The sequence below is a fragment of the Clytia hemisphaerica genome, unplaced genomic scaffold (genome assembly GCF_902728285.1).
Source record: "Clytia hemisphaerica strain Z4C2 unplaced genomic scaffold, Clytia hemisphaerica genome assembly, whole genome shotgun sequence".
In the NCBI taxonomy this organism is placed as follows: domain Eukaryota; kingdom Metazoa; phylum Cnidaria; class Hydrozoa; order Leptothecata; family Clytiidae; genus Clytia; species Clytia hemisphaerica.
The window spans coordinates 801,577-870,243 of NW_027103551.1; the positions used below are offsets into that span (position 1 = coordinate 801,577).

Below are 68,667 nucleotides of genomic sequence, written 5' to 3' on the forward strand. Positions count from 1 at the left end.
CCAGAAACACAGCCATGCACCATTGGTTGACCGTTTCATTATTTTACCCTGCCGGTCCTTTTTACACCGGTCCCAATTCAATTTTTTCCTATTTTTAGCCCGACCCTATTTCAATTCCAATCCCTTGCGCCGGCCCTTATTACGCCAGCGACAAAAAAACAACGCCATAATAAGGGCCGTCGTAAAAAGGGGCTGATATCTGTCCTCCAAGGGAACGAAGAGGTTCAACTTAACGAACGAGTCGCGTTATGAATATCTATTTACATGCGTTTTTGTGGTTGAGTGAGAAATCCAAATGTGCTAGCAAATTAAATAAAGCTAAACTAAGTAAAATGTCAAAAATGGAATTTAAAAAAACCTTCTGTTCAAAAATAGTCAAAAAGATCAAAAATTATGTTCAATAAGAATTCTATGTAAAAAGTAATGAATACATGGGTTTTGGGACTGCAATTTTCAAATCTCGTAGTGAGGGAAAGTAAGCAAGCTAAGGAAATGCGGCCAAATATTCCCTTAGGAAAATTTAAACCCGGGGGGGGGGGGGTTCTTGGTCCTGAGTTTGGGAAAGAGTAACCATATGTATATTTCCCCGACAACGTTCTTTCCCGGTAAGGATCATATTAAAAAAAAATATCAAATCTCTAGAAAATTCAGTTTCACACTCTTTTTGTTGCTTTTAAACATCTTTGGCCAGTTTGAAAATACAAAACTTTCCCGACATCTTCACAAGGAGAATTCCGAATTCGAATTAAAACTCTCTCTCATAAATGATTTACTCCCCAGATATTCTCGCGAAGAAATTTTTCAATCGAGTCATAAGCATTTTATCCCGCCATCGACAATCCAGCAGAGAGGATTTCACATCATAATCGGCTCCATAAACACTTTCATGATTGGCTAAAACGTTCCCAATTTCAAACACATGTTTTACAGTAAAACCAATGACGGAAAATTCTCTCTCACTAGTTTTGTTTAAACAACTGGACACACTTTCTATCCAACTTATAAACCTACCAGCCTCTGCACCAAAAGCAACAAGATAGAAATTGACCAATCAGATTTGTCATAATCCGAACCAAACTCGAACCCAACTCTCTTGTTAGGTTAGGCGGACTGATAGATGTAATTCACGCATGATATTAATTTGCCATCCATCCAAATGTAATACCGTAAGAAAGGCCAGCGGTAACATCGAACCTTTACTTGAACAGAATGCTCAGAACAAACTTCTACTGAAAAGAACAGTCGATATTCTCTTAGAATTTTGCTCTTCACTTTTCCCAACAACAGACTTCAAGAATGCCACATTTCTTGGAGCTTCCATCAATTTTACCAAAAGTTTTATTTTTTCATATATTTACTACTGGTAAGGAAATTCGCCTCCTGACGAATAGGATTGTGGGTAATTTGGATTCATTCGATTTCCAGATTGCTGTTGCATTTGTGGATTCCCGCCCATATCATTTCCTCCCGCCCCTGATTGTGCGAAAAGCCGTTGATCATTGTAATTGTTCATGTAGCCACGTGCTGCCATATCGGGCGGGGCGTTTGAAATAAGATCTCGAGAGTTTTGCATACTGTTTGGCTGTAAAAGATCACGTGAGTTCTGTTGGGCGTTCGAAATAAGGTCCCGTGAATTTCTTGGCGGTACACTTGATTGATACATTCCTTGTAAAGGATCGACGGGCGTATTTGATTCACCACCCATCTGTTGGGTGTTCATGTTGGGCGGGTAGTTATATCTGGATTGCTGTTGCATAGCAGTGTTCCAGTCCGACGAAGAGGAGTATGAATTTGGGGCAGGTGGCTCCTCGTGTTGATGTTTACGTGCCATATTCGCCAAAACGTCGCTGGCTGAAAATACAAGCATATTAAGATTTATAACTTGTTTATTTTTCATTGCTTGATGCATCCTTCTTTCTTAAGATGGTAACTTCCTAGCCATCTAAAAGAAGGGATACAAAAGGGAGAGTGAATGTGGGAAGAGGGAATATCTTTTCATGAATCTTGTTTTTTTTGGTCAGGAATGTTTACTTCTCTGTATGCATCCCTCTTGTTTTAAGTTAAAGCAATCACGGTTATCATCCTGATTACCCATGATCCTTTGAACCGTGAAAAGGCCTACATAATACGCCTGGAAATCTTATTGAAGTCCATCTAAAATTTCATGGATGTACGTACCTTCACTCTGTTGGTACATATCTTGCATATATTGGTCATTGCCGTTGTTCGATGAAACGCCACTGTTATTTGCATATTTACCCAGGTTGCTTTGGGGCGAGGTTGATGTTACTGAAGATCCTACAAGAAACAAAGCAATTGATACTTTTTATTATACTTTGGCATTCTCAACATGTATAAAGTATAAACACTGAAAGACAACACACGAGGTTGACAGTGGTAGTTCCCTGCCGTAAAAACGCTTACCGCTCCCATTGGTTTATCCTTGGAAGAAGCACAACATCAACTAACAACATCGACAAACAACAACTTATACAATAAGCAACTAGATTTTTAAGAAATATACATAAATAGCACCATATACATAGAAGACGGCCTCAGATCCTTTTCATCGTCCAATATATAAACACTAGAAAGAGCTTCTCTATCTTTTCCAAGCCACATCAGTTGAAAAATAACAATCTACCATTATTAAAAAACAGTAATCCACAGTAGACCAGCAACTTGGTCATTCAAAACAAACAACAATCATGCCAATCAGTCAGGGATATGTTCAAATTAGCTGATAGTCGGTTGTTTAGCCGGATAAGTTATATAGGCAATATTGCATAAGTTAATTAGCCGAAAAACAAGTAAATCGTTTATTTTTGTCGAAATATCAACAGCCGCGTCAGTATGGTGGTCTTGATAAAACGAATTACCGGCACCGAACTGTTGTCCTCTTTTAAAGATGGAACATTGTTTTGCTTCAGAAAGGGACGAAGACACTACATCTGTAATTCTTAGGGAGGTTTGGCATCAAATGTCTGAAATAATGCTATTCTTATTCTCATAGACGCCGTACTGTACTGTATATATTATAATAAAAAGTCGATAATCAATAAATCCTGCAAATTCTACCGTACAGCAAGAAAACAGTGAGTGTTTCGATGGAGACCACACGGTTTTATGATAAGAACATTTTGTCTAAGATAAGAATACGAAGCTCAATTTTGAACAAAAACTAAGAATAGATTAAGAACAGTTCTAGTCTTAGTTTTTAGACACGCCCAAGAAAATTCTTACATCAGAAAGAACAAGCAACATGCTGAATGGACCTACCTAGTGATTAACATCAGATGAAAATAAGAAAAAAGTGACAATAATTGTACAAAAATTCAGAATGGAAAAATAAAGCTTGTGTGTTGAATAATGTAAAATGGTAAAAAGGAATTTCCCCAAATACGAAAATCACTTAAACCATTCAGCCCCAAAAAACCTTTTAAGCTCTTTTTGGCCCAAATTTGCCCAAAAAAATTTTCCTTAAAAATCTGGCTCCGTCACATTTTGGGCATTGCCATTTTGCATCATTGTGCAAAAAATCAGAAAAGAATTATGAGTCAACATCGAGAAAAGCTATATTTTCTTATTTGGTTAAAGGGAATTTCCCCAAAATACGAAAATCCGTCTTTTAAGGCGAATAAGAATTTTCCAGGAAAAACCACTTCAGCCATTCTTTAGAGAATTTTGCCCTCCATCTTTGTAGAAAAAATCAGAAAAAAGTAATGACAGGATTTTACACAAAGTCCAAAAAACCCTATTTTTAGGCAGTTTTTGGCCCAAATTTGCCCAAATATATATTTTTTCGAAAATCGGGCTCCGTCACATTTTAGACATTGCCATTTTGCATCATTGTGCAAGAAATCAGAAAAAAATAACGAGTCAACTTTGAGAAAAGCTATATTTTCTTATTTGGTTAAAGGGAATTTCCCCAAAATACGAAAATCCGTCTTTTAAGGCGAATAAGAATTTTCCAGGAAAAACCACTTCAGCCATTCTTTAGAGAATCTTGCCCTCCATCTTTGCACAAAAGATCAGAAAAAAGTAATGACAGGATTTTGCACAAAGTGCAAAAAACCCTATTTTTAGGTAGTTTTTGGCCCAAATTTGCCCAAATAAATTTTTTCTCGAAAATCGGGCTCCGTCACGTTCTGGGCATTGCCATTTTGCATCATTGTGCAAAAAATCAGAAAAAACTAATGAGCCAATCCTGAGAAAAGCTGGTAACAGACGGACGGACGAACGGACGAACGGACGAACGAACGGACATGGGTTAATTTATAGAACCTCCACCGGGGTACCCGGAGGTAGGTCCAAAAATAATGCATATAGGAACGTTGTTAAGAACACTTAAGTCTGAAAATTTCAAAAATAAGAACAGCTGAGTCTCAACTAAAATTTACTGGTCGTTATAAAAAAATCTTAAAATTGCAATCGAGAGGATGAAAGCGAGCTTACCTGCTTGTAGCTGCTGTTGTGACCGAATGGTGGATGAAGTGCTCGCTTTACGCTTGTTTATGTTTCGTGAGGGTGGTGTCGTTGATTCTGTTCCTAATTGTGACTAAAAACGTAAAAGGTAGTTTGCAATAGATTGGAGTCGTTTATAATATGTCTAAGATAATTAGATATCATATCGCACTGGATAGACATGATAATGTTTATCTGATATTCCGATGGCGGTTTGGCTGCCGCCAAGGTTAAAGCTCTAAAAGAGCCGTTCAATTTCATAACCTTCTAATGGTTCAACTACCCTGGTGCATAAGCCTGAAAATAATTCTGCTGGATCCGCTATCCCCGAAACCCTCGGAGCTTTAGCGTGTTGGAAGAAAATTTCTACATCGAGCGCCAGATAATGATTATGTCTCCTAAGACTTGCTTATGTACTTAGAAACTTTTAAGAGCTTTGGGTACTCATCTAAGTACGTCGCAAATATCGAACAAATAGAAGATTTATCTCTTGCTTCGCTAATTGCCTAGGAGAGGTAATGTCCCTTACCTTAATTCAAATAGCCAAATAAGAAAAATCGTATTCAAAACGAACCGGTTACCTCTAGTATGGAAACACCTTGTTGTGATTTACCAGTATCATTCGGTTGTACTCGATATGGGTACGCATACATGCCAGGCTTCTCTTGAATAATAGAAGTGACGTCTAGCTCTCCAGACGCTCCGCTTGTGTTCGCATTATTGGAAGTGTTATTGAAATTCAAGCCTGATCCACCATCAATGCTGTCCATGCCGCTTGACGAGACGTTGTATTGCGATTCCGTTTTACTTCTATAGAATGGAAATGAAAGCGTTGTTGTTGATGAAATATTAATTTTGACAAGGAGGATTAGACCAATCTATCTTTTATCTATATAGAGGCTGGAAGAATATTTCCGGGGAGTAATCCGAGAAGAATTTTGCCAGGGGTAATCTAAGAAGAATTTCCAGTCATTTTTCCAGGGGCTTAAAATTTATTCTGAAAACTCTAAGGGATATAAAGACTGGTTTTAGTCCGTCCACCCTCAATTTCAGATGTGAAGAGAAGAATTTTGAATGCTTTCTCTTTTGCAAATTTTGCCATTTTCCACACATTTTCAAGAATTTCTTTGGCTTGAAAAGGTTCATCCACCCACTGTATGGATATGTTATGGAGATCATGATATCCTCACATTGATCAGTATCACTATAATCATCAGACCTTATTGGTAGAAAATTTGTTGATAAAAGTGACAAAAAAAAAGCTTGGTGACAGAATTCATTTCCGAAGAAATTTTTCAACCGATGGTTAACAATAGTCTGTACAGGGTGTCCCTAATTAAACTATCGAGTCGAAACACAACTATGAGTAGAAAGTTTTATGTGCGTGTTCACAAAATTGTATTTTAAGCTCCCCCTCTTTTTTCTTTGTCATTATGATTAATTTATACGTTGTAACTACCTTTTGTAATAAGCCTGTGTGATGGAGAACGTTCTTATATTTTAGCGATAACACACACAAACTTTTCTACTCAATCGCATGTTCAAACTCGATACTTTAATTAGGGACACCCTGTATAAAAAACCTCGGTCTGGAAGTCTTTTGTTTCTTTCCATTGTTTCTTACTTGAACTTGCGTTGAGAAATTAATTTGTTTTGCTCACTTTTTGATCATGTGATTTTAATCTTAAACCAATCCCAAGAGGAATATTTGGTTAACGTGATCAAAAACTGAGCAAATCGCTTTTCATCTTTTTATGATAACAAAGGAAAAAGCTAACAAAAAGTTAAAACAATAAGCTTCCAGACCAGTGTTTTTTTATAAGGACTATGATTAAGGTCTTTCTGAATAGATAATTCTAGAACTTACTTAATGAGATTATTGGTACAAACAATATATTCAGCTTCATCGGTGTAGGGATTTTGAAAACTGTAACAACTTGATCTCATTGCCACCAGTTCACCATTCATATGTTTGAAGTGATATCGGATGGAAAGTGGTTGGCCTTTCAATTTCAAGACTAAAGAAAAAGTTGACAGTATTGAATCAGGAACAAAAAAGCCATGTGTTTGAAATTTTATCGGATGGTAAGTGGTTGACCCTTCAACTTCAAGACTAAAGAAAAAGTTGACAGTATTGAATCAGGAACAAAAAAAGCCATGTGTTTGAAATTTTATCGGATGGTAAGTGGTTGACCCTTCAACTTCAAGACTAAAGAAAAAGTTGACAGTATTGAATCGTAACCAAAAAGGCTGGATAGTACCCATATTCATGTGGTTGAAATTATATCGAATCGACAGTAGTTTACCTTTTAATCTTTGATATTAAAGAGAAATCTAGAAACCTATTTCAGTTCGCATCAGGTGTATGATGCCTAGAAAGTATTTTGGATGCAGATAAGTGCACTTAGGGTTCCTATTAGTTGCAAATCTGAATTGTGATTCAACAAAGTATCATACTGGTACAGCGATATATCAGTCAAGATTAGAGATAATCTCAATTCTTGACTGATAGGGTCCCTATTATATAATTTGCTGAGGCAGATATTTGCATGATCGGAAGAACTCTAAACACTTTTTACAAAAGTTAATTTTATCGGCCAACACAAATTCTTTAATAAATTAAAGAAAAATGGCTGGCAAATTTGCAATGTGCAAATAGCACTTTGGGCATTACCTTGTTCGAAACTTTCTTTCATATGATCGACATCATTTTCACTGTAAAATTCATAACAAAGCTTCCCAAGCAAATCGATTGGTCGATAACCGAGGATTTCGGTAACCCTGAAAAACAAAATTAAGTCTTCAATGACGTCCATATAACGTTATTGTTGTGTACCGAGTGGATACTAAGAATTTATACATTTTAAAGATTTATGCTGGGGAAGAACTTAGGAAGAACTAAGATTCACTCGCACTTTAAACAATACAGGTTTTTTCTTTTACAAAATATTAGCAAGCTAGCGGCAAAGTCAGGGAGGAAAAATCTTGAATTTAAAATCTAAAGATCAGGAGAAGTGAAAATGCAACTCTTTTTCTATTATCTTTCGCCTTTATCTGATAGTCCGATGGCGATTGGCGGCCGCCCAAGCGAAAACTATAGAGGAGCGGGCCAATATATCAATAGGAGCAGATTGATAGACGCATTTTGATGTGCCAACAACAGTTTTTAAACGTGGTTAGGCCAAATTCCGTAATCCAATTCTTCTAGATGTTAAAATTTGCCCGATTTTCAGGCAAAGTGTGTCGCAGTTAATTTCCAGATCTAGTACCAGATAACATTTACCTTTGATCTACAAAACTGAAGCGTCCGTCGAGCGTTTGACGAGTAATAAACTCTGTAGCAGGTGCAGATTCGATCAGATCTTTACTAGTCGGCATGCTAGTCGGCTGAAGACGACCGATAGCCACCAGACAGAGCTCTCCTCCTCCGAGATCACCTTTATCAGATTGTATTTGCTGCATCATCTCGTCCTCTGTGTCGTGCAGTTGGTTCGCATCCTGGATAGACACAAAACATAGATTGAGGTTTTTTCATCCTCAATTTTGATGTTATCAAAATAACCGGATAAAGCAGTATCAAGAGTATAATCGAAAGCTGTTTTTATCAGCACTTACGCAGAAATTCATATAGATTTCAAAACAGCAATAAAAAAGCTCTTAGTTGCTCTTCTCTTAGTTGGCAGCCTATGTGTTAAGAGTGTTATGATGATTAGTAGAAAATTGTAAGTCTCTGGCAAACAATAATGGTGAAACTTTTTGGAGGAAGGACCAAGGTATGTAACTGAAGTGGCACGTTTGTGATTTCACTGTGGTGGGTTTGAGGGGGGAGGTTACGACGGAGCGTCTTCATTTTCTTATAAGGGGTATGGCTAAAAGAAACACTCTCCTTCATAAGATCTGAGCCCCCCCCCTACCCTTCGTATAGGCAACAGTTTCAAAAATTAAGTTCCTTCTTCTTTCTCTTAATTACAAAATGTTAGCAACATAAAATCAGGCTAGAAAAAATCTTGAATTGAAAATCTAAAGATAGAAGTGATATGAAACTCCATTATCCATATTATCTACTAGAAATTGTCCCTTTCCAATCAAATAGTTTCAAGAAAGAAGCTTCCTCTTCATCCTCCATTATTTTGGCCTAAAAATCCTTGAGGGCATAAGAAAAAAATGAGACATACCCGTATATAGCCAGTGCAATGAACGACAGAATAAGCTTCATCTTTATACGATATGCGTTTTTCTTTACATCGATTCTTGATTTCCATTAAATGGGCGTCAACATCTTCGCAATCCCCTTCGTAGTTTCCACACTTCATTCGAACGATGAAATTCCTTCGGGAGCCATTCGCAAGAGAGTTTGCTATGTGACAGAAAAGAGAGAAACATATTTTTTGTACGAGACACTTTTCCTTTGAAATTCCTTCGAGTAAGATTCGAGCCAGAGTGGTACAGCTATTTTTTTTCCGTCAGCGGACGCAGACCAGAATTAACGCCCGAAGGCCTGATTTAACGGCCGAAGACCTGATTTAACGACCGAAGACCTGAATTAACGGCGGAAAATCTGAATTAACAGACGAAAACCTAAGTCAACGGTCGAAGACCTGAATTAACAGTCGAAGAACTAAGTCAACGGTCGAAGACCTGAATCAACGGTCGAAGACTTGATTTAGCAAGTCACTGGCCGAATACCAATTTGCAAGGAGAAAAATATCATTTTTAGAAACTAAGATAAAAAAAAGTTTTCCTCAAAATATATCAAGTTTTGTTCGGAAGAGGGTTTTGGAAAATTTCACCTTGAGATTTCTTCTCGACACATCATTACGCTAATATTCTTATCAGTAGTATATAGGTTTTCGACCGCAGTCGGTTCTGCTCTCGATAGCTGTCTACCCGAAGGAAAGGATTGCCACTCTTTATCCCTGGATTGCTCAACTTAACCTTGATCCCTCTTTTAATTACTCAGCATTAAGCAGAGAGGCAGCATAAATACCATTTTGGGAATCTTTGGTACGATCCGGCTAGGGATTGAACCCACAACCTTGCGCACCATAGCCGGATGCTCTACCACTGTACGACCGTAGTACAGTGGTAGAGCATCCGGCTACGGTTCGCAAGGTTGTGGGTTCAACCCCCAGCCGGGTCATACCAAAGATTTCCAAAATGGTACTTGATGCCTCTCTGCTTGATGCTCAGCAACTAAGAGAAGGATCAAGGGTAAGTGGAGAAATCCAGGGAGAAAGAGTGGCGCCCTCCCCTACCTTCGGGTAGATAGCTATCGAAAGAGGAGCCTTCGGGTCGCCTCCGACTGCGGTCGCAGACTTACTTACTACCACTGTACTACGCTCAATATTCTCATTCGATTAATATTAATTATTAATAAAAATAAGGAATCTTACCAGGCGAATTGCCATCAGTTCGAACATTCCCAGCTGAAAGACAAAGAAATCAAGAATGATTAATGTAGCAAGGGGTTTTTGTCAAATAAATTTCCTATCAAGCGTATTTCTTCGAGAAGAGTTTATTCAATCAAGTGTGCTAAAGTTGAGAATTTTCAAGAATTTTCTAACCAACACTACGGCGAAGAATTGAAAAATACAGATGTTCATTAAAGTCTTTATTTCAAGAGATTCGGTGAATACTTACTTTTGAGGTCAAGGATGCGCGTATCATTGGAGACTTCTGTGTTCAATTGGTCTTTTATCTTGTTGATGTCTTCAGGGTGGATGACGTCATAAAATGATTTGTTTATCCACTCATTCTGAAATAAACGAAACAAAGAAATTCATTTTTGAGGAAGAAAATCTCGCGTATATTCTGGCACTTAAAACCAAAAGCCATACTGTAGAGAACATAGACAGGCATCGAGTGCTGTCACTTTGTCATAAGTAAAGATTTGGATTTCAAAAGTTAGACGTCGAAAATTTCACTGTTAAAGGTTGGTCATATGGAGGTCAGCTGTGATCAACCGTTTGAAGATTCTGCATTGAAACTGGTTGTGGCGAATCAATTTGCTTAAAATATACCTCATGTGACGTCAATAAACTCTCCAATTAACGTGCTAGCCGAGTCCCATAATGAGCAACCTGCTTTAATTTAGACATCAACTTTCTACCTTATTTTCCTTCATTCTTGACAAAAATTGGCAGTAAGTCGATACGATACTTTCTTTAGCCGCCAATGGACTTATGACTTCTTTTGATCTCTTTCGGGCAAAAAAAATTGAACAATGCCCTTTCCGCCAATCTGCTTCTGTGTGACGAAGCAGGGCAAGCCACAAAGACGACCGTTTAAATTAGGTCTCAGTAATCGGCATAAATATTTCTTGATACCTGAGATTGATTGAGAACTGGCGTGACTGAATCTGATACGTAAAGAATATTTCCACTTGAACAATCCACCGCAAACAAAAAGCCGTCTGCTGCCTGAAAAGTTGGAAATTTATGTGTTTTATAACGTCACTGTAATAACGGCTACAGTAGCCAATCGAGTCAAAATTTGATACCTCTTTCTGAAAACTTTTTGAGACTTTTTCAAAAGTATATAATTTGTGAACTATTAAAGCAAATCTAAAAGGTTATGCACGAGAAATTTCGAATTTACCTTCACTGGCTTAAAAAATGAAATAAGAATTCACTCTTATCACAGGTATATGTTAAGCTATTAAAATCTCATACTCATTCAGGGTTTAGCCAGTAAGGGACAAGTAGTAGTAGTGCCTCCTGCAACTCAACCACATATAAATAGACAAAGGACATTCCATCGAGCTATAGACAAAATTCAACACTGACAAGATTGATGAACTAACCTCGAGTACAAGATGTTTGAGTTCTTGATCAGACAAGAAAGTTGGTTTGAAGCTACCCTCTGGTGCTGACGGATCACCTGGAACGAAAAATGTAAAACACCAACAGTTAGAGCAGAGAAAAGCTTGTTTGATTGAAACAACTGTAAGAATACTTTTGAAAGACGTTTATTAAATAATTTCTAGAAAATACAAACAATTTTTAAAGAATAAATCTGAGCAAAGAATATAATTGGTCAAAGTAGTAAAAATTCAGCATAAAGGATAAAACACCTCAATTTTACCCTGATAAAATGAAGTAAATAATTTTTTGTTGAGGTCGAATTGTTCCTATTTAGTGTAGGAAAAATTTAGGTGAAAATATTTTCAACCAAGAAAACAAAGCAACAAAGTTGAGTTATTAATTTGTATAAAGTACAGCCAGCCGTCTAAAGAAGATGGCAACATGTAATATACCTTTTAGAGACTTCATATAGCTTACAGCCATCTTCAAAATTGTCAATTTATCCGGCTTTCGTATCAAGCCATTGCATGACGGAACCATATCAGACAGTTCGTTTATGTACGCGTTCATCTTGTTACGTCGACGTCGCTCGATTTCACTGTGATTCTCCCTACCAAGAAAATATTCAAATATTAATGTATTCAGTCCCCTCTCTACCTTTAGCTCAAATTCTCTCTCATAAGGGAGGTCACGCAAATTTGAGATATGAGTTTCAAGCAGAGGGCTATAGGCAAATGTTCAACACTTGTTCAAACTAGAAAAAATTAAAACTGAAATTTGCGCAGCATTTCGGATGACGGATTGCACCTAGCACTTTCTTTATTTTCTTTTTTACATTTTACACTCTTCAAATTGCAGCGGTAAATGTTACTTTCAATCCAGCGTTTGTATAAAATCCACGCGGGCACACAATTTATGTAAGAATTAAGTGACTTCAAATCCAGTATAAAAGATTGATCTTTACCTTTCGGCTATACCTTATTGTTGTTGCAGGGACAAAGAAGTGTGTTATGCATAAAATTCGAGAGGGTTCGAACCAATCAATGTAAAGCGAGGCGGGGTTCTGTGGTTATAAGGTTTGAAGAGAGAAAAATTTGATAAATTGAGTTTTTTAAATATATTTCTTTTATAAGTATATTTAAAACAATATTACAAAATTTATGTAATTTAATTGATACACATGATGATTACTGATTAGACAAATAGTCAGTAGAAAGTTATTAGTACATAAATATAAGCATTATTGGTGGAAGCTTTGGCTTAACCCAACTTGTGATGACATCTCCACCAAGCTTTTCTGACTGAAATATTGCCTTGTGTTCTTATGCGGTTTGAAGAGTATAATAAAACAAGGTTTTCCATACAAAAACAACAAAATGACAATACAGTTGAAAAGAACCACAACACATTGAATAAAATCTCTCTCGAAGACATCTCGAAAATAACTAATCGGGAAACTGATTGCGAAAATCATAGTAGTGATTATCGTACCATAAACTAAAGATATTGCATTGTTCATTGGTCCTGGTAAATGTCGTCCACGAAAAGCTTGGATGAAGCATAGAAGCTGATAAAACGTCATCAATAAGACTAATAGAGTGCTATGTGGACCAGTATTACAGTAATAGAGTCTTGTTTTGCTTGCTTCGTTTTGTTTTGAAACTAACCTTGGGTCAATCTGAATATATAAGATGGTTAGAACGGTGTTCGATATAAAAACAAATAGACAGACTGTCAAAATCTGTGCAGCCGTTGTCTTTTTAACTGCGTCCGGTTTAAGTCGAACAGATGATAAAAATGCGTTTAGTAGTTTTTGTGATTTGACGAACACAAGCCCTATGTTTAGTGAATATGATATGGTGAATATTAGATTACGGTAAACACATCTTCGAATGGATTGGGTCGGTAGAAGATACAAAACACCAGTACAAGATATTGTTAGTTGTAAAGCCACTAAATGAAAGAGAGATATGTGGAGATCTGACACTTTGACCGTTGGAGTATTTCGATACTTGAGGTAGACGGTCAAAAACAGGATTGCCAAAAAGAGGCCTAGAACTGACATTAAAGCGATAGTGATTCGCTCTGTACCGCGGAAGACATGGTAATCATTTGTATATGGATCAACACATTTCAATCGCAAACCATCGTCAACATTATAACCTCCTGTACATGGTTTGCATCTATTGTTTGATTCAGGGTTTAGATTGATGTGGTTTGGTGGACATAATTGACATTTCCAGCCATGCTGTTCATCATATAACAAGCTATTGGTTATATTGATTGGACCGTAGATCTTTTCATAGCCATCTGAACACATTGTTTCTCGACACGGCATTGAGTCGTTTGAAATTGAATCAAGAAATTTTTCAGCGAGGGCTAACTTTTCATCAATGTTAAGTGAAGTTTCTTCCCTTAGGCTTAAGAGGTCTTTTGAAATAGGTGAAATATAGGTATCATTACTTCCTTTTAGAATGCTGTAAGCAAACTGTAATGCGTCCTCTACGGGGCTTATTGCCATATTGAGACGAAGATACATGACCCTAGACACAGCATATATTACAGCTTGATTCTCGGGAAGCGAGCGGAAATAAAACTCGGGCCCAGGAATGACTTGTCTTAAAGCTACGTCCAATCTTCCGCGCATTTTATTGTTTATCGTAAGCCAATTAGGTTGGACTCCACGCGTCGTTCGAAAATGATCGTGTAATATAACTTTCATATTAGAATGGTGAATCTGTTTTTTAAGTTTCCACAGAATAAAACCATGGTAAATTTCTGGGCAGAAAAATATCAAAGTGGAATTATCAGATGATGCCTCATCGATGAATGGAAAAACAGATTGTATGAGACTTCTTGAAAATCCTTTTGAAGGTAAATCAAAGTATCGACGTTGCAAACAATAACTCTTGGTATCTTTAAGTAGATTGTAGCTTTGCTCAAAATATTCTCTCCAAGGATATCGTACACCTTTTTCACTGATCAAAATCAATGTTAGGTTTTTCCAGTTCAGTCTTTGTGTTAATTGAATCAAATCTTTAGCATAGTTTTCAGAATTCTGAAGAAAGTAACGGTCTTCACAGCTGTGAGGTGAACAAAATTTGACAAAGTCTCCAAAGCTTGTGTATTCTTTAATGATTTTAGCCATTGGCTTTGGAATGTAAGCGTGGAGTATGAAAATATTTTGGACGAAAGATCTCCTTTCATTTCGGCGATAAAAAGTCTTGTTCAAGGAGATTTCAGTTAAGACTTCAAGTAGTCGGTCTGTACTATTACAAACATCATATGAAGCAAACTCCACTCCGATATTCGAAAATGTTTTATTACGAATCTCCAGCAAATGATTTACGGTTGTTTCTTGCATGCTTGAATAGAATTTCTCGTGTTCTAGTGCATCTCGGTTAAACTGACTTTGGTTGAAATGTAGACTTTTCCATTCTTTCTGACGGCAGATAGAAAATATTCCAACTGATATGACGCGATGGCGAAAGCGCGTATTTCCATGGCAACAATATATTAAGATTGAAGTGAAAAAGAATAAACAAAATGGTTGCATCATGATTTCTATAAATCAAAACACGTAATAATCCAATTTTGTCCAAGCTTGTTTGTTCGTATGGCTGTCGTTGACCCGCTAGATATTTTCTTTGGTACTACTTTTACATCTTGTTACGTGTTCGATGAAAAATATTCAAATTAGTTCTTTTTTAATCTCAAAATCATTTTAAAATTATATTTTCAACTGATGATGGTCCACGGCGTGAAACTATTTAGTATTGAAATAAAACACATTAACTTCATTCGACAATAGTATATAATGGTGAAGATCAGAGACCTCAAGGAGAGAAAGTGTTGAAATACTAAATAAAATAAAAATGGAACATAAAAAGAACGTAATATTTTCATACTTATACGGTTTTTTCTATTTTTTTTGGATTTTTCTAAATAAATAAATAAATCATAACCAATCAAACATTCTGTCAAGAAATGAGAATTTTATGCGAAAAAGAATCAACAAACCATTGGGCTGTTTCCATTAAAAAACCATACAGGGGAGGGGACGAACCTTTTCAAGTCAAAAAAAATTATTGAAAATGTGTGAAAATGATGCCCCCTGGAAAATAGCATAATTTTCAAAAATACCCTTGGAAATTTTTTTTCATACCTTGAAATGAGGGTGGACGAACTGAAATCAGTCTTTTACCCCCTGGAAATTTTAGAATGACTTTTTACCCCCTTGGAAAAATGAAAAAACACCCCCTGGAAATCTTTCTCAGATTACCCTCTGGAAATGTTCGTCCACTCCCTGTATGGATATAAAATGGAATGGCCCAATAGATATAAAGTTTGAAAAGCTAAGCAGTAACATAAACACAACAATCACAAAAATACAAACACTAAAAACTACCAAAAACCCAACAAAAATATAATGTCATCTTGAGTCCCCGACTTGCGACAGGTGCAGCGGCTTTAAACGTGTTTTAAGGACGTCCAACACTCCCCCAGATTCCATAACCCTGAACCGACCTGCAGTCCAAACAAATTAACAAACATAAAAGATTACATTAACTCGCACACAAATACAATGAAACATACTCGTACCAAGTCAAGACCACAAAAAGGTTAAACGACAGTCAAAACAAACAAGTTCAAAGAGACAAGTAACAAGACGAGCGTGATTTTTTTCGTGCCTTGCGTGCCTTCGTGCCCTTCGTGCCTTTGAAAAAAAAGTTCGTGCCTTTGAAAAAAAAGTTCGTGCCTTTCGAAAAAAAGTTCGTGCCTTTTGAAAAAAAGTTCGTGCCTTTCGAAAAAAAGTTCGTGCCTTTTGAAAAATAGTTCGTGCCTTTCGAAAAAAAGTTCGTACCATCCAATTCTATTTACATCACATGACTTCATGACGCTCAACATCATCAAGACATGTCAAAATGAAGTGTTCTTGCAGAAGAGGTGGTAACATTCGATTAAAAATTTTGTAAATAAAAAAAATATTTAGGTATTGTACGAAGTCAAAAAAGGTTGGTTCAAAGAGTATGATCCAAGAAGAGAGGTGAGGAATGTGCTCGATAATCGGAAAATGTCATAATTCGGAGAGCTTGCTTTTGTAGTGTTAGAATTCGACGGACATGAACAGATTGGCGTTGTCCCCAGACTGCAGCTGAGTACGAGAGATGAGGGTGAAATAAAGAATAATATAATGCTAATAAGGTTTTCTTGTCGACATAATGCCGAAGTTTAACCATTCGCACGTTTTAATTTGTTGCAAACAAAATCAATGTGGTGCTTCCAGTTTAGATTTTCATCGATATATACAACAAGATATTTCACAAAGTTACTAGGTCTGAGTCTGTGTCCATTGATTTTTATTTTTAGGTCGTAGTTCATTTTCTTTCTAATAGGTCTAAAGATAATAAGCTCAGTTTTGTTAGCATTCAGAGATATCTTGTTTGCATTCAACCAATGCATTAGAAGTTTAAGATCGATGTTAGCTTGCTTGGCTATAGGTTTTAGGAGTTCTTTTCTGAGAAAAAGCATTGTGTCATCAGCGAATAAATTAACTAAGGAATAAGGAAGGGCGATATGCAAGTCGTTAACGTAAAGAAGAAATAATAATGGTCCAAGAACAGAGCCTTGGGGGACACCGTGAAGTATAGGCTTAGTTTTAGAACTAATGCTAGAGATATACAAAAATTGTGATCGATCAGATAAGAAAGAGCGAAACCAATCAAGAGCTGTCCCACGAACCCCATAGAATTCTAGTTTTGAAGCTAAAATCTCATGGTCAATGGCATCAAAAGCTTTTTGTAAGTCATTGAAAATGGAGCAGCCATACTCACCTTCATCCAGAGCAGTTGAAATTTGATCAACACAATATTGAAGTGCTGTTTCTGTAGAGTGTTTTGAGCGGAAACCAAATTGGAGTGGATACAAAGAGCCTGATTGATCAAGAAAAGTCATAAGACGTTTGTGCATAAGTTTTTGAAAGATTTTATCAATGTTTGAGAGCAGAGAGATGGGCCTGTAGTTTTCAGTATCAAGTGGAGAGCCTTTTTCTTTAAAGATAGGTATGACTTTGGCTTCTTTGAGTTTAAATGGAAAAATACCAGAATAGAAAGACAAGTTGATAATGTCAGAAAGAATCAGAGAAAAGCTTTGTAGATTTGAATTGATTATCGGATAGGGTATGCTACTTGAGAACAGCAGATACTTCATTAGGGGTCGTGGGAACGATGAAAAAAGAGTTTGCATTCCTATTTTCAACCACTCAGAGAAACGATGACGAGTAAAAGGGATTTTGGAACGAATGCTATCTGTGATTGTTACAAAAAAGTCATTAAAAGTTTCAGAAGCTTCTTTGGGATTAGAAGAGAGGGTGTCGTCAATATTAAGAAAGATGCAGCTAGAAGATGAGGAAGAAGATATAATTTCACGAACGCCTTGCCATAACTTACGAAGATTTCCTGAATTATGAATTTAGCCTAGTTTTTCAATAAATGGGGCCAAAAATAAGAGTTACCCTTAAAAATTTTCTGGGCCGCCCTTCTAATATCAATTCCCAGGGTATTAGGCATGTCTGGTCCAAATGTGGTGCTTTGTTCCAAATTTGCACGATAATTACACCAATCCTACTAATATGTTTAGGCGCATGCTTAGATTTTTTCTTACTTTCAACAGGAATAAAGAGAAGAGTTTTGAAAATGTCAAGAGCATAAAGATAGTATTGTTCAGACAGAGAATTGAGTATAACCAAAGAACTATGCAAAAGACTGCTAAAGGCAATCTTCTTCAAAGTTCATGTTTTCAATCTATCCAGCGTTTGTATAAAAACAACTCGAACACACAACTTACGTAAGAACTAAGTGACTTCAAATCCAATACAAGATATCGAACTTTACCTTTCGGCTATACCTTATTGTTGTTGCAGGGACAAAGAAGAGTGTTATGCATAAAATTCAAAAGGGCTTGAATCAATCAATGTAATGTTCTGTAGCTGTAAGGTTCGAAGAGAGAAAAATTTGATGTAAAGAAAGAAAATTGAGTTGTTTAAATACTTTTCTTTTAAAAAAGTATATGAGACAATATTACAAAATTTATGTAATTTAATTTAATTTAATTTCAATACACATGATGATTGCCCACGCCACCGGCGGGCAGGGGGCAATACCCCCCCCAATTTTTTGGAAATTAAGATTTTTTGGTTGCATCATCTTAAAATCTATATTCATTGCCTCCCCTTTCAATCTCATGGCGGGGTCCCTGAATAATCAGTAGAAAGTTATTCGCATTCTGAGTGCTATTGGTGAAAACTTTGGCTCAATCCAACTTGTGATGACATCTCCACCAAGCTTTTCTGACTGAAATACTGCCTTGTGTTTTTATGCGGTTTGAAAAGTATAATAAAACAAGGTTTACCATACAAAAACAACAAAATAACACTACAGTTAAAAAGAACGACAACACATTGAATAAAATCTCTCTCGAAGACATCTCGAAAATAACTAATCGGGAAACTGATGGCGAAAGTCATAGTAGTGATCATCGTACCATAAACTAAAGACATTGCATTGTTCATTGGCCCTGGTAAATGCCGTCCACGAAAAGCTTGGATGAAGCATAGAAGCTGATAAAACGTCATCAATAAAACTAATAGAGTGCTATGTGGACCAGTATTGCAGTAATAGAGTCTTGTTCTGCTTGCTTCGTTTTGTATTGAAACTAACCTTGGGTCAATCTGAATATATAAGATGGTTAGAACAGTGTTCGATATAAAAACAAATAGACAGACTGTTAAAATCTGTGCTGCCATTGTCTTTTTAGCTGCGTTCGGTTTAAGTCGAACAGATGATAAAAATGCATTTAGTAGTTTTTGTGATTTGACGAACACAAGCCCTACGTTTAGTGAATAGGATATGGTGAATATTAGATTCCGATAAACACATCTTCGAATGTATTGGGTCGGTAGAAGATACAAGACACCAGTACAAGATATTGTTAGTTGTAAAGCCACTAAATGAAAGAGAGATATGTGGAGATCTGACACTTTGACCGTTGGAGTATTTCGATACTTGAAGTAAACGGTCAAAAACAGGGTTGCCAAAAAGAAGCCTAGAACTGACATTAAAGCGATAGTGATTCGCTCTGTACCGCGGAAGACATGGTACTCATTTGTATATGGATCAACACATTTCAATCGCAAACCATCGTCAACATTATAAGCTCCTGTACAAGGTTTGCATCTATTGTTTGATTCAGAATTTAGATTGATGTGGTTCGGTGGACATAATTGACATTTCCAGCCATGCTGTTCATCATATAACAAGCTATTTGTTATATTGATTGGACCGTAGATTTTTTCGAAGCCTGCAGAACAAATTGTTTCTCGACAAGGCATTGAGTCGTTTGAAATTGAATCAAGAAATTTTTCAGCGAGGGCTAACTTTTCATCAATGTTAAGTGAAGTTTCTTCCCTTAGGCTTAAGAGGTCTTTTGAAACAGGTGAAATATAGGTACCATTGCTCCCTTTAAGAATGCTGTAAGCAAACTGTAATGCCTCCTCTACGGGGCTTATTGCCATATTGAGCCGAAGATACATGACTCTAGACACAGCATATATTAAAGCTTGTTTCTCGGGAAGCGAGCGGAGATAAACCTCGGGCCCAGGAATGAGTTGTCTTAAACCTACGTCCAATCTTCCGCGCATTTTATTGTTTATTGTAAGCCAATAAGGTGCGACTCCGCGCGTCGTTCGAAAATAATCGTGTAATATAACTTTCATATTAGAATGGTGAATCTGTTTTTTAAGTTTCCACAGAATAAAACCATGGTAAATTTCTGGGCAGAAAAATATCAAAGTGGAATTATCAGATGATGCCTTATCGATCAATGGAAAAACAGATTGTATGAGACTTCTTGAAAATCCTTTCAAAGGTAAATCAAAGTATCGACGTTGCAAACAATAACTCTTGGTATCTTTAAGTAAATTGTAGCTTTGCTCGTAATATTCTCTCCAAGGATATCGTACACCTTTTTCACTGATCAAAATCAATGTTAGGTTTTTCCAGTTCAGTCTTTGTGTTAACTGAATCAAATCTTTAGCATAGTTTTCAGAATTCTGAAGAAAGTAACGGTCTTCACAGCTGTGAGGTGAACAAAATTTTACAAAGTCTCCAAAGCTTGTGTATTCTTTAATGATTTTAGCCATTGGCTTTGGAATGTAAGCGTGGAGTACGAATATATTTTGGACGAAAGATCTCCTTTCATTTCGGCGATAAAAAGTCTTGTTCAAGGAGATTTCAGTTAAGACTTCAAGTAGTCGGTCTGTACTATTACAAACATCATATGAAGCAAATTCCACTCCATTATTCGAAAATGTTTTATTACGAATCAGTAGTAAATGATTCACGGTTGTTTCTTGCATGCTTGAATAGAATGTCTCGTGTTCTAGTGCATCTCGGTTAAACTGACTTTGGCTGAAACGTAGACTTTTCCATTCTTTCTGACGGCAGATAGAAAATATTCCAACTGATATAACGCGATGGCGAAAGCGCGTATTTCCATGGCAACAGTATATTAAGATTGAAGTGAAAAAGAATAAACAAAATGGTTGCATCATGATTTCGATAAATCAAGACACGTAATAACCCAATTTTGTCCAAGTTTGTTTGTTTGTATGGCTGTCGTTGACCCGCTAGATATTTTCTTTGGTACTACTTTTACATCTTGTTACGTGTTCGATAAAAAACATTCAAATTAGATTTGATAAGAATTAATTTGATTGTTTAGAAACTGAAATATATTTGATTGATTTCTTTCCCACAGTGGGTTATTTGAGGAAGAAATTAGATTCATTCAATATTTTCTTTTTTAATCTCAAAATCATGTATTTTGTGCAGCTGAATCTAACTTCTAAATGATTTAAAAATTTGTTGAAACTGAAACATCTTTTCAAACATACATAAAGGACCTGAAATATACAATTGACGCTCTCTAATTCGATATTCTACTATTCGATACATTCCATTATTCTATAACATTGAAAATAACCGTCAACAAGAAACTCTCATAAAGGATGCTGCACTCTTTTATAACCTCCCTTATTCGATGAAAATCCAATTTCCCTTGAAAATCAAATAAGAGAGCGTCCCTGTATTATGAAAAGATGTTTTATCTAGATGAGCTAAAGATAGATTTTTTGACCAAAATTGTCAACGAATATTTAAAGGCTACTTTGTAGCTGGAGAAAACTTAATATGGTGTTTGTCACCACGCTGGTTTTTGTATAAAACTTTTTCACACGGAAGTGCAATAAAAATCTTAGTACTTTTGGGAGAAAGCTGTAGTATATATGTTGTCGTATGAAAATCAAATTACTCAAAAGCATACCTCGCAAATCTTTCTTTCGATTGCTCTTTGCTTTCAAATCTACAAAAAGAAAATTCACAATAATATACGAAAATCTACGAGAATAAGTTAATAAGATAAGAATAAGAGCCTTTAAAATTTATAGAATTAGAATACTTTTAAGCCTCTGTGCCACAAGTCTAATGAAAGTATGATAATCACCCGACATCTTCTACAAAACAGTATCTCAACGAGAAATGATAAGTCGACGAAAAGTGGCGACATTTTTAGGCAAATGACGTAGTTTTCCGGGCGAAAAAACTTTTTGATCAACTTCAAGAAAGATGTGACGAATGTTGACAAAACTGAAGTTTTCCCCGACTTAAATTCTACTCGACGAAAATTTTAATCGGATTAAGTTTATCACTTTAAGGTAATCCGCACATCGAATATCTGAGTCACAAAATCGGAATATTACTTGGGAAAATGACGGAACATGCTTACCTTGCATTTTTAGGTTTCCCACCGTTGAAATGGTCATCATCATCTGAACCACTATAAGGAAAATTTAAAGACGATTAAATCTATATATCTGATACATACAGTGAAATAAATAGAAACACAAAGTGCTCAAGAAAATTCGAAAGAATTCGAACGAAATATCAAGAAATAAAGAACTAATTTACTATTGCTACACGGTGTATGATTTCATGAAATAAAATCTACAATATATCTACAATACACTGCATTGCCTGTAGATTGCACCAGCATGAAACACCGTGTAGCAATTGTAAGTTAGTTCTTTATTTCCTAATATATTTGATACATTAATTAAGTTAAGTAAGTAAGTATGCGAACGCAGTCGACGGAGACCAGAAGCTCCCCTTTTCGTATAGCTGTCTATCTGATGGTAGAGGAGGGCGCCACTCTTTCTCCATGAATTTCTCCACTTACTCTTGATCCATCTCTTTTTTTATGAGCATCAAGCAGAGAGGCATCAAGTAACATTTTGGGAATTTTTATATGAACCGGATTGGGTTCGAAGCAACGACTTTAAGAACCGTAGCCGGATGATCTGTCTTCGCAATAACGCGAACAAACTTTGGTGTTAAACCAACCTCTATTGTAGGTACTGTGATCTCGTCCTAGCTCAGTCAACGGACATAGTTCGGACCCCCCCCCCCTTTCTTAAGGGGGATGACACCTTCCAAAAAAGTGAAGAAGGGGGAGATCAGAAATTTTCATTAAAAAGGGGGGATAGCAAGGAGGGGGGATTGATTTTTAGAAGGGGAAAGCAGCGAGAAAGGGATTATCGGATCGCACTATACACTATATATTTTCGAAAATTTAGCCCAAAATTTTTGGGGGATAGGCATTTTTAAAGGTTGGGTGCCAAGAAGGGGGGGGTCAATTAACAAGGGGGATCAGACCCCTTTCTGCACTATGACGGAACTCGGGGATAAAATCGAGGAAAAATTTGTTTAAGAATGTTTTTTATTGAGCTAACGGCTTTGTTTTTTTATAATTACAGTTGACTCACTCTAATTCGATCTTCAAGGGACTAAATTTTTCTTCGAATCAGAGAAAAATTCGAATTACACAGTACACGCTTTTTTTTAAAGAACAATGTACTTTGGATGAGGATCAAGTATTCTTTTAAGAAAGTGCCAAAATTGAGGATGAAATATTCTTAACGTATTCTTACCTTTTTAGACTTGACTTTTTTACAAACATGAGAAATGATCAATTTGAGAGTTTTGGAATTTTGAGTGAACATATGGGTTAAAATTACATTTCTTCCTCAAAGCTTCAATTTATCTCTAACAAAAGAAGCAGTTTTTTCAGTTAACCAAATACAAAATAACTGTATTCTTATCAAATTCTGTAAAATTCACCCTAGAGGGTATTCTTATGGCATACTTTTCATCCTGATATTCTTATAGTAGATATTCTTATAAAAAAAGCGTGTAGTTCATGAGTTAAGTGAGTTGACTGTATTTATTTTTGGAAAATATACTTACTCTCCTCTTAATCCTGTTGGTTTTGTTCTTTTGCGGTAATTTCCTGGTCCACCACCTCCACCACCACCGAAGCCTTGGTCTAAAAATGAAGAACAGAATCAATTGTAAATCAACAATAATTCAAATTGATTGATTATTCTTGATACTCATGACGTAATCTTTTATACGGAAACATATGAAAAACACCGGGCGTTTGCCACCAGTTTCATTGTTTAAATTCAAAACTGGTGGCAAACACCCGGTGTTTTTCGGGTGTTTCCGTATAAAAGATTACGTCATGAATATCAAGAACAGAGATATGGTTGAATATTATAAGAAAGTATCCTGATGTATTTTCTTGGACAGGGGAGAAGGATAGGTTCGAATTGTAGAAAGATTCGAACGATAGATATTCGAATTCGAATTAGTAAAAGTCAACTGCGTTTTCCAAAATTATCTACTATATCAATAATACCGTAATGTTCTACAGTAATGAGTCCAGATAATAAGCACACAAACTTATGAAAAGGAATAGTAGTTCAAAAATAGTTAAAAAGTAGCACTCTATAAAAAAGAACCATTTGACACACCTGCTTTTCTAGCTGTGAATACAAATTCTGAAAAGAAAGGTTTCTTAGGAGAACCTAACAATTTGCCATCATTTTTCCTACCAATATGAGGGCTATCAGAATAGCATTCTACACAACAAATCTCAGCAAAAACTCTTCGAATTTCGTGAACCTTTTTAAAAGCCATTATTTTTCTCATGAAGACTGATTGGGAAAGAATCGTATGGTTTTTGTAAAGGGCCAATAAGTTTAGTACCTTATCTGATCATGCATAAAAGATTTTGAAAAATATTTGACCGAAAGTTTTTTGTCAAACACAAAAATATTTGAATTTTTTAATTTCGTATAATAATCACTCATATAAGCATAAATTTTGATGTGGAATGAGATATCAAGCTGGGTCAATTTGAAAATTTACAAGTATTTTTGTCATTGGATTGGTCGTTAACTATTCAAACAAAAACTTTATTATATCAAGCTCAGATTGAAGTTTCCAGAAGACAATATACTTTTTAAAGATTTGAATTCGAATTCAAGTGAACCAGAAGTGGAAATGAAGAATAAAAAGAGATTCTCTGAATACCCAAAGTTTTGATCGTTTCTACTTCAAACTTCTTTGTTTTGCCTTGATTGAGGTCATCAGAAGGCTGTCGCCTTTCGAAGTAGGCTGGTTTCTACATGCTTACTATATAATAATTATATGCTCATTTTTTATTGATAATTCTTTTCAGCTTTTACTTTAGCCCTTTTCACGAAAGTAAATGTCTTTGAAAATTCTTAAGAGGGTAATTCGCGAAAGTTTATGCTCGCAAAAATCTGAAAAGAAAATTTACTCAAATCATCCTCTTCGAAGATATAAAATTTAGTGTAGATATCATGCAAAAGTCCATCAATTGTGGTTTGAGTACATTTGAACGATCAAAACACTGGTTTTATCTACTTAAAATATACCTAAATTCAAATTTTTTTTGTCAAATTCGCGAAAGTAAATGTCGTAGATTATGTGACTTTTCGACCTCGCGAAAGTTTCTGCTCTCAAAAGTCTGTACGCCTTAAGTAGTATCCAGGAAAAAATTTACATCTATTTGCAGCCTTAAAAATCCTCATTGTGATGAGATCGATTCGGTTCGAGAAAATTTGAAGGAAATTCAATAAATGGGAATTATAGACAAGTTTTTTATTACTTTTTTAAACCTTTTGTTCTGATTGTTTTTACCAAAAACTCCTTTGTTTCAGCTTTGATACAACCAAAGGTGATTAGGTAAAGTTAAAGAAGAAGGTCCTCGCCCTTCAAAGTGGGCTGGTTCTATATGCTGACATGCGAAAAGTGGAGTATTCACGAAAAGATTTCTATCTACTTGTAGCCTAATTATATTCTTATCGTCTTAAGGCCGTTCTCCACTTTCGCACGAAATGGGCAACAGTTTTTTTCTTAATCTTTTTTGCCTGAAGAAAATATTACGTCATAAAAAAGTTTCGCGCGAACAAAAAAAAGTTGAAGGTCTAGGAAGTTCCACTTTTTTCACCCGTTACGTCAATTTCTACCAATGGAATTGCTTCATTTTTCAACCGACCAATGATCTTACAAAAAATTCAAAAAGTTTTCGCTCAAGTCGCGCGAAAGTGGAGACCGGCCTTTATCGTCAATCTGTTAGGAGAAAAATTAGAAATTCAGAAATAGATAGAAATAAGAAGACATCTACGTTTCTAATTTCTTGCGCTTTAGCTTTAAAAATCTAGATGCACTCATGGTGCGGTTATATCAGCAAGATCACTTAGAGATTTTGGGCAAGAGTATATCCCGAGGGGGGGGGAGTACTCAGGCAAAAAGGGGTACGGGGATGCTCCCCTGGCCAGGGTACCTTTTCTCACCTCCATGAGTCCCAGGTAGGGTCGTAAAAACACCAAAATAAAAAATCAGTCCTTCATAAGGTTTGAGTTTGAGTTTGAATTTGAGAAAATTTTGAGAAAACTTTGAAAAAATTTTGGGATTTCAATTCAGGGACACTTTTTTTCGCAAATTTCGGCATAATTTTCAAAAATCCACTTCCATCCATTCCCGCAGGGACAATATGGTATCAAATAATATGTAGGCCCTATTATTAACTAAAAAAGATTTAATCACTCCACAATGATTTATGCAGATTTCTCTAAAAGCAACTAGGAACAAGAAAATGGAACAAACTCCCTTTAAAGGGCAAGAAACCTCGTATATGGCGAGCCGTACCTCGATTATTTTCAGAAAGGTGCTTTCTTACATCTCAAAAGTAATCCCTTTCCCGTTACACAAACCAAAATTTGGGGAAACAGCAAGAAAGCCTGAACTGCATGAAGATCCTGGAGCGTTTTGTCAGTGTCAGTATATTTCCTGTAAAAGGGGACCCATTTAAACTTACAAATTACGAGTCTGATATTATGGAGAATGATATATCAACAAAATTGGTGTAATATAGGCACAACATTATATAGGACATCCTAAGCAGATGGTGTAAAGAATTCAAGCAAAACCTATATATTAAAGTTGGATGGATATTTTAAACAAAATTGTACCTGGGTAGGAGAAAATAATCATTAGATTAAGCCTGGCTATCCGGGCTGCTTTTCATCTTGAATCTATTTTGTAATATTCCACTCTTCTATATCTTATCAAAAAGCATATTATATGATTTAAAGTCTATCACGAAGCCTTATTTTGAAATTCTGAATGAAAAGAGAAGAAACCTTACTAAAATAAGACATTATTATATTTGATTCTAAGACATTCCAGATTTATAAAAATGTGTTCAAAAAGTATTCACTTTCTATTGAAACACTCGGCCTCAAGACGTCGGGAAACGTCTGAACTTCTTCGTGGGTCACCCGGTAGTTTGATATAACAAATATTAAAAATTTCTGGGTGTCACCCATAGACATTTTTCTTGTGAAGTTAATTTTCGATTTAGTTTTCTAGCTTGGCTACAGGCTACAATTTTTTTCATTCAAGATTTCGAAAATTTTGCAAGAAGGTTTTTTATGTAAATTTTTGGTTTTGTTTTCGTTTGATTGATATATTCTTAATTTTAGTTTGAATGTTTTTCATCAGAGGAGGAATATGCTACCCCCTCTCAAACTATAGGGGTTGCTCCAATTGATCAAAAGAAGCTCGACAAAGAAGAAATTGTCCATCAACAGAATAAGTACTAATTCATCATTTTTTTATTTTCATTTTTCACTAATGCAAAATGAATTTTTGGATTTTTGGATTAAGAAAAAATAATGTAATAATTATTATATTTGATTGTCAATGCGAAAAGATTTTTTACTCTAAGAGTAATCTGTGTTACTTTGACACTTACCACCCCCGTAGGCATTTCAGTCATGTGACTAAAAACACGCGTATATGATAAACCCAAATGACCGAAAGTGCAATTACTGTGGAAGAACAGAATTTTCAAGGGCAAAAGTTTTCACCAAAATTCAAAATTTCCAAAGTGATTGAATTAAAAACAGCAAAAAAGTGTGGGATTTCAGCCAAATTTCACACCAGCCACTGAAAAAAAAATTATTTCTGAAGCTAGAAAAAAATTTATTTGTTTGTTGTCCAACGGGGGTGTTTAGAGCTAAATAAAATGCGTTATGAACATACCGTCAACTGTTCTAACTTGGGACGAATATCTGGAATGGTTGAATATCTGGAATGTATTTTTACTTACTGTTAAATCACTTTGACAACAAATTTGTTTGGATACTTGTTTATCAACCACACTTTTCTGTCATTCATACCGTAACTTGGTCTAATGTTGACGCCCCTCTTCTAATTCCGACACCCTTTTTATCAGCCAAAATTTATAGAAAGGTTGAAACTGTTTTTCTTTGCTTAGTAAAGAAATAATCCTTTTTCAATCAGTGATTCAAGCTTTCATATTATTCCTTTCTCTAAAGAAGGGTGTCGGAATTAGACGAGGGATGTCGATATTAGACCAACTTACGGTATATCATAAAAATATAAAAGCTGCTTCTGAAAAAAATAAATAACTATTCACGCAGATTCACGTCATCTTTTAATGTCTTGCTCTCTCTTTCAAGGGGCTTTTATCTAACAGCCCTTGCAATGAGATGAATATATGTCAGCAAGAGCCTGGTTTCTATGATTTAGTTGATGTAAGTGGAGTGAAAGAAAAGAAGGCGGGCTTGAATCGCCCAATGAAATTTAGCGCATAGAAACCACCCCCACATAAAGTTAAAACAGATCTGTCTTGAAATGTGACGCATTGTAGATATCTGTGTGTTGCAGAGCGCGTGTGAGCGCTGCGCATACACTCGCACATGTTTCACGGCGGAATTTTTTTCATATTTCAATTTAAAAGCCTACTTGGTGCGAAAGTGAAATGGTGGCCGAATTGCCATCCCATGTTTTGTCAGATAGTCCCAAGTTAGAGCAGTTGACGATAGAAAAGGTATAGAAACTGTGAATCAGTTGCTGGCTTCCCAGTTTCTCTTCTATTGTTGAATGCACTTGATCGTGATTATGTGAAGTTGGCGAAACAAACCATAAACAGCCTAGAGAAATGTTAAATTTCGTTTTCGCGCAAATTCGTCACATTATGTCTCGATAGCCTCATTCCTTAGCCTCATTCCTTAGCCTCATTCCTCCCGAACTTATCCTTAGAGGCAATCGAGCAAGAACAATAGAAAAAATCTTTATTTGGCTCTGTAGAAAAATTGCAAAATAGAAACTCGTCTAAATTCACAATACTGATTCTTTACCCCAAAACAAAACTTTTCTATTTTGTAAATCTTTTTTACACTTCCCCATACGTAAAATATAAAGTACTTTCGTTTTCCCCCCAAACTTGCGAGGGAAAAATGTTAAGACCGCGTGTTGTCCTCGCGGACTTTCCCAGCGTAATTTATTTGTGTGATGTCATAATGTTATTGTTCTCTTCTCAGATTATTACTGATGGCACTTCAATCGCTTACTGGATTGGACAATGGTTGACAATAGATTGTGACGTATACAACAATTTGGGTGGCTTGATAAGACTCGTAATTTCTTTATTTTTCTAGTGTATTTTGTTTTTTCATTTTAGAAGAAGGACTATACGGTAGAAAATAAGGCAGCTTTATACTATTATTTTTAAATTTGATATTTTAAATGCCTATTTTAAAGAAAAATTCTTAAGTGGGCGGAAAAATAAAAACGCCTTTGTTTTGAACACCCGACTGCCAAAATCTCGGGATCCTGGGACTTCTTTTAAGACGGGGGACGACCCACTTTTTAAAAATTGCCCGCGCCATTCCAATTAAGTTAGGAAAATTATTAAAAAGAATGATTTGAATCTTACATAATATGGTCTTCTTTTTATTCTTTATTCCGTTCCCTTTTCTCGTGGTCTTCTCCTATTCGAAGCAGAATTTTTCTGGATCGTTTTTTGTACTGTTATACAACTTTGTGAATCAAACTGGTATTTGGAACTTTGAATTTGTCTAATGAAAATATTTAACAATGGATGATGATAAACCAGGAAAGGTAAATAAAATTAAATTCTACTATTCCTATGATGTTCCTTTAAAGACATGATAGCTAGACTTGTTTGTTGGTTATTTTTCTTTTGGTTGAGATGGCCCGAGCAAATCCGTATCGATTGTAAATACATGGCCCGAACATGGTCTGAACAAAATGTTCGGGCCGATGCAATAATACTTTTTTGTGGCCCGAGCATGGTCCGAACAGGCCTGAACATGTTTGGGCCATGTCGTGGGACGTCGTGACGGGGGGTTGGACATGAAAACAAAGAAACTTAGTAGAACTCTTTCAAACTAAAAAAACAATGTAAAATATTTTTGTAAGGCGATGGGAATTTGATGTTCTGTTTATCGTCGACCAAAGCTATCCAAAACACTCAACGTGAATCAAAAATAACATCTACGCTAACAAAATGTGCGCCTTGAGTAAAAGACATAATAGTTCCAATCATGTCCGCGAATGGGACAGACATTTTTTTAAGCAGTGGGCAGCTACAAGGGCGTTTTAGAAATTCGCGTTTTAGACGCGTCCCGAACGTGGTTTGAATTTTCGTAAACAAATTATAGTCTTTTTTTCTGAAAGAAGAATTAATATTCTGCTAGACTGATAAACCCAGACGATCTCAATCGAACGGAATCGACGATCGAACCAGTCGAACCAAATCAAACGCAATCAACCGATTGAAATTCAATTGTCGAACGCAATCGAATCTCAATCGAACGTCAAAATTCTTGGTAATATTCGATTGGTTCGAGTTGTTCGACTGGTTCGATCGTCAATTCCGTTGGATTGAGATCGTCTGGCTTTATTCTTGCAGCTTCCCAACATCTAAGCTCTCAAACATCACAAGTCGAATGAGATTACTCTCGATTTTCCGTAGAAATTATGCGATGAACAATCCGGGGGTCAATGAATTGACGATCGACGATCGTTCGACAATCAAATTTCAATCGGTCGATTGAGTTCCATTTGGTTCGACTGGTTCGATTGTCGATTCCGTTCAATTGAGATCGTCTGGATAAACACCATCATGGCAGAAGTCAATTTTCAGTAAAAATAACACGACGAAGTACAAAGTATTTCCAAAATAGGTTACTTACCAGTCATTATTTCAACTGATGGTAGCAAAATCTAATTTGTGTATGATAATGGTCTTGAGTTGATGTTAAACGTTGTTTAGATGATTATTTTTAAGTGTGTTTTGACAAAAATTAAAATTCTTTGCTTTCCCAAGCGAATCTTCTTTCACTTTTTAAACTGTTATAATCTGAGCATAACATTAACAAAGTTTGTACTCACAATCCATAAGGTAACTAGGCAAAATACTTAACACACGAATATCAAAATATTAATTTCATTCTTTGTAAAAAAAATATACAAATTTTTTGACAGTGTGTGGTGTGTGTGATCGTGTGTGATACCAAAAGTTCTATTTACATGCTTTCGTTCACGTCCGCAACACTATTTCAGTCTCATTCATGATGTCATCAAATATTACGACGCCACACACGCAGTGTTCACCGCCCAGGGCGGGGCTGCTTGGCGAGAAGGGTGTAGATGGGGTAGATAGTATAGAGGAGGGCACAGCAACCAATTTTAGCAGGTTTTCTTCATTTTACATCATGACATGGCCCGGGGGTGATCCTTTTATTGGGATTTTGAAGAACGAAAAGAAAACGAACCCTTAAGGGCGGCACATACCCCTTACCCTCCTTTTAGTATCCCCTTGCATGGCGTTCTAAAGTTACTTTAGAAGAACTCCATGTTCTTGGAACTAGAAATCGATCACCTAATAGAGAAACCAAGAAGATGCGATGATGCATGGGTCTGTGGTACAAACGGGAAAATACCAAGAAAAAAAACTAAAGCGGATATCAAAAGTATAAAGCTGATAATGGCAATATCACGAAAATACGTCAAAACGTCATTAACGTCAATAACTCTTCTTGTGAAAAATATGTTTGTATGACACAAATAAACAAATAACGGTCATAACGAAAACAATCTACTTACGCATCATGTTAGTTTGGTTTTTCCGGGAAGTAAGTTTGTTGTCTTTCTTTAAGATGTGATTCTATATTTCACAATGAAAATTTTGAAATTTTTCTTCTAAAGATTGAAGAATTTAGGTATATATCATGATGAAACGCATGCTTAGTCCTTGGCTCACTTTTTTTATGATTCTGATAGTGTAACAGTGGCGCGTAAAGGGAGGCGGTACAACAAGATATGTATATAGTCTAAGACGAATCACTATCTACTAAGAAAAAAAGCCCAAAGCCGAAGAAAATTCGCAAACTTTACAGTCTGTGAGTTGCCAGTTACCGTTCCTTCGAAACTCTCCCGCCGATTTATTTTCCGTATACCGCCATATTTTCCCACCTTCACTATCACTGTAACGGATGATAACATCGTCTACGGTACAGCGACAAAAAACTAAGACGAGGAAGAAATAAAATACGACCTTTTATCGGTAAAAAACCATCAATACAAGAGTGAATCGAAAACCAGAATTTCAACTATATTAAAATCATCTCCAACAATATACTTTGAAAATCACAGATTCAGTTTTAAAACCCATTAGTTACATTCCTTGTTTGAACAATAACAAAAATAGTAGAAAAAAATTCGCACTAACAGGACGAACGGGTGTAGAAAACTTTGTAACTCGATTGAGATTACTTATTCAATTACAAAAGTCTTTCCCTCATTCAGCCAATCAGTGATTTTGTTATAAAATCATTCATAATGGACCTTAACATCCACGTCCATTACGCGTATCTATACTTAGCAATGGATCAACCATAAGACATAGTTCAAACAACACGCAACTTTCAACTCTACGATGGAGCACAGACACAATTTATCATATAAGGAGAATGAGGCACAAATAACACACTCTACCACAATGTATTTTGTTTTAAGCTTGAAGTTATTTTTAGTAAGTGTGTGACATCGCATTTGAAATAAAGGTCATCTAGGGTTCAACGTTTTCTTCTGAGCTCTTCATTCCATGTCACGAACGCCTTAAGCCCATTCACTTAACTAATTTCTATCTAATCACGTGATTATGCTATTCCGAAATTGATCACATGATCTTTTTAGATTGATTTTGGGAAGAAGCGTTTAAACTTGTAATCTCATCTTTCATTCATATCCGGGTACTTGGGCACTTGGGCAAAAAGGGGTCCGGGAACCTGCCGCTGGTCCGAGTACTTTATTCATACCATTAGTCCCAGGTCGGAAATATAAAATAGAAAAATCATAGTCTCTTTGCATGGTACCTTTTGAGGGGATTTGGTAAAAATGTAAAGGATTTTGGAAAAAATTATAGAAAATTTTGAGAAAATGTTGGAATTTCAGTCCAATTTTTAGACCAGCGTCCGAGATTCAGAAAAGGCAGGCCCTAAAAATGGTTTTCGTAGGGCACCCCTTAGTTCAGGGCAGATTTTTGATATTATGCTCCTATAATAGGGTGTACAATTGACAAAAAAAAATTGCCCTCCATTCTTAGTAATCGATAGAAATTATCGAGATATTTTGGTTTAAATATTGAAAATTATTGATATTTTTTACTGAGTCAGCAGTTTTTCAGCATATTTACCCACCTTATTAAAAATGAAATATCTCAAGATCAGAACAACGAGAGTTAACAAACCATACCATTTTCGAATATCCTACTAATTTAGGGCTATCCAGCTGTGGGAATGAGTCACTTTTTTCACAATTTTTGGCAAAATAAAAAAAAAACGAGTCGAGCGTATGGTCCATTTTTCGAATAGCAGCAAAACCGTCGGTTCCTGGTTTGGTGAGGGTAGTACTCTCTGGACTCATATGTTCAACTGGTGTAATTTCAAAAAGTTTCAATCGGTTTCAATAATCAAGTAACAAGATAAGAAATAGGTAGAATCAATTCCATTGATAGCCTGGAAGTCTTTTTCGACATCACGTTGTAGCTGGCATAGCTAGCCTTAACAATTTAGATCGTTTTCTAAGAAAAAGTGACGTCTAGTATAGGGCTAGTGATTTGGAAGTCACCCCAGTTTATTTCGAACTCTTGGTAATCTGATATATGGCGAATGTAAAATCATTTTTTCCGGGTTTGATTACCATAGTCAGAAAGTCGTATGACCACCCCCACTCCTTCATAGATGATGTCTTCGTAATTTCCGTGTCTTTCAATCCTGAGACAAATTTGCTCATCAGGCGACCAGCCCCCTTCCTGAAGGATTTCTATTCTTGGTATTCTAAATCCCGAGAAAGATTTTTGCTCACACTTTTTCGGTTTTTCGTACAGTCCAGAGGAGAACGATGATTTCGGTAAACATTAGTTTATCATCTAGGCTATCACTAGGTCTCACTAATATTCTGCCGATTGGTAATGTGAAGGTTACAATCACAGACTCGTGTTCGAATCCCAAGCACTTCCAGACAGGGGTGTCAGGTAACCATGGTGATAAGACTCTAAAACTGATTATAAGACAAATTCAGCTTAAATTTCTTTATATATTTACATAAAAATTTTGGAAATTTCATATAAAGTTTTACTAAAACAAAATAGAGAACCATTTATTAAGAAGCTATATTATTTTTGGGGAAAGAGAAATGCTAGAAAAATATAACTATAAAAATATCCTAATTTTCACCACAAAAGAATTCGATAGTCCCGCCCGGTGATTTTTTAATTCACCTTAATTGAATTTATTTGGTTAGTTTGGTAATTTTAATGTCTAATCTAATTTCCGGTCCTAAACCTTTATAAATTGTTTGGTTGGAATTCAATTTATTATAATTTACGCTCGTAATGTCATCAAACTTCAAAACTTCATGTCACGTAACGCAAAATCTTCAAAATTTTCGTACTAATATCTAACAGGAACTCTTACGGTAATCATGCTTTTGTCATCATGAACATTTTATACACAAAACCTAAGGTACAAAATGCTCTAAAAAGGGACTGCGAGAAATCACATTCGTATGGAATCTACACCGTCTAGATTTTCAACTGGCACTCAACGTTGTTTCACCGTCCATCCAACCACCCTTTTATGGATGTTATGGAGATGAGATGGATGTTAAAATAACGTTTTGTGCCGCCTCATATGCTAAAAAAGTACCAATTCATGATATGCACCACTGCAATGTCTTCTGACAATACGTCACTTTCAACCAATCAGCTTTTGGGTCCGTAGAAGACATTGCAATGGTATGCACCATCATGAACATCACAAAGCAAAACTAATCATAACCCCTATTAATTTTTTCTAAACGTTGCAACAATTGAACAAAACTATTCGAATCAGCCCATTCGTCCACTGGACCATAATATTCGTCGTCTTCAGGGATCGCTCGTCGTCCATTCATTCGGCCAAAAAAGTCCCATAAATTACTATTAGCTGCTGCTGTATCAGCACTGGCTGGCGCGTAAGGTTGTTGATAGGTCTGTGAACGCAATACAGCGCTTTGGTCATAAGCACCCATGTTGACTTGCGGGTTATATATATTCGGATAATTATTATTAGTATAGCTTGGGATACTAGTCCTTGATGTATAATCTGTTGCAGTGCTAGTTGTATATGGAAATGATTGAGCAGTTTGTTGTGTGTAATCTACTTGGCTAGGTGAAGGTTGTTGTTGTGTTTGTACGGGTTGTTGAAGTTCTGTTGCGACTGGTTCAGCGGTATGGGTCGGAGTATAAGAAGGCTGGGAACTAGGTTGATTGGCACCGAAACTATAGGTAATTTGTGTGATTTGAACTGATGATTTTTCAGGTTTATGGGTATCATCGGAGACCGCTTTTTTATGTGTAGGGATATCAGGATGTGTGATATTTTGATGATCTGGTTTCTCCTTAGTACCGTGAATAACTAATTGCCAATCTTTAAGGAAACCAGTTTTCGAACGTGATTCTCCGCCATCTTTAATCTCCAGGATCCATTTACCACGTGGATCTTCACCCCACGCATGCGTAGTCATAAAAGGCCATCTATGGAAGCCCTCGTCTGAAGAGTCCTCACTACGGATTGGAAGTAAGCATGATTTAGTTCCCATAGGTGACGTCAAGAATATTGTTAAGTCACCACGCCTGGTGTAATCGATACTTAAAAGAAGTTGAACTTGCTCTATGTAGCGTATCTCGTTTCCGGTGTTTTGACAGCCATCACTTTCGATTTCTAATTGTAAAGGTTGGTCCCATGATAAAGTTCTAAAATGATGAGATGAAAAGTAAAAGGGAAATTAATTGTAAGAACAGTAAAGTATATAAGGCTGCTGGCACCCACTACGGATTCATGCTCCTAGATATACTACTGGCAGTTGTGTTGAGGTTTTTATAAGATGCTCGCATAATTGGTTATTCAAAACAATAGAAATGACGCATTCTTTAGAAAAATATAATAAAAGTTTTTTTTTGAATAGTTAACGACCAATCCAATGACAAAAATTCTTGTAAATGTTCAACTTGACCCAACTACTGGCCACTTTGTAGAGGTATGCGATTCAGACTAGGGGCTGGTTAGAAATGGGTGCTAATATTTGTGTTTACTGTATCATTGACATAATGCGATCGTTTTATCTCAAAAGCTCATTGATTACGAATGAAAAACATTAAAGCCAAGGCCTTTAGATTACTAGGGCTAGGGATGAATATTCTCGAGCAAGAAAAGTGAAGCCTAGAAATTTTTACTCTATCTGGCGTTTGTGTAAAAACCAAGTGGGCCACACGTTTTGGATGGGAAGTGGCTTCATTTCCCATCCAGAAGTGTCAGGTCTAACCTCTTCGTAGCATTGAAGTCAAAGGTAGAAGCCCTCAAATTGTAAAGAATATATTTTCACAGGATTAACTTTCGTTAACTAGACTTGATTTAAATAAATGGGAAAAAGTGCAGACTTACTTTGTACTACTGGTTTTCTCACCACTACATTCGTGTTTCGGGGGAACAGATTTAAAGGTTGCTGGGTCAGCTAATTTAACTAATCGTTCAGCATCTAATAAACCGAATCCAAATTTTTCGTTGACATGTAACCCGATTCCATTCATTCTCCAATCGGGATCGTTCTTGAGAGGAATCCAGTTTGCAGTGTGTGCAACTAAGTGTTGAACGTCTCTCCAAGTTAGCTTTCGGCTGAAATAGACGAAGAAATTGTCCACTGAGATTGACTAAGATTTGCAAAAAAGGTTAGAAAAACAGTTTGTACTATAGCCTCTCGAGTCAATTTACGGCTGGAGTTTGAAAAATAATTTCTTTTGTGGTTTTAAAGCCATTGACCTTTTACATAGTTATAATGTATGTTGATTCAGCAGATTGAAATAAATAGAATCTTTTGTAATGAATAAAGAAAAATGTGGAGCAAGATTTTTTTCTTCCTTTTATTTACAAATTTGAAAGGACTCTTTTATTAAAATTTTGCTGACATCAGTTTCAGACGAGTCGGGTGTATATAACACCGTATAATACCTTTAAAGAATGGAAATCTTTATTTATATTGAGGATAAAGATTTCCCAAGGATCTCTAAAATGACCAATAGGAAAACCTTTCAAATTAGGAAAGGTTTGAGTTTTTCACCACAAACTTACTTTTTCTCCAAGGCGAGTGCGATGATACCTGCAGCAAGGGGTGCAGATGCGGATGTTCCCGTGTGACGTTCTGTGCATTGATTTCGTAAGTCAGTTGTCACCTGTTGACCAAAAAAAGAAGAAAACGAGTAAGAATTCTATTAATACAATCAACAAGTAAATTTAGAAAATTCAGACGTAGTGCTTTAGGGCTAAGATTGTTAGGTTGTTTTAATAAAATAAGAATTCTACCAAGATGTTAGCAAGTTTGATAATTTGCCTTTAAAATTGATTAAGAGAGCGTCAACTGTAGAATCATTCGCTGTCACAAAACTATTTAAAGTCACTTGCAACATCCAAAAAAGAATTCCAGTGAAAAATAAAAAGAGAAGAAAATTATGTTTTCCTTTTTGCCCCCGCAACGAGCGTAGCGAGTGAGGAGGCCTTCATAGCTTCACGCAAGGATATTGGACAGGAATCTCGAATCTTTGCGCGCGCGTTTGTTCGTATTGTATGTTCCGGCCAATTAAGTGTTCCGCAAAAATATGGCGGTAAATTATACAGCGGTAAATGTTATACACATTTTCATATTACGTTATATGCTATTACCATTATTATATATTGCATTTCATTAGTTTTGATTTAGGATTGAAAAGCTGAAGCGAGTGTTATAAATGCAAATTATAGAAAAAGTATATAATTACACCATAACAAGGATTACAATATTACTTTTGCAAATCAAAACAAACAAAATGGCAGACTGGTTATGATGATGAGCTGATTCGATTCATTGAATGGAAAAAGTGTTTTGTATGTCTAATTTTGTTTCTTGTCTTTAAAACTGAATAAATACTGTAATTTAGTCAGAAGTTCATTTCAGCAATGATTTCAATTCTTTTTCGGGAATCTTTAAAGAAATTTGCTCAAGTTTTCAAATGTACATTTTGTTGATATTTTTGTTCAAACTTATCAAACTGTAATTTATATTGTCTGTTATTTTATTAATAACTACCTTTATTGTTTATAGAGCTTCTTAAGCTTTAAAGACCATTATATGGTCGTAACTCGGGAATATCTTTCTTAACTCGGTAAAACAAGATACCGGCAAAGTACAAAAAAGTAGAATGTAGCATATGAATCCAAAATTGAATGTGAATCGATGTAAACATTTTTTTTTGGTCTTCAAAATAGATTTACCTCACTTAGAGTGTTTTCACTGTTTGTTCAGTGTGGTAAATCTATTTGGAAAACCTGAAAAAAGTTTGTATAGGCGCATACATTCAACTTTTTCAGTTGTGATAGCCTACGTAATAACTTGCGCTCCAGTAGTTTGGTGAAATAGCTCCAATTCTGGCTTTCCAAGTTAGGAGGGACCTTCCCGAAGGCATTTAACGGTGGTTAGACTAGGCACACAGACAGTCATACAGAAACACCATAAAGTGAAAGTATATAGCTATAAACTCAAAAAGTCTAGCTTCCTGAAGGCACGTCTCTTCATTGTCTGCGCTGCGATAATCTTAATGGATTCAATCAGCTTTTAGTTTGGAGAAAAGATTGCATCATGAAAAAGTACTATGCACTTTAAAAAAAATTAGGCGCATTTCAACTTTTCTCGACTGTACGTCTGAATGGACCACAATGGCATATCTTTATTTTTCTTTTGACCAACAACATAAAAGATTTTGCTTGAGAAGTACAATCAAAGCGTAGGCGAGTGGAGTCCGGGCCTTAGCTAGGATTGGTTTCTATTTCGCCCTATTTAAGATGGCGCAGAACTTTTTGATAAATTTTATCCGCAGTATCCTCTTGACTATTGTTTATTAGGCAAAGTAGCAATAGAGAATCAATCAATCAATCAGTAATTAAATCAATCAATAATCAAATCAATTAATTATTCCTGATTATTTTTTATGTTTCAATCTTTAAAGCATTAAAAGCTTTATCTCGTCAACCTGTTCCGACAAGCTCGTTTCTTGAACCCGTCTTACATTTAAAATCTATTCCATGTAAATTGGAAGTTTGTTTTGCTACCATGTACAAACCACTCTCAAGGAAGATACTCTCGGGTATCTAATAAACGTACATGTACGTTTATTAATTTTAACAAAAAATTTTCCTCAATTTCAAGTGCCTACTTTTGTTTCTAATGATAAATATCCATCTTTGACTTTTGAGGTTTGTTCTACTCGTCAAAAGAAAGCAAATTACCCAATATTTACCCCCTAACCTCATTAAAAAGATCCTTCAATTAGGTTTGCATGCCTCCATTTTCGACCCTGTACGTTTATTCGCTACTGTACGTTTATTAGGTACTCGAGTAGTCTAATTACTCTGATATGGTTTCCACATGATAGCAAAAATGAATGCCAATTTAAGTGGAATAAACTTTAGCTTGCAAAACATAAGAGTCATTTCTTTTTAATTAGATTTTTTCATGTCTTCGTCGAAACCTTAATTATAACTAGGCCATCGTTTTTATTTATTTAGATGGAGTGTTATTGTTATTATTTTCAGGAAAAAAGAAAATCTTTTATTTCTTCGTTTAACCAAACGTGTAGTTACTTACTATTTTTTTGTCCCCATGCATTTCTTATAATCTTGCAATTGACATTGTTATGATTATACAATTTATTATAGAATTCTTTAAATATTATATTGCTGCGGTGGCATGTTAGTGTAAGCTATGTACTAGTTAATCAAAAACTTACGATTCGTTTTTCACCATGTGCTCCACTACTCAAAGTTGTAGCCAGTGTAGAAGCACATGCTTCACTGTACCAAGGACTTTCACCATGATCGGAACTCGAACTGATTGACAACGTATAAATACTTGCAGTGTAACCATCACAATTACACGAATCATCATGTCGCCCACCGTTCCCTGAAGCCCAGACGTAGATGGATCCTAAACCACCACGACCCTAGAAAAGAAAACAGGATTTTGTGAAAACTATAAAAACACCCCTTTGTCACAGACCCGCTAGAACTGAGGTTTTTAAGCTTGAACCAATATAATTGAAAGTTCGATAGAAATTTTTTTCCTAACTGTGGGAAAAAAATCCACCCCTGTTAGACAGGGGTGTATAAAACAACGATTACTGTAAAGTCTTAAAGAGCCAACCAGAAATAACAAAACCCAGTGTCCACAAAGTCCATTTCTGGTTGTTTTTTTCAACGTGTACAAAACCGCAATTAAAAAAACCTTTTTTGTCTCAGCTGCAGATTATATTGAGACAGACTTTACTAAGAGCGCGCAGACGGCTACAACATTGGAAAAAACATATTCAACTCAAGATTACTCAAGATATTACAAACCGTTATAAAGACCCCAAACCCTAAAGGAAGAGACAGGCTTCATAATGAAGACGACTCTCTTCAAAGTAGGATCATTCAAAAATGATTTTCAACCAAAGATCAAGTAGGGTTAGGACTAGAGGTACTTGATCTTTGAGGGAATTAAAGTCTAACATTTTAAAACGGCTTAAAGGTTCATCTTTTGAAGAGTCTAACCATAAAGATGAACACTGCGGTCGATTTTTACTTTTTTTAAATCCTTGTTTAGAATCCCCCTTTCAATGCACAAAGATATATCATAATAAGATTCGTATTACTTTTGGGTTTACTTAGGATTTCATCTAGGATGAGTGGATTTCATCATGCCTAAAAACCTATTTTTTTTTTAAATAATCTTAGGAGTAAAATATGCCCGATTTTAGATGTGTCAAAAATCCCTAAGTTTTCACATTTGCAGACCTAGTTGCCTGTATCGGACGACGCCATTTTTATTAGGAAATGATAAAATCTACTAGAAATCAAACTTTGACATACCTTATTAATACCATTCTGAAAAGCGGCAGTGGCAAGGGTCCCTGGCCCTTCAACGGTCATCCCGTCGTCAGAGGGTCCCCAACTTGCACTGTAGATATCAATATATTGTGGGTTCAAACTCAATGATTCTGCTTCGACTCGATCAGTGACACGCCCGTCTAACATACGAACGCCCCCGATTCGGGCGTTGAAAGCTACACCAACGCCACAAACTGAATTGTTAGCTTGGGCGGCAACTTCACCAGCACAACGAGTCCCATGCCTTAAAAAGACAAAAACATCATAAAATTATTAGAGCTCCATACCAACCATCAAACCCTTACTAGAGCCAACTTCTATACAACCCTACACCTAAGATCTTGAAGTTGAATTTGATGAAATACATCAAATTCAAATCCTCACCCTTAATTTGTTCATCGATTATTGAATTAAGGAAAATCAGCTTAGACTACATAGGATAAAGCAGGAAAATACTAATAATCAAAAGCACCCAAAAGTATATTAATTTTTAATTCAATTAATTTTGACTGTAGTATACCGAAACGCTAAGTTGTCCATCAAATTGGAAACAGGTCATATTGCTGGGAAAATATCTTACTTATTTTCGTTGGTAGGATCATAACGAGGCATTGGATCGGGGTCGTTATCATTGACATCCCAACTCGCTGCTGCATCCTAAAAAAGAGAGAGATATTAAGGTAAGGCGATACCAAATAAACTTGTTGATCTACGGGGGGGCCGACTACCATGATTTTTTCAAAAACGAAAAATAATGATATTGAATTTCCAATATTGTGATATTGAAAATTCAATTATTATATCCACTGCGACCTGTACGAGTCCTAAGCCATGCGATGAAAATTGCACGAAGTAACACATTGGTGAAAAGTGAAAAGTTTTAAGCATCAAAATTTCTGTGTAACTACAACATTAAATCGAGAAATACTGCGTTCTCAAGTTACAAAAGTGAAATATAGTTTGTTCTTAGAAAGTCCTTGAATTATGAGGGTCTGCTTCAAAAATATTAATAGGAATTGAGGAGAGTAAAGATTTTGCAAACTCTTAGAGAAATGGGAATTTGGGGAATTTAGAAACGAGTCCAGTATCCTATACTTTCTTTGATCAAGACTTAAATGGAGGCAATTTTAAAGCACGATTTTAGCTAACTTTGATAAGACCTAAGGGAAATTATGTCTGAATTTAACCTCCCCCCTAAAATGAAATGCATTTTGTTTGTACAGTAAGACAGCTGCGATAATATATGATTGCGTGGGAGATGAGAAGTAGCAACCTAAGTGGATGTCAATAAAATGAAAAAATCTTCTAAAGTGTTTACTTGTGACGTCATCAACACTGTGGGCAGAGTGAGTACACCCGGAACATCATTTAAGGCTATTTAGAGATCAGAGAATTGGAAAATATTTACATAACATTTTGGCCCATGAAAATGAAAAATCAATTTTCTTCACGATATGGCAGAAGCTTGAAAATCGACCCTTTGAGAGACTTTTCCTAATTTTCGGCCAAATTTTTCAATTTTGGTTTAAACTACAAGAATTTATGAAACTGTCAGGAACCCGATTTTTTCTTTTCGGGATTTTGGGAACCCGGTCAAAGAGTGTAAAAAAGGGACCCTTATGGCTCGCACATTTCCAACACCCGTTTTGCCTAAGCCGGGAGTGTCTATAACTAATATAGTTTTTGACGAAATCAGTATGATTGTGTTCTTTTCCATCGTCTATTATGGTGACCAAGGATAAGTTGAGAAATCCAGGGAAAAAAGTGGCGCCCTTACTGACCTCTCATTGTTAACAATCGATAACTAAAAAACAGGCCTGTCGCAAGTAAAGGTCGAATAACTTGCCATACCTCTTGAAATGAGCTTTTGCCACTAATGACGTAGACTTACAAAGATCTTGACGAAATAAGTGTAACCTAATGATAAGTAGTAATGTCTATAACTTACATAATTTTTGACTAGATCAGTGTGATTGTGTTCAATTCCATCATCTAATATGGTGACCACCACACCTTTGCCTGAAACGCCTGCATTCCAAACCGGTATGACGTTCACATCTAAACCCATTGAAGTCCGTTTATCATCCTAAGAAATATTTGAAGACATCAAATTAGAATTGAATTTCCAAGATTGAATGAAGTTAAAGGGATAATCAGATGATTTGAGACTTGTTCATTTGTTCCATAGTCTTGAGCGAAACCTCAAAACCTTTTTGTCTAATCACTCTTCTCCATAGGCGAGATATGAAAATTTGAAATCTTTGAACATGGGTTCTTGCACGATTCCTACGTCAAAATTCTATTGTTTTCTTGTTAAGTTAAAAACTTGTAACTTTATACTGTATCTCGTCCTTGCAAAAGATTTTGGAGATTTTTGTTCAAAACCATTGAAAATTCTACGGGCAAAATTTATCAAACTATATAATTATCCCTTTATAAATATTGTATATATGATCAATCTATGCTACAACTTAAAATAGTCCGATACCATCATATGACTGTAGTAGACACGAGCCCAATTTTATGTTGCAAAGTTTGATAGATATGTATTGAAGATTCTCGTCTAGCGTTTCCTTTACTGTGAAATATGGTATCGTAAAAGTATAAAAAGAAGCATAACCCAAAAATAAACATTTCCTTGGATTTTTAAATAAAAAACAACAAGAAAGTAGAGTCGATGTTGTAGGAATATTTCGACGATCTTTATGTCATCATTTTCAACCATATTTCAACCATATGGTATCGTAAGGTAAGAGTACTTATACAACGAAATCGACATTCATAAAAGTTGAGCGTAACTGGTGGTATTGTTAAAAACTCAAATCTGGTAGCGAATTCCGGTCTCTTGGGTGTTTCCGTAGTAAGCTCAATAAATACACTTTTTTCATGCTTCAACGGCCAAAATATTAAGGACAAATTAAGAACATTTCAAGGCTTTGTAGGTTCTAAAACACTATGTTGCGACTCTAAAATATTAGAAAAATGGTGAAAATAAGGACATGTTCAACAGGCTTAAAACTAAAAAAGATTAGAACATATTAAGGCTTCAAAATTTTGTATGTTCTTATAAAAAAAACGTGTATCAAGAATTAACATTGATTAGCACTTCATAATAGTGTACTTACCAGATACCATTGTTCTTCCCATAGAGGATCAGCAAATTGAGGTTGTATTCCACGTGTTTGTATTCGCTGGTGATGAACGCCTCGCTTGTGACGAACGTATTCATGTTGTTGTTCAGCCCAAATCACCTGTTGTAAAGGGATTTCGAAGACAATACTTTAAAGGACATCACCGTGTAGTAACGCAAAAAGGGTGCTATACTTGCCGACTAACAGCAAACTCTGTGTACTAACTGCCAAAAATCAAGTTGTTTTTAGCTAAAACAGTGTGATTTTGGAGAAAGATTTTGACTATGTTTTCAAATTCAAATTTGAAAATCAAAAAAACCCTCCAAAATTTTGAATTTTTTTCCAAAATATGTATCAATTCTAACATAATTTCAACATCAAATATATTGAAAAACTTCCTCAAAGGCAAATTTAGAAAAATGTTCCGGAGTAACTGCTTCACCTGAAACAACTCTTTCTTCTTTCTGCGCCGCACGAGCGCAAGTTTTGAGAAATTCTACTGTTTATTCTGTTTTGTCAGCAGAGAGGCGCGCCTCCTTTCTATATCATAAAACGTACACATACCACTGACCTTTATATATCCCTGGACCAAGCAATATCCGCCATCTTTGATTGGAGTTTTTTTTGGAATTGGTACCCGAGAAGAAGCCATTGCAATGTTATAACTTAACGTCTAACACCGCTACATCACCAAAAGAATTTGAGAAAAAGTAGACCTAGCGCTCTCGATGCATTTACACCGCTATCGAGTAGTGCCACCATTAGGGTACCACTTTTCAAAAAACTCCGGTCAAAGATTTTGCTTGGCTGGGATTGAGAAGCTTGGTCCAGGGTATATAAAGGTCAGTGACACATACAGGGAACTAAAATTTGTTCGAGCTATGGAAACTCGAGTTACAGCGACTTGTACTTTCTTAAAATTACCTACTTGATGGGAGACTTGTTTGACTTAAGGAGATATTGGAGATATTGGAGTTATAGAGTTATATGAGACCCTAATTTCTTTGTGGCACATGACTTAATGACGTGACTTTAAATTCTTAAATGGAGCGTTTAGAGCACGGGTTTAACTCAAAGATTTTTTTTATTTACGTAGCTTAATGCAGCTGAAAATTGCATTTTACCTCATTGTCAAGCCTGAGAACAGACGTTTGACTTTCAATGGAGCGTTTGGAACGTGGTGGATGTCTTGGATGCTCCAAATGATAATATCCTTCAAGAGTACCAATCTGGAGAATTGTAGAAAAAGATGGTTTCGGTGTATCGAAAATATAACCTTTTAATCTGCAGCTGATAGGTAAATTAAAGAAAGAAAGACTTTGAAGTTCAATTAAGTCCAGATCTGTGCATATGTTCTTTTAGCATTTTATTTTCAGACTTAAATGTTCTTACGATGCTCTTAATACCCTTAGTTTCTTTACTTGTAAATTTAAAATGGGTTTAAAGTTTGTTAAAACCAGAACTTTTTTTAATAATTTCTGAAATCTGAGATAAAGGATTATTCTTAATTTGTTCTTAGGTTTTGGCCAATTTTCAGCCTCGTGTTCTTATAAAATTGTTCTTATAAAAAAGCGTGTAATGTCTATCAAAACAAATTGTACTCAAATTACTGAAAGCAAGTTTTTCTTAGGCAAAAAAAACTTAAAATTTTAAGAACATACTAAAAATTCGGAGGAAATGGTACCATAATTTACTAATGACCCAGCAGAAAAATCATAAGATTTTTCATGTTAGAATCAATAACGAAAAATTGTAACAAGGTTTTATATAGAAATTTTCTCGCGTATTTTTTTGAAGAACTTTGAAATATGATTACCTACAGGTAAACCTATGAAGTTTTGGGTTTCAAAAGTCGAACACCTGTACATAAAATCGCGTGCAGTTTTTGAGCTCCTCTAGCCGATATCAGAGCTTTAGCCAAAAAAACCTGTAATTCTTCGCTTCAAACCTCTGCATGCTCTGTAGAGCTAATAGCAGCTATCGGCGAAAGTTGAGCCCCTAGTTTACTCTGAACTACAGTAACAACATCTGGTGAGATAAAGGAAAAGCGATTGCCGAAATCTTATCAGCAGAAGAAAGTGTTAAAACCCATTAGAGAGAAATCCATTTATCATAAACGGATTATACAAGGCTAAAACTGAATAGCCTAGTGAACTAGGGCGTCGACTCACAAACCAACAGTTCTTTAATTGGAACTTGCGCATGCTCTGTCAAGTTTCATTGCGTATATCATCGAAGGTTCGAGCTGCGAACCCCTGCTTGACTATGATTCTTATGAGTGAATACAGTTATTAAATCATCCAGCGAGATAAGGTAAAAGACGTTTGACGAAATCGTATCGGGAGAAGAAAGAATGCTTACCTTAGATATTTTATCAAATCCATATTTATCAGCTATCCTTTTAACTCGTTCATTATGATCGGTACCGGCAATTTTGACTGCCCATCCGTTAGTGAAAAATTTGGTTGGCTTTGGTTCAGAAGAAGTAACGTGGTTCAAAGCGCTGTTCAAAAACACTAAATAGACTAGTAGTCTGTTTATCAATCTATGATTCCATCGTCGTTGTTGTGAGTTGGTTGACGAGCTAGCTTGTAAGCTCATCTCATTTTGGACCATCTACAAATTATTCCAATCTAGCCTCCAATACCATGAATATTTGATAAAATCAGAGGCTAAGTTTTACAATATTAGCCTCTTGAAGTCCTACAGTACCATTTAGTATGAGTAGAATAAGCCAAAAAAGTGTATTTTGTGTTGTTTTATATCATTTTGTAGTTCACTGACATGTTATGAAATTGTCACTTCTTTGTATTTGCTGAAACCCTTTATTCTTCTTTAATAATGTAAAGAAAAGGGTTTCATATGTTTGTTGAATATGCTAAAAAGTAAATAAAAATGAAAATGAAATAAAACGTAAGATGAAAATATTTATCATCGATGTGAAGAAATACCACTTCAGAAATCTTTTTGCAAATCTTCAAAAGCTGTTTTTGGGCTGATAGTCGGAACTATATTACCGATATTTTTTAGTTTAAGCTTTCTGCGGTCAGTTCTTTCTATAATATTCGAACTTTGTATGATTCGAAACCAAAATAATGGTTTCCTTAGCCAACCAGTCGTATAAAAATAAATATTTAGCGTTAAAAACCATATCAGGGTCCCAAAATTCAAAAGTATCAAAAATCGACTCCTTCAATGGGTCATAAAATCTGGTAATTTTGAGCTAAAATTGGACAAATAGTCTCTCAAAGGGTCGATTTTCGAGCTTTGGCTCAGACATACCCGTCTACTCGCAAACCTAGTACCCCCATAAGGACATGTACATATCAATGCAATTAATAGACGTTTATATGTAAATTAGCTGTTGAATTGGAAAAGAATTGGCAAACTTGAAAAACTTGATTCAGTATACGAAATTTAGATAATTATAGACCCAGTAATCGCCAATACAGTCATTTCTACCAGTCAATAATTCCATAAAATTATCATCATTTTCAATCCGATAAAAATTTTTTGTTTCCAATTATTGTTTTTCATTGTTCTAAAAATTATTTTGCACTTCGAATATTTAGCTTTCCTTCTTCAAAAATTCATGCTGAAAATGAGTAAGGAGGCGAAAAATTAATTTGTTTAATGAAATGCTCACCTGAACAACCATTGGTTAATGAGTGAAACATTCGAATTTGATTGGATAATAACGATCAATACTGCAATCTGATTGGACGATACGTTTGTAAACAATAGAAACACTGTTCTTTGATTGGTTGATATCAAAAGCAAAAAGAAAATTCGAACAGTCTAAAGAATGTAATGAATTGTATAGACATCACATTATAAACATAATGCTTTTAAAACTCGTTTTCAAAACGCCTCCAATAAAGTTTTGGTTGTTTTAAGTCGTGTTTCTCATTAAAAATACATATTGAAAATGAACAAATTTTGCTTTTAAAACATAGACAATAAATTTTTGGTTGTTTTAAGTCGTGTTTCTCATTAAAAATGTAAAAAATGAACAAAATTTGAAATTTTTAACCTATTTGAAGCATAAGAAACTTCTCAATCCAAAAGCACAGAAATTAATAAGCTATGTTTGTCTATGAAGTTACGACGAGAAATATATTATTTGTTCAATATTTACAACTTTTTAGCAGCATCATCTTGTGTTAAAAAAATAAATAAGATTTTATCAAACATTCTTCTATATACAGGAATCAAGAAGGGCAGACTTCTCATATCGCCATTCAACACATAAGGCTTTAGTGGCCAGTATATTAAGAAATTTTAAGGCTTTGCGGACTTTAAAACACCCGATTTTTTAGGAAAACGGACAAAGATTCTCGCATTCTTTAGTGTTAAAACTCAAAAGGTTAAGGACATCCAAAGGCTTCAAAACTTCTGGATGTTCTTATAAAAAAACGTGTATCCGAGCTGACACAGAACATCGAAATAAAGTCCATCTAACGTCCATCTAGAACGTTAAAACAACCACGCTGGATATCAGCTGGGATTTATTTAAAGTTCTTTACCAACCAAATTTATGTGCAAGTGCACTGCAGGATAGATATCGCAAATATAGTTCACCAGTTGATAGATGACTTTATTGTCTTGTCACAACAGAATTTAAGATTGAGAATATTCTGACTCTCCAGTCAGAAGTTTGTCTGATTTTAATGTTCAACTGATATGATACGTTGAGCTTCTCTGATAAAGTCTTTGTGTTGTGCAGCCATTCTTGTTTTCAAAGAACGTTCAGAAGCAATCCTAAGATATACGGAGACAGAAATTTCAGGGGGCTGAATGATGACCTTTACAGCTCCAACACTTTTGCCATAATAACTCATGGGATCTAACTAGAAAGGACAACTACAAAATATTCATCGAAAGGGAAATTCATTACTACACGTTTTTTTTATAAGAACAAACTATATAAGACATAATACTTCGATGGCCAAATTGTCAAGAACATATTAAGAACAATTTAAGGCTTCTCGGACTTTAACACACCCGATTTCTTAAGAAAATGGACAAAAATACTCAAAAAATGGCGAAAATAAGAACATTATTTTTAGGCTTTAAACTCAAAAAGTTAAGAACATCCGAAGGCTTCAAAGATTTTGGATGTTCTTATAAAAAACGTGTATTGCGATTGATTTGTTCGAAAAAGATATTCTTATAATAGGGTTATAAGAGTGGCGAAGAAACTTTTAAGAATTTTTAGCATCTCAGAAGAATAACAAACCTTTCACAAATTAATGCCCAATGGATCGACATCCCCAATGAATCGATGTTAAAAAGGAAACATTGAGGAAATCTTAAGAGAATTTTGCTTCTTAACAAAGCTTTGAAAGGCAATTCAAAATCTGGAGAAATTTGTTGTTAGAATGCACCCTCAAAACGAAGCTTACAAGGTCATTAATTTTGACAAATTTAAAATTTCGGGAAAAAAACAGCAACCTTTCACGAAGAAATTTGACGAATTGAGTTTCCAACGGGTCCATGTTTCGATGCATTTCCACCTCCTCCTCTGATATCGTATCAACGAAACTTAAGAATGGTTTCAATATCGATTGTTCTTCTGTGTTGAAATAAAACAGTCTGGATCGATTCTGAATGGGCAAATGAGAGAAGGAAAATAAGAATCGGTTTATATACAGGTTGTCCATAAAATAAAGGAAATAAAATTTCATATGACGAAAAATCATCGAAAATTACATTGCATAGGCCATTTCACAGTCGCAAAGCATAATAGGTAATCAGGACCACTGCGTGCTAATGACGACTTACTATTGGTCCAAAATTTTGAAATTTTTTGAAGATTTTTGCGTCTAGCCAACCGGCTGTCGTTATTTGAGCGCAACCAGTCCTGATTACCCATGATTCATTTCGACTATAAAATGGCCTATTGGATCGGGAACCAGAACTGTTCAAAAAAGAATCAGATGGGTTGAGATACTTCGCATGTGGATTCCTCGGTGGATTCTTTCTATTGTCCTGAGCAAAACCTGAAAATATTAATTTTGGCTGACTATTTTCTAAAGTTGAGAAATTTAAATTAGAAAAAATTTGAGCTTTAGCAAGAAAACAATATAATTTCAACGTAAGAACCGTGTAAGAACCCCATTTAGAATTGTCTTTTTTGGTTAATTATTAGATAAAATACTTGGAGGTTTTACTCAGGACTACAGAAGGTTTAACAGACTAAAGATCTAAATATCATCTAAATATCTCTTTCAAATTATTCGTTATTGAAAAATGCCGCAAGTAAGCTTGGGAAGACACGTGTCAAAGTAAGGCTCGTTGTCCCATTTTTGGCTCAATCAAAGAAGTCAACATACCCCAGTATCTGTACTCTCATCTAGAAAAAAGAGGAAAAAAATTAAATTATAAAAGAGATTTACCAAAATGAATTAGCTTCATATTGGTAGCGTCATATTCAGATTCGTAGCGTCATATTCACTTTCAAATCGAAAGTGCTATCAAAAAGTGTTCTGGCCAACTTGGATCAAACTGTATGTGTTCCAATTATAGAACGGACGGATGCCACACCCATTGGTGACCTTTTAAAGAAAAAATGAAGTTTACAGCTATTTCCGTTCCTGAGATCGGATGAGGAACGTACTACATGGTGAAGTTTCCGAAAGTGTGGAAAAGTGGAGTTTTAGTGTTCTGGCCAATTTGTTTCGAACTGTATGGGTTCCAATTATAAAACGGACGGATGTCACACCTATTGGTGACCTTTTAAAGAAAAAATGAAGTTTATAGCTATTTCTGTTCCTGAGATCGGATGCGGAACGTACTACATGGTGAAGTTTCCGAAAGTGTGGAAAAGTGGAATTCTAGTGTTCTGGCCAATTTGGATCAAACTGTATGTGTTCCAATTGTAAAACGGACGGATGCCACACCCATTGGTGACCTTTTAAAGAAAAAATGAAGTTTATAGCTATTTCCGTTCCTGAGATCGGATGCAGAACGTACTACATGGTGAAGTTTCCGAAAGTGTGGAAAAGTGGATTTCTAGTGTTCTGGCCAATTCGGATCAAACTGTATGTGTTCCAATTATAGAACGGACGGATGCCACACCCATTGGTGACCTTTTAAAGAAAAAATGAAGTTTATAGCTATTTCCGTTCCTGAGATCGGATGCGGAACGTACTACATGGTGAAGTTTCCGAAAGTGTGGAAAAGTGGAATTCTAGTGTTCGAAGATAGAGGTCAAGTCTGGATACATAGGTCGAAAGAAGTCACAGTGGAATCGTAGAAATCGCGATAAGAATTGTTACTGAATTTTACTATTGTCAATGGTCGGTTGGTGGCTGAGTGCGACAGTTGATTTACGATAGAAATGCTGAAAATCATAAAATTTTATGTTTCCAATGAGCAAATATAGAATATCACAACCGGTTGAAACAGAATGAAACAATATTGATAAATTACTTTAAGCGTATATGCAGTATCAATGTTAGTGATTGTAATGAAAACTTTCGAATCCATTCGACTTTTTGTTAATGAAGACTGAAAATGACGACAATTTACGATAATTTGAAAATCAATGAATATAAGCTGCATTAGGGATAAGCGATACATCAATTGTAATAATTTCAAAATAGAAATACATATATCCACATGTGACTAATGATATCAACCAAAATGCATACCACATATAAAGATGAATCAATTCACTTGCAATGCACTACCATGCCAATTTCCATATTGTCTATTTTATTAACTCTGTGACAGTTTTTTTGATTTGTGAGTAGGCAAATGAAGAACAAAAAGAATACAAGAAAACGAAGAATATTATTTTGTTTTGAATATAATAATTATGAAAACAAAAGAAAAATGATTGCTGTAAAAATAGGAATAAACAAGACGACCTGAAATCTACTTTACATCGAGCCTTGATGAAACAATTTTACTACAAGAACAACGAGGCTTAAAATCACTAAAAAAATTAGACCAATTTAAGAACAATTGCTGTTTAATTTTTAAAAACTCTTACAAAATATATGCTTATAAAAAATAAATATGCTCATATTGTGCGACGTCCCTTGTTTACTTTGTAAGAACTAATTACCAAAAGGTATATCACTTTGATGACCCAAAGAATAAATGTCTTTTAAGACTTGCATAAAAATGAACGGAGTGGTGGGATGACCTTAATTTCGGGTTTCCACCAGAGTTAAACTCTAATCCTTAATTACAAAATTCATCTTATCCAAAATCAAACGGGTACTGATATCATATCATTGCTTTTTAAAAAGTATTCCTAGTTTATTCAGTCTGTAACAAAAAAGAAATTTTCCTTTGATCAATTCAGACTGTTCATTAAGAGACACCTATGACAACAAACGAGGTGATTAATTTTTCAGTTAGGTCGAATTTGCTAAAGGAGCAAAGGACTACTGTACCCTTTTTATTTGAGATAACGTTTTTTACTTCCTGCAATTTCGACCACTCAAAACTAATCATTAGAAAGTTTAAGTCATCCACCACCCCAGTTTCCGAACCCACCCACCCTTGTCCAGCCGGAAATCGCCTCTAACAGGTATTTTAAGCTAGCATATGGTGCTTTTTCATTGAGACTGTGTGGCGAGAATCGATTAGCTGAAACAAAAAAATTGATAGGAAAATATTACTGACTCCCAAAACAGTTGTCAAAGCGTTTACGACCCTTTGACTTTGGAGTTAATTGCAGCATGGTTGACAAAATTTAATTGAAAGTAATTATAAGTCAGTCGTTTTTAAAAACAGTTCTCCAACAGTGGAGGCAGTTCTTTCATTTTTTTATGCAAAAACCAAACCATTGCTCTGGTCGTGTTCAGACCTAAAAGTTTAAGTTTAAGGCTTAAGTAGTACTAAGTTGATATGGGAATTAAGAAATGCAACGACTTAATTGCTATTTCATATTTTAGATAGATTACATAAGAGAGGAAAAAGGAATCTCCTTCATTTTTGATGCGGAGTATGGGTCCATCGATCCATGATATTCTCATTAAAAGCCCATTAACTGCCTAAATTGCTAGAGACGCTCCGAACGTCTCTAAGTCATAAATTTCACGTTCTCCTTTCATAATTTACAAAAGAAGCATGCTTTTCACTTGCGAATTCTGATTTCGTCTATTCAGAGAACTGTCACGAAATCGTAAAAACTTTTTTTTTAAACCAGAGGGTGATTCCTTTTTAAACTTTGGTTTAACTAATGAGGAGCGTGCAGTTAAATACAAAAGGAATATAAAAGAGGCACGCGGACATAATTACTTTAAACCTAGGTCTGAACACGGCCTCTGAATGCTATTTTATTGCAAACAATTTATTTTCGGTGTATCTTTGGTTTAATTGGTAATTAAGCCAAGAGAGCTCTACCCCTCTCTTGGAGAACGAAAGGTTTAATGACCAATTTTCGACGTTAAATCTGAAATCTTAATATGAAGCGATCAAAATCTGATGTTAAGCACGAATCTTCATTGTATATTTTTTACAACCCTTAGAAATTTATGAAAAGGACCATTGATGAGAACCATTTATCTATCTAGCGTAGTGAAAAAGCACCCATAGTCAGCGATAATTTTATTCCAGATAAGTGGGATGGAATAGAAAATGTGCTTCTTTGATTACCCGAAGTGTTCTGATCGTGTCTATTGAAAACTCTTTTGTTTTAGCTTTAATTTGGTCGTTACAAAAAGTTCAGAAAAAAACAGCTCGTCATGCGAAGAGGGCTGGTTTCTATATGCTGTGTTTATAAAAGTGGTTTTATGTTTTTCGTTTTTGATCCATTACTTTTTAAACTTTCAGTATCCAGTAACAAATTTTACACTAACTTGTAGTCTAAAAAATTCTCATCACAATGATACCAAATTATTTCTGAAAAAATTGATAGAAATTCATCAAAGACAGATTTGATTTCTTATTTTCGTGCACTTTAGCTTTTAATCTAATTATGCGGTCATGATACTGTTATGTCATTAGAATCGCTAGAAAATTCTGAGCAAGAAAATATAAGCCCCTAAAGTTTACGCATAATTTGGCCTGAAACAAAAGAATTTCGTCATACCACGCCGCACTTACCATGTATTACGTTCCACATCCGATCTCAGGAACGGAAATAACTATAAACTTCATTTTTTCTTTAAAAGGTCACCAATGGGTGTGGCAACCGTCCGTTCTATAATTGGAACCCATACAGTTTGATCCAAATTGGTCAGAACACTAGAGTTCCACTTTTCCACACTTTCGGAAACTTCACCATGTAGTACGTTCCGCATCCGATCTCAGGAACAGAAATAGCTATAAACTTCATTTTTTCTTTAAAAGGTCACCAATGGGTGTGGCATCCGTCCGTTCTATAATTGGAACAAATACAGTTTGATCCAAATTGGCCAGAACACTAGAATTCCACTTTCCCACACTTTCGGAAACTTCACCATGTAGTACGTTCCGCATCCGATCTCAGGAACGGAAATAGCTATAAACTTCATTTTTTCTTTAAAAGGTCACCAATGGGTGTGGCATCCGTCCGTTCTATAATTGGAACACATACAGTTTGATCCGAATTGGCCAGAACACTAGAAATCCACTTTTCCACACTTTCGGAAACTTCACCATGTAGTACGTTCCTCATCCGATCTCAGGAACGGAAATAGCTGTAAACTTCATTTTTTCTTTAAAAGGTCACCAATGGGTGTGGCATCCGTCCGTTCTATAATTGGAACCCATACAGTTCGAAACAAATTGGCCAGAACACTTTTTGATAGCACTTTTGATTTGAAAGTGAATATGACGCTACGAATCTGAATATGACGCTACCAATATGACGCTAAGTTCATTTTGGTAAGAGATTGTACAGTGTAGTATCTTGAATTTGAACCTCTACAACTCGAGAGTCTCCTTAACTGGAACAATTTTTATGATCCCTTCAGTTAACAATGCCTTATAAATGTTACTCTCAACCCGAACAAATTTGTGTTCCCCGTGTATGTTGGAGTCATGAAGACTTCACTGTACGAGCACAAGTACTATTCATTGAAAGAAATCCCCCCTCGTTTAATTTTCATTGGACGACAAAAAACACCAAGTTACAATGAAAAGACTTTCAAGAGAGGAAACTATTTTATTTTCTGCAACATTTCATTGCGTTCTTTGAAAAGGTTGCAAACTCCTAAGAACACTTTTCTCAAGGGTCTTTTAGCAAAAAGTTGGTATTGGCGAGGCACACCTTTTGTATGGTGGTAATAGTTTATGCAGGATAAGAAAATTCACCCTTTTTTTGTAAGAACAATTTCATAAGAGCACGAGGCCTAAAATTGCCCAAAACGTAAGAACAAGTTAAAAATAATTCGAGCCTCAGATTTCAGAAATTCCTAAGACAGTACTGATTTTAACAGATTTAAATGAAGAAACTGAGCTGTTAAGAACATCGTAAGCACAAATTAATAAGTTGGAAAATTTCAAAAAATTAAGAACGGCCCAGCCTGAGTCCATATTTATTGGTTCTTAGCGTCTAGTAAAACACATACCTCTAAAAGCGACAAAAGTGTTTTTATTGAACACCAGTTTGATTCTATTACCATCGATACCTCCGAGAGGCAGTTCAGAATTGAAAAGTTCTAATTGACAAAGAATGGTACATGTTGCTACATCGTAAATGAAGATATGGCCGGACTTCCATATGATACAAAGCTGAAAAAGTTAGGTAAAGATAATGTAAAGTAGTGTCTGCGAATAGATAACACTCAGAACCCTCGTTTCTTTGAACACTCTAGATAGACTCTGTTGAGGAGCAAGCTCTACTTCTCCGCTCACCACAAACGATTATGCAAAGCTCAACCCTTAGTGTTTTGAACACACTTTTGACAACAGCAATCTATGCTCACTTATACAAGCCGCACTGATGAGTCCTGGGAAGGACGAAGCACGTGTCTGCAGATAGATAATGTAAAGTATAAAGTTTTAATGTTTTTTTTTTAGGTTTTGCGAGCGTTGATAAGTCAACAAGACGGTTTTTGCCATGCCAGGATGAAAAAGACCAGGGTCAAGGTCAAGACAAAATAAAGTCAACTTACACGACCTCAAAAATTTAGTTTAAATAACTCTGTGAAATAAGTTCTTTACTGTGAAGTATCTGAAGTTAGTCTCGATTTAATCTCCAACGAAGTCAAAGAAGCCTTCTTTTGATAGAATTCGATAAATCAGTCGAATTTTTTTATTTCATACTATTCTACTCCTTAATAATTACAACATACACAAAGTCTAGTTCGAATTCTATCGAAAGCCTTTTGGTCTCTGCTGTAGATTAGATCGAGAAAAACATCCATTTATAGAATATTTTATACTTCACACTTGTCTATCAAACGTCAATATCGTCTACCTTCAAAACTAATTTGGGCACGCTAGGGGTACTGATTAAAAAAGTTAGAAGGATAAAACATACCAAGTTCATCGGACCAGGAATCGTTGCACATACTTGATTACATTGGTCCTTTGATTTGCTGGATCTATACAAAGAAAATTTAAGGTTTAATGATGTATACAGTGGAGTCTGTACCCCTTATGTTGTGGAGGTATGCCGTCCAGGATGGTTTGGTAAATAAAACATAGACAAGTAATAGCCCAATAATGATACAGTAGAGTCTCTTTGACTTGAACCTCTATAACTCGAATGTCTCTTTTGCTCGAACAAGATTCATGGTTCCTTCAGTTAATAATGCCTTATAGACCTCGCCCCATAACTCGATATTTCCTTTAACTCGAACAAATTTGTTTCCCCTGTGCGTGTTCGAGTTATGAAGACTGAACTGTATAAACTATCAAAGAGATCCCTTGTTTATTTTGAAGGGCACCTGAATTTCATAGGTGTTTAAAAGTTAAAACCGAATAGAATTTTAATATATTCCTACATTCATACTTCTATTCATTCATTAAGGGTTCGGTACGTTCGGTACTTTCGGCACGACCACCGACCGTCGTGCCGAAAGTGGCAATACAAAATTTGGCACTCTTAAAGTAAGAAAATGTCTATAGAAAAAGTACCCCATTGAAACGACCATGAAAACTTTAAGGATAATTTTCTCTAATTCTTGCTAGAAACAGCTATTTGTGGATTGTATTCATGATATGCAGCATTGCAATGTCTTCTGACATTACATTACGGACCCAATAGCTGATTGGTTGTAAGTGACGTAAAATAAGTCAATACGTCACTTTCAACCAATCAGCTGTTGGATCCGTTGAAGACATTGCAATGGTGCATATCATGCATAGAACAAAAGGGTTGCAGTGAGCCTTTTGACGCCCCTTGTCTTTCGACAATCCTAAAAAAATTCGACTGATGTACGCGCGCCACAGCCTTAAGTGTACAAATCATACAATGTCATACAAGTAAAAAAGAATTATTACTCGCAAGTTTGAATTACCGAGTTAGTTACAGGTTGAAGAAAAAACTCATTTCAAACCTTGAATCCATGGATAATGGTTCACTCAAACCACTTCGTTGATCGTATGAGATTTGCAACAATTTGCCTTTGGATGTTCCATAAATAAGTTTCGTTTGTAATGAACCATCATAGACTGTGGTAAACTGAAGCATCGTGATGTCATGTTCACAGGCTAGTGTGTTTATTGGTTCACCTGAGTTGAATGAAATGTATGGAAAATTATTTAGTAGTCTGAATCGTAGACCTCTATTCCTATAAGAAAATAAAACAAAAAGAGGTTAGATTCTTAGAATATGGATTTAAATTTCTTCTTTCTACTGACGTTCCTAACGGGGTTTTTGTTGAAAAATTTAAGTGTTCTTTATTTTAAGACTGGAGCAAGACCGTCTATCAGTCTCAAAAGTACCCCCTGAAAAGTCGATACCTTTGCTAATAAAGTGACAGACAAAAAATTTGACATTAGCAGTAGTATAATTTAGTTTAACGGTGAGCCGGAAAGAGAAAATGACAGAAGAAATTCATATATATGGCGAATCCCTTCTAAATCCATCAAAATTTTCTTTTCGCCAAAAACGAACCTGTGTATCGATTCCAAATGGTGATACATTTGCTTTCCAATGCAACAGCAATCAAATTGGTTTCTTCATTGACGGATGATAAACATATCTTACCAGAATGCGGTAACACTGATTGCAAGGAATGCTTCGTATCTGAATAAAGTAATGGTATGATTGATTTTGATTCTAAATCCCTAGACCTGAGTCATTTATAGTGTTACAGTATATATGAGATGTTATAATGAATCATTCTTCTAATGTTTTATGAAACATTTTCACTTTCTTCGTTCTTAATAAAATTTTGAACACATTTCGATAATTAGGTAAACAAAATAGTTACAAAAGTATAGTAGTGTATCTTTTTCTGAGGTCTTAAGGTTAAATGTCAATTTTTGGACTCCAATTTTATGACCCACCCGGTATGATAGGTCTGTTAATATCAGTTTGTATAATACGATTTGTCCCTCCCATTATTTTTTGCTTATTTTCTATCATGTCTGAATTAGTTGTCTAGCTTGCTAGACTACTCAATTTTTGACTGTTTAACCTGCATACACCAATGATGATAGCAATGACAGGACTAGTGCTGAAACTCTTGGGTGGGAAATGAAGCAATTCATTTCCCATCCAAAGCGCGTGACTCTCGTGGTTTTCACACAAACGCCAGATTGAAAGTACAATCCGTCGCCAGATTTCGAAAAATATGGAGGCACTAAATTTTATCCGTAATTCAAAAAGCTGCGCAATTACATTCCTAGCCCATCGGGCATTAAACTCAATGAACAGGAAGTATGGGAATAATTCTCGCTTGACATAATCCAATGTCATTTATAAGATCTTTCCATCGATATATCGATATTGATACCCTGGAGTAATTATGACCTATATTGCATTAATTGCGGGATTGCAATCACACAAGTATGTAGAATGAAAGGTTGCTTAGAAACATGGTATTTGTATCTTGATGGATTAAAAAAGCATTTAATAGATTAATAGATTAAACAAATTTAGCTTTAAATTGAAGCAGTAGGCTAAATTGTGAGTCCTGCTGTCTTACAAACTATGCTCAGTACGTTTATTAATTGGCTTGACTATGAAGAAATTTATAAACATTATATAGTGCATTTGGGAAAAAAGTCCCCTGTTGATTATGTTTTGATAAAAGAGTGCAAAGCATTTGAATGGTGCAGGATAAGACATACGTTGTTTCAACGTTCATCTAACGTTATATGTACGTTGTGAATATTATATAAACGTTGAAACGACGTTGTGTGCCAGCTCAGTTCCAAACTTGAGAAAGTTAAGATTTCTGTGTTTTGGATCATGTGAAAAGCTGTTTAAAACATACGTACCATTTTAAAAGAAAATTGAAACACACAAAACGAGGTGGATAACTGCTTTTGAAAATTGAATTTTGAGGAGATCATACATAGAGGGATTAAGTCACTTTCTATGGGATAAGCTACAAGTCGTAACTTATCAAATAACAAGCCGACTGGTTAAAGAAAGCGTGTTAATTACGAATCAAAACTTGACATTAGAGATTAGAGCCGGATTAAAGTTGGTGATTATTGTTGATAGACATGGTTCTTTCAAACATCAGCAAAATCGATGAAGACGAACTAGTACAGAATCTGAAAGAGAAGGTTGAACAATTGAAACAAAACTATGAACGACACATACGAACTTTGAAGTTAGAATGTGAAGTCAAAGTATTAGAGATTGAAAATGAAATGTTCAAACAAGGGAAAAGGAATAAGGTGAGAATGGTGGAATTAGAACGGGAGAATCAAGCTTTGTTGGATGAAAATGAGCGATGGAGAAAATACGATAAATGATGAAGCGAGCGCAGGGAAAATTGAGCGTGACACTTTGGAGTTTTTTTCTGACGAAATTCATAAAGATATTTTTCAATAAAACGAGAATTGAACAAATGGAGGACTCTTTCTTCTCTAGTTCGAGCTCGAAAGGAACTTCGCACTTTTTGGTTTAGATAAAGGAATGGAATGGAAAAGTTTGAAAATGTTGGATGAGATATAAAAATCCAATCATGCTGTACATAACGAAATAACTCTGTCGGACTGTAATAAAACCAAAAGTAAGTCTTCCTTGGACCAAAGAAGAAAAAGAATAACGAAAGGAAAAGCTGAATTTCTACCTATACAACAGATATAGACATCGGCATATATTATAATGAACAAATGGTCCACGATTAGGGATTTTTTTCTCAATCAGATATGATAAATGAAAGTTATCAAAAAAAAAATTCAGAAATATGTATGTTGTTGATTCATTGTTTTGTAGAATATTAAAATAACGAGACACACCTATAAACTACTTTATTTGGTACTTGCGTATTTCTCAGGAAAAAAATGTAATTTTTTATGAATTTTTTATTGGATAGTAAAAACAATGTAACATTAGTCAAATTTTCATATTGATTGGTCAGTAAAATTCCAATCAAACAGCTGGAACTCATCTCCAATTATCTATTTCTAACACTATTCGAAATTTCAAGATCATAACGCTTGTTAATTTTGAGACCCCCCAATTAACTATTGTTATTTGTTATTGTTATATTAAATAATGTTTTACCTTGCAATGAATAAACTAGAAACTGATTTCTATTTTCCCACCAAACACCAATCGCATTACATTTGCTTTCTGAAATGAATACGGAAATTCATCAAGCAAACTTTTAAAACAACCTGTTGTTACTACCGAATATAATAAAGAAATTCTATTGCCATATTCTGAAATTTTAGTGATGAAGGTTAATAGAGAATTCGCAAGATGTTAGGTAGTTTCTAAAAATCTTTTAATAATTAGAAATTTGATTCTCCTGAGTTGCCTGAAGATTGTCACCAAAGTGGCATGAAACTGCCAGTATCAGAATAAAAAAAGTGTCTTTTCTACTAGGGTAGGGCGTCAACAGCCATTTTTGGGGCAAAGTCAGAAAATTCAAGATGTAGTGTTTTTTTATGAAAATTTAACCTATTGTGAGGCATTCTGCACAATTTTTAAGGTCAGAAGTTCAAAATTGGCCGAACCCCCCCTGGGGGTACTGATTTCGCAACAGGCAAAAATTGGAAAAAAAATGATTTTCTTCCTTTTTCAGGCCTGTAAATATGTCAAAACTATTGCAAATCTTATTTTTTTCACTTGCTGTACTAAATTTTAATGAAGAAAAACAAAAATAAATATTGGATTGAAAATTTGCCATTAGAGCCTAAAGAGCCGTTTTAAACCAATTTTGGGTAGCAAAATGCTTTTTAAGGCCAATTTTGCAAGCTCAATAAACTTAAACTGATCGATTAACATGCCTGAAATTTTCAGAGATGAACTTCAATAAGTCTTAAGCAAATGAATTTCAAGTTTTTCATTTTCAAAAATCATAATGGCGTCTTCAAACGCTTTTTTTCAAAAAAAAATCATTTTCTCAAAAAATATCATTTTTTAAGCAAGCTTCTACAAACAGTTAAATGCTGGCTGAAATTTTTTTTGCAGTGATAGTATACTGGAGATACTCCAGGGAAATCAAAATCATTTGCTTCTGGGATGGTCTATGTCCGCCATTATGGAAATAAATCCCTGCTAAGAGCCATTTTCAGGCCAAAAACCCAATTTGGACTGAAAATCTCTAAAATGTCAATAACATGAGTCAAATTTTCTTGCAGTGATAATATTGTGAAATACTACAGAAAATCAAAGTCATCTGGGCTGGGATTTGGGTATTCCACCATTTTGAATTGAAATCCTGCTAAACGCAAATTTCAATCAAAAAGCCATTTTTTGACTCAAAAAATCTTAAAAATGGCATAGACAGAACCTAAAATCTTTTTGCAGTGATGTCTTCTGGAAATACTCCAGGGAAATCAAAATGTTTGGGTTAGATTTGGGTATATCCGCCATTATGGAATTGAAATGGTGTTAAAACTGACTAAAATACAACGTTTCAAGCAAAAAACCCTGTTTTTGAATAAAAATGCTCTAAAATGACAATAGCATGGACCCAAATTTTTTGAAGTGAGTATTTGTGAATATTCCTGCAAAACAATCATTTCAGTCTGAGATTTGTTTACATCCACACCTTATGGAAATGAAATCTCTTAAAATGCTACATATTTCTATCCGATAATCCTAATTGACTAAATATTTTGTAATTATATAAGCAAAAAGTGTGAATTCCATCTTTTAATTTAGAAATACTAGTTGAAATAATTATTTAAAAATCGCATTTCACTCAACAATCTTTAAGCCCACTATACATTTCCCTTTTCAAGACTGGTTCCGTCAAAAAAAGATTTTAGCTTGAAATATTATATACATTTAAAACTGGCTTTCAGTTTAAAAATTGCGGTCCCAGAGCATGTTTACTGATCGTTTTTACCCCTAGAGTATTTACAGAACACTATCACTGCAAAAAGATTTAGGTTCATGTCTATTGCCATATTAGAGCAGTTTTTAAGTCAATATAATATTTTTGCTGAAATTTTGCAATTTAGCCAGTTTTAACACATATTCAATTCTATAATGGCGGATATACCCAAATCCTAACCCAAACAATTTTGATTCCCTGGAGTATTTCCAGAAGACTATCACTGCAAAAAAATTTGGGTCCATGTCTATTGTCATTTAGAGCAATTTTTATTCAAAACAGGGTTTTTGCTTGAAACGTTGTATTTTAGCCAGTTTTAAACACGTATTTCAATTCATAATGGCGGATATACCCAAATCCTAAACCCAAACAATTTTGATTTCCCTGGAGTATTTCCAGAAGACTATCACTGCAAAAAGATTTTAGGTTCATGTCTATTGCCATTTTTAAGATTTTTTGAGTCAAAAATTGGATTTTTGATTGAAATATTGCGTTTTAGCAGGAATTTCAATTCCAAAATGGTGGATATACCCAAATCCCAAGCCCAGATGACTTTGATTTTCCTGTAGTATTTTCCAGAATACTATCACTGCAAGAAAATTTGGACCCATGTCTATTGACATTTTAGAGATTTTTTCAGTCCAAATTTGGATTTTTGGCCTGAAAAATGGCTCTTAGCAGGGATTTTATTTCCATAATGGCGGAACATAGACCCATCCCAGACGCAATGATTTGATTTCCCTGGAGTATCTCCAGTATACTATCACTGCAAAAAAAATTTCAGTCAGCATTAACTCAGTTGTAGAAGCTTGCCTTAAAAAATCTATTTTTTGAGAAATATGATTTTTTTTTGCTAAAAAGCGATTTTTGAAGACGCCATTATGATTTTTTGAAAAAAGTGAAAAACTTGAAATTCATTTTGCTTAAAGACTTTATTGAAGACTTCCATCTCTGAAAATTTCAGGCATGTGAATCGATCAGTTTAAAGTTTATGAGCTTGCAAAATTGGCCTTAAAAAGCATTTTGTTACCCAAAATTGGCTTAAAACGGCTCTTTTAGGGCTCTAATGGGCACAATTTTCAATCCAATATGATTATTTTGTTGTTTCTTCATAAAATTTAGTACAGCAAGTGAAAAAAATAAGATTTGCAATAGTTTTGACATATTTACAGGCCTGAAAAGGCCAGAAAATGCCATTTTTTCCAATTTTTGCCTGTAGTGCGAATCAGTACCCCCAGGGGGGTTCGGCCAATTTTGAACTTCTGACCTTAAAAACTGTGCAGAATGCCTCACAATAGGTTAAATTTTCATAAAAAAACACTACATCTTGAATTTTCTGACTTTGACATTTGACGCCCCACCCTATTTCTACTGAAATTCGATTCTCTAAATTTTGCAGTTTTCACAAAAAAGATCATAGCTTTCGTCAACAACTTGGTCAACATAAAGATTAAGGCCTACCTTGTATGGATGGTCCTTTGAAAATGTTACTAGAAAGTTGGCCTTTCAGAAAGTGGCAAGTCGGTTTCATCGATAACCTAAAATATTGGATAAATAGAAATACATCACACAGGAAGGATTGGATAAAACACCCGGGTGTAATATGCGTGAATTTTACTTAAAAATAAGGTAAGGTTAAAAAGAAATAGAGAATCGTCCTCAGACCCGAGTTCGATAGCTTCATAGTAAAATATAACAGGGACATTTATGAGGGAATTCGATTTCAAAAATAGAAAAACGTCACAAGAGTTAATTCGGCCCCATTTCTAGAAGTGCTAAATCGGGTCAAAATATTATACAAAAAGTTAAATTCGCACTGCATGTTCTTGTAAGAACGTCCAAAACTTTTGAAGCCTTTGGGTGTTCTCAACTTTTTGAGTTTTCAGCCTTAATAAAACTAGTCTTAATATGTTCTTAGTTTCAACAATTTGTAGATATTTTTGTGTAATTTATTAAGAAAATGACACTTTTAGAGTCTGCAAAGTCTAAAAATGATCTCAACTTGTTCTTAATATTTGGACATCAAAGCCTCGTGTTCTTATGTAGTTTGTTCTTATAAAAAACGGGTATTTTTAGATTACCTATGTTCACTCATGTCTATTCCACTTGTAAAGCTGTCAAATTGCATCTGAAGATTTTCGAAAAATGATGATGTCAGCAAATGTATATTGCCTTGACCAATCATATTGGAGGAATTTTCTGTTTCTTTTAAGGTTGTAGTCATTGAATGAGTGTTAGCTTTCCCTTTCAATGGTTGTAGCTGTAAGATTTGAGGTGATCTGGCGAACGTATTGAGGTTAGATGAGAGTCTTGATGATTGACTTTCAAGAGATACCTACAGGAAAAAAAAATTAAAAAATTGATCAAGTTGCAGACGTATCCTTGTGCTAAACTCTCCTCGAGATATATCAAAATCTCTGGCTCGTTTTCTTTTGTAACATTTACTTCGTGTATTTACTTTTTCAATATGTATTCTATGCTGTTGACATTCACTAATGGATTTGTGCTTCTTTGGTTCTCAAGGCCACATTAGTTAACTGATCAACGAGGCTTTTTAATCGAACTCAATCGAACTTAATAGACCGGTTACATAAAGCTCGACTAAGAAGTAGTGTTGGAAATCATTAGATGTAGACTTACTTAGAGTGAGGTTGATTTTTAGATAAATATAGTGTACCTGTGAGTTTGCTGTTGTTAAGTTCTCGTTTGCCTAAAAGCAGAAAAAAAAAGAGATTTCATTCAATCAAGCCGAACCTAATTTTTATCCTCGATTTTCAAAAAACTCTTATTCTCAAAAATGACGAAGAAAAGTTTTATGAGCATTGCAAACCAAATCCTATAGCGGTCCCAGGCTGTATAGTTTATGTCTATATTCAAAGTAATATCTAATTTTCTGCTACAAGTCCAGAAAACTGCAAGACAATGTCTTCTGTCATTATGCCACTTTCATGAAAACTGATTGGTTAAAAGTGTACAGTTGACTATAGTCCACCATCTTGTATTTCTATTTTGGTCGTTAACAGCAGGATTCGAATGTTTTGAAACTCGAACATTCGAAAATTTAGCGTAATACTGAAAACAACGTGGCGGACCAAAATCAACCAAAAACCTGGACAGACTTTCACATGAAATCTGCGCAAAGTTACCCAATCTAGTGTAAAGGAATAGGATATCTGTGGGACAGCTTGAGCACACACAGGAAATTGAAATTTGTGAAGGGACTTGTTACCTGAAGAAACTAAAAGAATTGTTCGAGTTATGGAGATATTCAAATCATGGGAGCTCTATTGTAAATAGATCAGGCGTACCCACATACCGAGACAACAGGGGATAGTTTCTCTTCGCTAATCACCATGTTTCTTAAGGTATTCAACCAATCTTCGACTGGAAGTCTGTACACCAATAACTCGTTTTCATTTTTGCCTGGAAAATAATATAAAATTAGTAAAGACAATCAATCAACTAAACGAGACATGTCCATTTAATGATATGCATCATTGACATGTCTTCGACATCACACCAAAAGACCCAAAAGCTAATTAGTTGTAAGTGATGTGAAATCAGTCAATACGTCACTTGTAACCAATCAGCTGTTGGGCCTGTGATGTAATGTTAGAAGACATTGCAATGGCGCATATCATGAATATCCGTGTTAGTGATAATAGGCTTATTCAAAAGTAAATCAAAAATCAGGTTGAAAGCAAACTATTTCTCAAATATGAACCCACTTTATCCTATTTCTATCCAGATGAGATGGAGTTTTTATAAAGATACTTTAATAATATTGGTCATTTGAAGTGATAAAAATGACTCCTTCTTTAGAAAAAGTAAAAAAAAATTGTTTTATTACTGGTTAACGACCAACCAAATCAAATAAAAGCTTGTAAAAACTCCATCTCGTACCATTTTCATAGTTCAAAATGGATCATACAATGATTTTTTTAAGTCTAACCTAAAAGGAGTGTAAAGTTGAGTTTCCACAACTCCTATACGCACGGGGAACACAAATTTGTTAAGGAAAGCTAAAGGAGCTAAGGAAATTTCGAGTTATGGAGTAAGGTTTATGAGGCATTGTTAACTGAAGGGACCATAAAAATCGTTCAAGTTAAAGAGAAGTTTCAATAAAAAACAATCGGTATTCGGTATTTGACATTTTTATTACCTTCAAAGCTTACTGCCATATAATGAGAATGTTTGGCTAGGACTGTCCCATGAATCTTGTGAGGATTTTCTTCTTTTGATTCCTGTGGAATGAGAAGACGATCAAAGATCATATAAATTATCTACACGTTTTTTCTTTTATTAGAACCCAGTTTATAAGAACATTGAGGCTGAAATTCGTCGAAAAATTAAGAACATCGTAAGAACATGCCCAGCCTCAGTTTGGAAAAAAATGACAAGAAACTACAATTTTTTCCTCTTTTCAAGCAGTTTAAACAAACTTAGGAATGGATTTTCTAAATCGAGAGTCAAATATTGTCCAAATTTTACCAATTTTAAGTGCTCTTTATTTTGCATGATATTGTCGATTTAGAGTAGTCTGAAAATTTAAGAACGCATCTAAGAACATTTCAGGCTCAAAATTACTAAAAATAAGCACATCCAGGCTCAGCCAAATTTTAGGTGTTCTAATAAAAAAAAAACGTGTATAACAAACTAAAAGTAATATTAACACTAATTCAAATACAGGGCTCCTTGCATTTAACATTACTGTAGTAGTTACTCCTTTAGAAAAAAGATTGTTTCCCCACTGATACGTTGAAAACAATTTTCCATCAAAAGCTTTATCTTTAACTTTTTAAAATCCAAACTTTCAATTTAGCTGACATTAAGATGGTTTCAAGCTATATGGCCTGGTGACAGAGGGTCGAAAAAAGGCCTTTTCAGAAGTTTTAAACTTATTATTTCAAAGTCTTTAGTTGTTATGCAATTTATATACTATAAAAAATTAGAGTATTAAAATAATATCATATTACCTCAAGAATATTACATATGGGATGGAATATATCATCTTTGAATCCTACAACACTGAGTTGCTCTAAATTAACAATGAAACGATCTTGAATGATGATATATCGATTAAATCTAAATAGTTAGCCAGGACTGGTTAATTTTCAATAAGATTTTTGAAAGTGCCAGATTTTGCCTTAATTTCTATATAACATATCAAACCTTTGCCATGTTGTAGTAATAGGATAGCAGATGCTGGATCTCCGATCAGTGTTGTGATTTGTACTACATCTTCAAAACAATGGTCTTCTTGATTATACACAACTTTTTGAAACCCTGGCATCTTGTAAACTTGAAGTTGCTGAGTAGTACCAACAAATAAATTATCAAAATAGAGTTCTAATGCTTTCATTTTTTGTGGTAAAAATAACTCCTCTTCATAAATGACAGTTTCAGTGTTGGAATCTATATTATCACTGTATTGTTTTTCCGATTCCTTTTGTTCAATTTGAATCCATGCTAAATCGAAAATATCAGTTAGTATTTTATCAATTCGTCGGAAGGGTTGTGGTAAAATATCATGAAGTCTATCCACATCTTTCAAAAAACTTTCATCAATGTTTTCGTCACCTTGCATCGATGGTGATGGTGGTTCGTATCGATTGAAAATTCTCATTTTTGATTTGGTCTCCAACATTTTGTTTCACTGTTTTTTGTTAACTGTATTAAAGGAAGAAGGATTGAAAGATTTGTCAATTTGAGTTTTCATGAAAGATATACAGGGTGTCCCGCTTACTCATCAATTTTAATTTACAAGCTTTTTCACATTGGATCGATACGGATGTGGAGCAAGATTTGTCAGAAAGAGGAAAACAAAAACATTTGTTGCTTATATAAGCATAATATAACAATAGACACTGTCCTGATATGAAATATGTGTCTGATATGAAATATGTGTCTGATAAGGGAAAAATCAAAATATAATAGCCGCATTCTTTTTCACCGTCCAACATATGAGTCTGATATGAAACGGGAACACTTATTTAAAAACAAAACCTTTAAAAGGAATGAATACAAAAATACTGCACTTTAAAAGCCAACCTCTCACAAATACAAAAAACAGCGGGAAATTTAAAGAG

The 68,667-nt window shown here is 35.1% G+C and overlaps 3 protein-coding genes across 4 annotated transcripts; all 3 read right to left on the bottom strand.

Moving 5' to 3' along the window:
- Window positions 1-241: 241 nt before the first annotated feature.
- On the bottom strand, window positions 242-31,791 carry LOC136800192 (aryl hydrocarbon receptor nuclear translocator homolog). Of its 2 annotated transcripts, none has more exons than XM_067056813.1 (17): window positions 31,694-31,791; window positions 23,627-23,705; window positions 22,110-22,160; window positions 21,648-21,686; window positions 11,720-11,877; window positions 11,267-11,343; window positions 10,791-10,883; window positions 10,105-10,219; window positions 9,858-9,890; window positions 8,640-8,821; window positions 7,748-7,962; window positions 7,139-7,245; window positions 6,332-6,482; window positions 5,046-5,274; window positions 4,456-4,558; window positions 2,179-2,298; window positions 242-1,851 (listed from the first exon to the last, which is right to left on the bottom strand). In XM_067056813.1, exons 1-17 carry the CDS (start codon window positions 31,698-31,700, stop codon window positions 1,358-1,360), a joined length of 2,253 nt encoding a protein of 750 aa, XP_066912914.1. In that variant the 5' UTR covers window positions 31,701-31,791; the 3' UTR covers window positions 242-1,357. The 2 variants fall into 2 exon arrangements, with proteins under 2 accessions (XP_066912914.1, XP_066912913.1); XM_067056812.1 differs by lacking the exon at window positions 31,694-31,791 and adding an exon at window positions 30,781-31,119.
- A 2,812-nt stretch (window positions 31,792-34,603) lies between these two features.
- On the bottom strand, window positions 34,604-47,093 carry LOC136800152 (neuroendocrine convertase 1-like). Its single transcript, XM_067056765.1, has 10 exons — window positions 46,575-47,093; window positions 45,338-45,442; window positions 44,208-44,333; window positions 43,031-43,168; window positions 41,663-41,739; window positions 41,065-41,326; window positions 39,945-40,157; window positions 37,258-37,358; window positions 36,574-36,804; window positions 34,604-35,885 (listed from the first exon to the last, which is right to left on the bottom strand). Exons 1-10 carry the CDS (start codon window positions 46,827-46,829, stop codon window positions 34,919-34,921), a joined length of 2,475 nt encoding a protein of 824 aa, XP_066912866.1. The 5' UTR covers window positions 46,830-47,093; the 3' UTR covers window positions 34,604-34,918.
- Window positions 47,094-48,302: 1,209 nt separating this feature from the next.
- LOC136800153 (WD repeat-containing protein 93-like) lies at window positions 48,303-68,250 on the bottom strand. Its single transcript, XM_067056766.1, has 15 exons — window positions 67,751-68,250; window positions 67,555-67,616; window positions 66,741-66,822; window positions 65,895-66,001; window positions 65,256-65,288; window positions 64,660-64,913; window positions 64,040-64,116; window positions 60,796-60,864; window positions 58,222-58,353; window positions 57,662-57,836; window positions 56,641-56,704; window positions 55,727-55,889; window positions 50,549-50,568; window positions 49,668-49,819; window positions 48,303-48,974 (listed from the first exon to the last, which is right to left on the bottom strand). The coding sequence occupies exons 1-15, from the start codon at window positions 68,223-68,225 to the stop codon at window positions 48,881-48,883; spliced, it is 1,959 nt and encodes a 652-aa protein (XP_066912867.1). The 5' UTR covers window positions 68,226-68,250; the 3' UTR covers window positions 48,303-48,880.
- Between the last annotated feature and the right edge of the window lie 417 nt (window positions 68,251-68,667).

Coding starts and splice junctions, on each gene's coding strand:
- LOC136800192 (XM_067056813.1), bottom strand. Junction 21,687..22,109: donor GGGAAACCTAAAAATGCAAG/GTAAGCATGTTC, acceptor TTCTTTTTGTAG/ATTTGAAAGCAAAGAGCAAT. Junction 1,852..2,178: donor TATGTACCAACAGAGTGAAG/GTACGTACATCC, acceptor TTGTATTTTCAG/CCAGCGACGTTTTGGCGAAT.
- LOC136800152 (XM_067056765.1), bottom strand. CDS start 46,829: ATGGTCCAAAATGAGATGAGCTTACAAGCTAGCTCGTCAACCAACTCA. Junction 40,158..41,064: donor TTCAGAATGGTATTAATAAG/GTATGTCAAAGT, acceptor TTTCTTTTCTAG/GGTCGTGGTGGTTTAGGATC. Junction 37,359..39,944: donor CACATGGTGAAAAACGAATC/GTAAGTTTTTGA, acceptor TTTGGTCAACAG/GTGACAACTGACTTACGAAA.
- LOC136800153 (XM_067056766.1), bottom strand. CDS start 68,225: ATGTTGGAGACCAAATCAAAAATGAGAATTTTCAATCGATACGAACCA. Junction 58,354..60,795: donor TCTAGTTTATTCATTGCAAG/GTAAAACATTAT, acceptor TACTTTATTCAG/ATACGAAGCATTCCTTGCAA. Junction 48,975..49,667: donor GTCAAATTTCTTCGTGAAAG/GTTGCTGTTTTT, acceptor CGTATATCTTAG/GATTGCTTCTGAACGTTCTT.